This window comes from Schistosoma haematobium, chromosome 2 (assembly GCF_000699445.3).
Source record: "Schistosoma haematobium chromosome 2, whole genome shotgun sequence".
In the NCBI taxonomy this organism is placed as follows: Eukaryota; Metazoa; Platyhelminthes; class Trematoda; order Strigeidida; family Schistosomatidae; genus Schistosoma; species Schistosoma haematobium.
The window spans coordinates 47228689-47300777 of NC_067197.1; the positions used below are offsets into that span (position 1 = coordinate 47228689).

Consider the following 72089-nt stretch of genomic DNA (forward strand, 5'->3'; position numbering starts at 1 on the left):
AGGTAGATATTTTGGAACTTGATATAAAACAGAGAAAGCTTTCTATATTTTGATATGATGCTCACTATCTACCAAGTGAGAAAGAATGGTGCTGTTAATGGATTTGGTAAATCCTTTTCCCAACCAATTTGGTACATGTTCACGAACACTCAAGGATAAAGCCTACTTAGTACGGCCTATGTAACTAGCTCCACAGGAGCAGTTGAATTGGTGTACACACATGGAGGAGCCCATCTTCGGTTACTTATCCTTGATTATTTGTGTGAGTACTGGTTTAGTCTAGAAAATTATGTGTTAATTGGCGGCATGAAACGTCTTTTCGACAGATCTTTTGAGTCGACGTGTTAGAATATCACCCGCTATGTCCCCTTTAAAGTCAAGTCTTAGATATAAGGTCTCTCTACTGACTGTGTCGCAATGTCTTCTTTTTTTATTAGTATTTTGTACGAGGTATTTTTTGACGAAATTATCACGATAGCCATTATTTCGTAACGCGTTCCTTAGTATATCTATTTCGTCATTCACACTGTCTTCAGAACATAATAACTTGATTCTGCGGTTGAGACAATTAACCAAATTTATTTTGTATTAAGTGGTGTGATGCTTTGGAAATGGGTGTACTGACCCGTTCATGTACTCTTTCTACATATATTTCACCTCATGGAACCGTCTATCATTTTAGAAAGTAGGACATCCAGAAAAGCTATACTATTGTTTTTCTCCTCCTCGCTGGTGAATTGAATGGCTGCGTGGACATTATGGAAAGCGTCTAACATCTTCTGTTTGTCTATACTTTCGTCACATATGATTAGTGTGTCATCTTTGTATCGACAATAATAATCAAACTTATTTAGGATGTCTTTAAACGGTCCACTTTCTAGTTTGGTCAGAAAAATATTAGCAAGGATCGGGCCAAGAAGTGATCCCATTGTTACCCCATCAACTTGTCTGAAGAATTGATTGTTGAACTTAAAGTGGATATTCATAGTGCATTTCAACAAAAGTTCTTTCATTTTAATAACTGGGATTGGTATCTCTATTTTCTTTTCTAGCAGTTGTTCACATATGTAATCGATAGTTTCAGTCAGAGGGATGTTAGTGAACAAGGATGTTATGTCCAGTGATAGCATGGTTTTGACATTTATATTCATATTTTTGATTGTATCAACAAATTGAAAGACAATTTTAACACTATGCTTAACAAGTTCTTGTCGCAATGGTACTAATAACTTCACCAACCATTTTGCTGTTAAATTGTACGAAGAATTTGCCATATCCAGTATCGGGCGTAAAGGTACATCAGGTTTGTGAATCTTAGGTAGACCATATAGTCGAGGGTTATGTGTTCCAGAAGGCTTGAGCGTATCATAGGAATGCTCAGAGATGTATTGATGTTGTTTTAGTAATTTTAATGCTGTAGTTAGTTGACATTCGGTCTTTTCATTGAGGTCTTTACATGGCCCAAGCTTTTGGAATTTAGTTTGATCACTCAGCAGGGAATTCATATTATCTATGTAATCTGTCTTGTTCAGAATTACTGTGCCCGATCTTTTATCAGGTTTAGTTATAAGAATGTGTTCATCCAACTTGAGTTTACGGATAGCCTCACGATGTTTATCTGTCAATATACTATTTGTGTAGTGCTTGTTGCTTTTAAATTGGTTACAGCAATCAACTAGCGTAGTTTTGAATCGTTCATGTTCGACCTTTGTCGTGGGTTTTAAGTCTTGTGTGTGGGTAAATAGATTCTCGAACTGAACATCAGTCTTCAAATGATCAACATGTCTACGACTATCACAAAACTTAGGACCTAATGATAATACTTCTAGTTGAGTCCTATCAAGATTAACAGAGGAAGAGTTGAAAACATACCGCTTAAAGTCGTCTGGAAAGTCCGGTTTAAATATCTGTTTGTCTAGCCCTTTGATTAGGTCGACTCTTTTTTTGTTTTCCCTCGTTCTTTGCGCTTCGAGGACATAAGCAATAAATGAATCCTTTAAGTATGGAGGAAGATCTCCAACAGCATATGATCTCTGCGTAATATTCCTTTATAACTCAACAATATACGTTTGAAGAGATTCGATTTGACTAAGTGCATATCTTTTCAGTGACTTAATATTAGGAAGTTAAATGGTTAGATCTTAAATTATAAAGGTGAATGATATGGTTCGAATCCTAAAAGAAATATCAGTTTGGAGATACACCTCACTGATAAGTGTTGAATAATACTAAAATGTCAATGGATGTAGTGTTAGATGTATTTTAATCCCAGTGACAATGAATGTTATTCATAATCTGAATGAGTGATTAGTAGTATGTATTCCATACCAAACGCTCTTTGTTCTCATCCTCATGTCGTTGATTTTCTCAACCTTCTGCCATCAGATATTCTACTACCGCTTAGTGATTCATATTGATTATATCTGTCGATATTGTTAGCACACATCAAACTACAACGACTACCGTCCCATTCGAGATGTGGAATTGGTTGACTGAGATACAAATGAAGACAGTACTTTGTATGATACAATTTATTACGACATTCTACGCAATGATCAACATCACGTTTCATCATATTGAAGACTCTCCAGATGAATAATCATACTAATATCTGATTCCAGTATTTCAGTAATTTAAAACAAGTAGGTGTAAACTCATATCTTCAGGTATATTGTTCAACACAGATCAAGGTACATACTGTTGGCAAATCCTGATTAGAATGAACTGTATATCTTTGTAACCACTCATAGTAATTATCCCAAATGAAGTCAATTTGTAGGTGTATTAATACGGTATCAATACATCTAGATTGAATAAATTCAATTCAATGAGAGTAGGAGAAAACAGCTATTCGGTTTTTGTTAGTCTTCAACAGTTCTTAAGATTTATTAGACCTAAATAGTTGGATTTGTGTATCGATGTAGGTTAGACCATCATTGAAAATCTAGAAGTACTGAATGACCGTTTCTTTCTAGCTTACATCAACTCATCAATCCAACCAATAAAATTACTACAAACTCCATAAACCATCTTCATGTGCCTAATAGTAATTGGCTCCATGAAGATGTCCTAAAGTTCTAGTGAGAAGCCGTGACCAATGAAGTCAGATCCGTTTCGAGTTAAAGACAATTATGTACCTCAGTAAAATGGATGAATAGTTGCGCAACCATTGATGAATCGATGAAAGTTAGACATTAACACCGTTGGATGACGTCCGACTCAATAGTCTATAGATTTAGCGTTCGCGCGCGAGACCGATAGGTCCTGTGTTCGAATCCCGTGAGCTAGATCGTGGATACACACTGCCACTACGGACTCCCATACTAGGCCGATACGGCTCTCCAGCGATTCCATGTGGTCCTTCGTTGGTCTAGCTTACATCGACTCATGAATTCAACTATTGGAATTATTTTACTGTGGATCAAATCTTACCGTGAAGAAATAGCATCGAATTATTCGGATTGTAATCATAGACTAATCAGTATAAATCTTATTAAATTATTCGACATTTACCTTAAATAAGGTTAATTCATCTGAATACAATACGATTCATAATCATGATAGAATAATATGAATATCAGAGTAGGGGTTTGTCGAGATTTTAATCATTTTAATAGTTGAATTCATAAGTCAATATAAACTGGACCACCATTGACAACTTGGAGGCACTGGATGGCCATTTCATCCAATTACAGAACTCTCCGGCAATGCACATCCATGAATTCGCCCACAGAATTCAAACTCAATATCTTCAATTTCACACACGAACGTTTAACCTCTAAACCACTGAGACCACATTCAACTGTGTTGATGTTTAACCGTAATCAATCCATTGCTGAAGAAACTTATACTGGAACAAAACAACCATTCAATTCTTTCAAATTTTCAATGATGATCTAACATCGATCGATTCATGATCTTAATCAAAATTTTAAAAAAATATTTAAGTCAAACTCTAATTGGGTTTGTTTGCTTGTTTGTTGTTATTGTCGTTGGTGTTGTTGCTGCTGCTGATGCTGCTTGGGCGTCATTCAATATTTGGATAGATAATTAAGCTAGGTGTTTTGTTTTTAAACCTCCACTCTGGACACATATATAAAAAGAAATAGGGGAGTAAATGTTACCTATTCACTAGTCATTTACATATATATATATATATCCAACTTCTAAGTAACATACACATATATGACAAATACAATTATTGCGTGATCTAATTTCAAAAACAACAACAATAAAATGAAAAGAGAAAATAAAGAAGAAAGAAAAAGCAAAGAAAGGAAAAAGATAAAAGAAAAAGAAGAAAGAAGAAAGAGAAAAGAAAGCAAACACATGATTTTGACATAAACCACATAGTGATTAATTTCATTTTCTCTTTCGAATTCATTATTACTATTATTCATTGGTTGAGATTAGGCCTACGGCAATTAAGATTTCGTACTCTCCTTTTCTTGAAAATTGTAGGGTGTGAAAAAAATTCATTGATTGTTGATTGATGTACTTGTTTTGCTAGTGTATAGTGAAGTGATAATGAACAAACATTTTGTGTTACCTTTATTAATTTTGTTATTGATCGTTGAACTGTTCATCTTTGTAATCTGATTAGGTGAAATTGAAATTGCATCTTGAGCTGTGATTGGATGTGAGGATTTTCATTTTTTACATTTGAAATTTAATGATAATGAATCAATCTTCTTGTGTCATGTTAGTCTTGAAAAAAATTTAGACATTTTAAGAAGAAAACACCAACTTCAGCGCAATCCTACTGTTAGTGAATGTGTATAGTGAGATAAATTTTTGATTTCCGATTAAGTGATTTAATGTCAACCTTCAATTGAAGTCGTTAGTTATCTTGCCACGAATACTTATATGTATCACATAAAAAGTCAGTTTTGGGAAAAAAGAAAGTGAAAATCGGTTTGAATATTTGATCATAGTGATTACTGAATGAGGTCCATAGTCAAATGTTGAATATCGAAATAATAATGAAATTATCACCAAAGTTTGTGCATAATTTTTTTTTGGAACACATGGTCCGTTCATGGGAAAAACAAATCAACATATTAATAAATTATCCGGATAATTTATGGATTACGGCGAACGAACCGTAAACTATGGGTTAATGAAACGACTTTGACGGAATATTAAAGAAGTAATAATGTTTCCGCAATATGCACTGAATATTTAGTAAATGGTTGTTTTGTAAATGGTCCTCTGAAATAAGAATTAGACAACGTTAGATTTCAATACGGTTAATTTTAAAAGTCCATTGAAACACGGTTTACTGTTTGCAGTTGTACATTCTTTGTAGTTCTGTATTTTAAAATACATTTATTGGTCGTAATAAAAACTAGTGTGTGTTTAATCAGTCAAGTGTGAATATTGTTCACCGCCGTAATATGAAACCTGAACTATATCTAGACATTATGAATGTAACCAATTTTGACAATCATTTGAAATATCAGTTTCATGAAGTGTCAATGAACAAGCCTACGTCGTTTCACTGACTCAATAAAGATCTATCGACATTCAACGTGTAAATATGAATTAGGTCAACTGTATCAATGCACATTTACAATGTCATGATCATTTATTTTCTTTATGATTATTATTGTTCATTATCTATATCTTAATCTGCACATCCATCGGAATGATGGATCGTAATAACCTTGATAACACCCTCCTTATAACATTTGATATGTACACAACAATCTTAATTTCATTATTATTATTATCTGCATTGACAATACTCCATTCTCGTACTATGCATTTAATTGACGTAAATCGTTTTGCATTTTCAATTTCGCTCGTATGCTCTTGCACTTATTATGCAGTAAAGTTTTATCACTGCAAATCATCCCGACCTTTAATGAATGACCTTTTTGTGATTTGTAAATATCTATATCGTAACAGATGTAAACGTTCACCATTGTTCACACACATTACATTGTCAAATTCATAAATGTCATGCCGTCATTTTGGTCTTTATAAAATAATAAAATTATGGACTTATAACTGTATAGTGTGTTTGTACCAGTACAAATGAATACGGTGATATAATCAGTATTTATGAAGGCTTAGTGGACGGTCAGACGTACTTCTTACGTACGCATAATTCTGGTTTCAGGTACTTGTAATATAAAACAGGAATATGAAATTCTTCCATTTTGTATTCATGAAACAGCTAATAGTCTTATTTCTTTTTACACCCACCTTTAATCACATGAATCATTTCAATGATGATGATGGTTTCATTTTGTTTCATAAATAATTGCGTTTACTTCTCTATGAGCTTTAATTACATTAATCATAGTAATGATCTTATTAGATTTATAGCGATTCACATACAATTCAGTTGATTCTCATTTACCTCAGTTAAGCTGTTTTTGTTAACTTATTCTGTAGACAAAGTCATCCATACTAATAACAACTTGTTGTACTTTTATTATTCTTGTCGCATAGTCGGTTCCCTTCATCCTCTTCTTCATATTGGATGAAGAAGAAATGCGATAGACAGTTATCATCGTCCAATTTGTATTCGCAAAGCTCTCCCAAGGATGTTATGTGAGCTTTCATTTGCCCGTTATCACCTATAGTGTACATTATAAATTCGCAAATACCTTGCCAGGAAGGTTCGCCTGTGAGAACACTTTGTACCGCAGATTACACACATCTTCACCATTAAGAAGTTTACCATAAGATTGGTAAGCGAAATTCTTAATGTGGAAGGAAGCCGTACCAGATATGAGCAGTGGCCGCACAGTTTCAAACTCAGCATCCGTTAACCTGCGCATCCATGAATTAGTTCGTTACCTCAGGGAATTGCACTGGTGATTATGATGCACATTCCCACGCACAAAAATTCAGTACCCGTCTATAATCTTACAATACATGAAGACCGGATATTGCGTGTTCATGGAAGCCCTTCGTGAACAAAATTATAATTACATTAACTAAATTACCTCCTACGTCTAACACACTGTGACGAACCGCTAGATCTTATACGCCCATTTCTCCAACACACAAATTTAATATAGGAATTCTCATCTCTCACTACATAATGACTGTAAGTCGATCTTTCGAAAGTTGCGATAGCGGCCTTTAACGCTTCAACTGATGGGAACGCAACCAGAAACAAGGTTGTCAAAAAGACGTCCTCCATTTCCGTGACGTGAAAAACACCAGTGGTTGTACTTTGCACGTTACTCTCCTCCATAATGACGATTCCAATGTACTTCGTCGACAAGTACTGATATTTTATAAGAATTTTCAAGACATACCTAACCAATTAAAACGAATTTTACGACAAGCCATTTCATTGGACGAAACACGGGATGAAAAATATTGTAATTTGGGGGTGGAAAAAATTTTTCAGTGGGGCGTTGGAGGGAAAAAATAATTTCAAAAATTGCCAGGTACATAATTAAAATCAGAAAGTTTTATTGATGCAGTGGACCTTATTTATATTGATACGTTGAATGTCGATAGATATTTGTTGAATCAGTCACACGACGTAGGCTTGTTCATTGGCACTTCATGAAACTAATATTTCAAATGATTGTCAAAATTGGTTACATCCGTAATGTCTAGATATAGTTCAGGTTTCATATTACGGCGGTGAACAATATTCACACTTGACTGATTAAACACACACTAGTTTTTATTGTCATAATTTTAAAAGGCAGAACTGCAAAGAATGTACAGGTGAAAACAATAAACCGTTTCAATGGATTTTCAAATTAGCCGCATTGAAATCTAACGCTTTCTTATTCTTCCTAAGAATGACTATTTAAGAAATGAACCTTCAGCAAAATATTAAGTGCCTATTTAGGAAAAATTATTACTTCATCAAATGATGGACCCATGCATATATATACTCTTGGTCCCACCTTGTATCAGAATGACTGACTGAACTGAACTGATCAATTCATCACTGTAACTGATATTTTGAAATATCGAGAGTTTTCTACTAGTTGATCACGGACTGCTAATTGGTTGAATTCGGTTGTTGAGATCCTTCAATGGAAATATGTTTGTCTGTTTTGAAACTTCTTTATACCAACCTATTACTGTATTAAATCAACAAGTTTTGATTCAAATGATACGTTTAGTATACACTATATAAGTCTTATGATACTAAGATAAGACTATAATTTATGGATGAATCAATCAGATTTAAGGTAACAGGTCATGGATTTTGGCGCGAAATTCATTCATCCATTTGGTTAAATAGAGATTTACCATTATAGCTTATGCTAGTTCGTTATTAACCGAACTCCTCCCTTGAATCTAATTGTTAATCTTTAACCATCAACTGTGAATCATAATCTTTCTTTCTTCACACAGGTTAACAGTATGCCATAAAGCACGTAGTAATGCCTAAAGAGAAATCTGCAATGAAAATCACTTTCATTTAATTAGTATTGACATATAAATGCACAAGAAATTTGATTATAAATACTGAATACCACTACAATCACTACAAAACCCTCCTTCTGATTATATTAGCTAATTAAATAGAGGCTGGTCAAGTATATTGAAGACTCTTTGTGACTTATAGTTATCCTGTATTAGATCATGAATGCTCACTGCTTACAAGTCTCATACTAAGACAAAATCGTAGTCTAATGATTTTTGATTCTTAATGAGCAACTAATTAAAATGAGTCCAGGATTTCAACTGTAATTAATATTGGAGAAGAAGGATGTATTTGTAAAATCCTAATAACTCAGCAGTGCGTCATCATGACCTGAATTCGAACCCAGGAACTCTCATTCTTGCGCACGAATACTTAACCTTCCTTGAAGGACACTGTAAGTGTATATGAAGGTTACAAATGTGAATATCAGCCCACCACCAGATTGTTTCTCTTATCTCCAAGAGAAACAAAATTGGATCAATTATCTTCGTATAACGTGTAGATATTAAATTTCTTATTGATGATGAAAATAAAGAAAAAAAATAAGAAAAAAGTAAAAAAAATCAGTCAAGATGATCAATGGCGTTTTTCTTTTAAAATTTTTCTTTTAATTTTTGAATAGACAGAGAAGTACGAAAAGTGAAGTTCATTTTATAGAGATATCTAATAAAGAGCACCAAGAAGGTACTGTTTGTTTAAATGTTTCTATGGATGAGAGATTTAGTAGTTGGGTAGGTGAATGGTATTGGTTTGAGTCGTGAAGTGATTGATGAACACTGGAATCTAAGTGTATCTAGTTGATGAGTCTTAAATAGGACGAAACCTGTGTCTTGGATTTCATTACTAGTCACTTACTATCTTTGTTCAGAATGCGTGTGAATAATGGTAATATCGAGGCAATCCGTACAGGCTGCACATATGTTAATAAGAGATTGATAAATCGCAGTCCTCAACAACAAAGGAAAGATTGAAGTAAAATAATACCAAGTGAAATTATACTTACTCTCACTGCATAAGCATGTGGCTTTGAGGACTCAGTAGCTAAGTGGATAACACGAACGATACTAGATTCGATTTCCATAATGAACATCAACTCTGAGATGCTGTTACATCAAACTGACGAGTTCCGAATAAGACGAAACGCGGGTCAATCTGTGTTCCACTACCAGCCACTTTCCATCTTTGCTTAATTAAGTAATAAGCTTGGTAAGAAGAATAAATTGTCGTGACTTTGTCTCATTTGAAAAGTGTTAGAGTTGTCGGGGTAAAAATTATGCAAAATAATACGAAGCGAATAATAGAAATGTGACACTTCAACTCATCTAAAGTTCTCTTAGTTAATCAAACGATGTTTGTCTTATCCTAAATCAAATTTATACAGAATAATTGAGCAGTATCCAATGATGTGTTTACCCAATCTTTAGCGTAGAGTAAATACGACTTAAGTTTTGAGCAACTAGATATCGAGAGGACTAAGATGGAATATTATATGGTTGAAGGTGGTCTTTCTTAAATAAACATGAAGTCTTAATATCTAGATAGTTACATAATGGATTATAAAGCTGAATGAATTGGTTCGAATCCTCAAAGTAACATCAATACCCTGAAGATGATAGATATATCTTAATGATGAGTGTCAAATAACATGAAACGGAATTGCGTAGTTATTTACTAACTACCTTCAACTACTTCACATTCATATTTCTTTATTATATTTATGGAATCGGAATAAATGCTCATCACTATGATTGAATGAATCACTATTAGAACATTTATTATTGAGTGTTAAGTTTGTCTTATATTGTTCCTACTCCCTCCCTTTCCATTCTTTTGTATATTGTGTTCTATACTACTTATTTACATTCAGTAAGCACTTGTATGTCCAACAAAGTTCACACTTATGTTGTAATGCAAGTTGTAGTGTAATATTCTCAAATGTTCACATATACTTATAACGTTTATTGTACTTATCATTGTATTTATCATTACCATCACTGTGGCTTAATCACTCTAGTGGTTATCCACATTTTTTTGCATCTGTTTAAACACAACAGTTTCCATATTGTATCGCTCTTGGTTCGGGTTTCCATTGTTCATAAACTGTTATCAAATTTCAACACAGCTATCAACTTTCCTATGTGCTATCGTATGGTGAAATTATTGTTTATGTTACTGTTACAAGAAGCTTTTTATTTTCATACTTGAAAAACGCGTTTGAACTCTTCAGATACCACACAAGTTGAGGTTTGTAATTAAATTTTGTGTATTATTCAATAAAGAATCGCTATTGTAGACAAATCGTTGTTTTGGAAACTGCGATTTTGCGCGTATCTCAATTGGATGACTTGAACGCTTCGATAGATCTAACATTGAGGAAGTTTGATTGGTTCCATTAAAAGTGGAATGATTATGAGTTACATCGTCATACAACCCTGAGAATATTCATACACTTACCTTTCTACTGATAGATATCAATAGGATAGTAATTCAAGTTCACAACATATATGGTTTGTCAGTAGGTAAGTGATTTACGTACATTATGTAATAATTGTGTTTTAATGGTAGTAACAATGAATGACGTTATTAGTCTGAATGAGGGATTAGTAGTATGTATTCCATTCTCGTCCTCTGATTTTCGATTTTCTCAGTTTTCTGTCTCCAAACATTCCACTTTCGATTAGTGATACATACTATTTATAACTGTCGTGATCGAGTAGCACTGATCACACTAAAACTACGAACTTCATACTCGAGATGTGAAATTAGCTGACTCAGATACATATGAAGACAGTATTATTCAGGGTTTTCCAACTCCCTTGAGTAGATCCTTCGTATCTAGCAACCTAGTTAAAACATCGGACATTCGCTATTCATCCTCTCAATTTTGTAAACAACAGTTATGCTACGAGAAAACAGTCAGTAGGATTTCTCTTGCAGTGGCTGTATACTCTCGACCGTACCAGGGAATTTGGGAGCGAAAACAATGCCGTTAGTAGATTTTCGCTTAAACCGTTATTTAGAAAACAGTGAGCTGTTTCGATTCTCTACTGTCTTTCTGAAGTCATTTGATTAATGGATTCTCTTTATTTGTATTTTGTTTACGAAATAGCTTTCTGTATAGATGTTTTTAGACTACTTATTACAATGTTATAAGTTGTTGAAGAATCCTGTTATAGTTTTATTTTTCAAAATATCAATGTAATTTTTAATGGAAACCGAGTTAACAAATCGTTTATTTGTTTATCCAAACATTGTTATGCGCATTCTATATTTGCAGGTGTTTTGCACTATGGAACCTGTTCCTTCAATTAGACAATCCATGTGATGAACGAATGGATCATAAAGCATTAGGATAAACACAAAATGTAATCTCTTCTCAAGCAAACATGGATATTGGCTAGCAGTGAAATCCAAGACATGCGTTTCGTTCTATTTGGGACTCGTCATCTAGATGTACCCACATCGCAGAGTTGATGTTCATTCCGGGACTCCAACCCATCGATGGCATCCCTAAATAAGAATGGAAAGATACAAGTAAAACAACACCAAGTGAATGTAATCTCTTATCGTTTATTTAATCATTTCTACAGATCACAATTGTATCAAATTTGTATGGATACTGAATTATTCAAATGAAGACTTTGAAGTGTAAGGTATATTTTTCTCTTTATCCATCATCAGATAGAACGAGAAAAGTGCAACCTGTTTTATATAAACACGTTTCAAAATGACTTCCATGTAAGATGTTAAAGAGTAGGCAGTTACATCATAACAAATCTACAATTTCAGGGTGAAGTCTGTTATTAGAGCAGTACTAATATCGTAGTAGACCATAATTCTACACTTACACTAGTACTACTACTACTACCACTACTACTACTACTACTACTACTACAGATTCTGAAATGCCTAATAATATATTGCTACGCATTATACTATCTGCATCACATTAGCAACTAGCGGACAATCTGCCACTATCAACACTACCAATACTACATCTGTTATTGATATAGAGAGTAGGTAATAGTAAACAGATTTATTAAGTTATGCCAATACACATACTGCATAATTGGAAAGTGTAAAAAGTACATGATGTAAATAATTTACCTAACTTCCTTCAACTGGTTTTCACAAACACCATCGTCCTTTCATTTCCGTTGTTATTTTAGTTGCTAACCGTTTTATCTTCTCTCCTCATTTCTCTTCCTTCCGCTTTTATCCGTCTGAACCCTACTTTCAATTCTTGAACAATACTATATTCTTCTGTCCATACAAGTAAAACATACACACACACTTTAATCATACGCTATCCTACCTTTATTTTTACTACTTTGTGGTGTTCGTATGAACTAAGGATTCTTTTTGTACTTGATTGCTTGCTTCATTCGCATTTCAAAAGCATTACGTTCGTTCGTGCTTGTCAACTACTCCTTTGTTGAATTGCGTTGTTTCTGAGAATCTTAGTTCATACTATAATTCAAAAATTCCTAATTATCATTTACTTCCACAATTACTAATTCTATTTATATTGCAGGTATTATGACTACTTGAGGTGGTGAAGTGAATAATGTTAGATGAACATTGAAAAACTAAAAGCAGTCAACGACCGTTCCGTCCAAAAATGGGATCCCTCAACAACATTTCACGACTATGCTCTATTGTTTCCGATGAGCAATAGCATCGCACATGACATGGATGAGCTGCACAGGGAATTATCCGTGTGAAACACAGCTTTTAGATTTCGTGTTCACGAAATCAAATACGGTTCGTGTTCAATCCATACTTTCAACATATGACAATGTGATCAACATCATTCTGATGAAATTCCAAAGAACTTGGGAATCATCACTAATATTTCTATCATTACACAACCCTGTCATGCAATGCAAACTTTCATCTATCACTTTGTTTAAAGATATAGAGAAAAGATGTATCAGTTGACAATGACAGAGTACATGGATGCTTTAAGTAGATATCATTGCAAGTAACTGAAATCTGTGTACACATATAGCCTCAATAGATTCTGAGATGAGATCAAAACTGAATAATGTTTTATCTTTAGTGAAAGCGTCATTCATCTTAAACTATCTTGATACCCAGGCGTTTGCGATCGAATACACATAAATGAATCGTGGGTAGGCATCATCTCTCTTTAGTTATGAAAATAAATCGTGAATTTCCATGCCTAATTTGATTGTTTGTGAGTTTGCAAGTTACGTCTGCTTTCGTAAGACATTGTTAGTTAAGGCTTGTTACTGACTTCTCATATCGAGGGAAAGGAGAGGGTGTGAATCTACTGAATTGTAGTTTAATAAGGATTTGAATCATGGTGACTGCCGCTTCTTGTACATAGATTTAGTTCAGTAATATCAGGATACTAATTCCTGGATTTGTCACGTGACTAGATTGAGTTCATTAATACCGGGATATTGATTCATGGTTTTATTACTTGACAATAATATATTCATTCCATGCTACTTGAAATTATGAAGACATGTTGTGGCATCGTCATGTTACTCGAAAATGCAAGGAAAATACCCAGGACATTGAAAACCAGAACATACTCTAAAAATTAGTCACAAACTGCTTATCAAACTGATCAGCAAACACTAGATTAACATAAAATATACTAAATGGATTCATTATAATATCCCTCATGAACAACACCTTCGAAATCACAAAAATGAATTATTTGAGTTCTCCATGAATAAGTGTTAGCGCAGAAATCCAATGAAATCTTTACAATCTATACTGTATAATCTAAAGAAAACAAGAACAACTGAAGGCAATGAGTTGAGAAAAACAATATTAAGGCTGATACAAACGTATGGCATAACAAGATTTAATATCACCACAGATGTTTGAAATTAATAATATGAATAGAAAAACAGTTGGAGCAGTACTATTTTATGTGTGCTACTGATGCTGACAGATATAAGTAGTATGTATCATTCACAAAAATCGAAATAAGTGGTGACACAAGGTTTTGCAGATCAAAGAGAATAGATTGAGAGCTGAGATTGATTGCTTCGGAAATGAATGAACAATGAAATCTGAGACGATTGATGAAGCATTCACTGTATGGTTCTCATATATTCTGTAGATTAGTTTAGACATTATAATTACTTGTTATCCTATTCATTCTATACATATTTATATATCAATATGAACTTAACTTCGAAAACAAACTACTTTCATACTACTCACTTATTGTTTTTCTGTATAAAGTTCAAGAGAACCTGATTTCTAAAGATTGAGAAATTGTCAAGATGTCAATACTTGAACACTTTTTTATATCTAAAATTTATTCATATTCAATCACTAAGCAACAATGTTCTCAAACAAGTATAGATGAACATCGTATTAAATAAAAAAGAAGAAAGGCGGTGAGAATGAGGGTGAGGATGGGAATAGAATAAATATTACTAGCATGTAAACTAAATTTAAAAGAGAGAATAATGAATTGATTTTCGTTAGAAAATAAAGTAAAAATGAAAAAGAATTTCCTTTTTTATGTTGTTGTTGTTGTTGTTATGGCAACAGGATAGATACAGAATAAACTAATGAAATTAGTAGGAATGATAATTACGAAAGACACCGTAGATCTTGGGATCAAACCTTGAACAATAGTGAGGATTTCCACCATATGAAGAAACGGTTAGCATTGGTAGTCAAACAGCAGTCGACTCAGGATCTCAATCAAAGCGTGATAATCTCCACAACCTTATATTGATAAACTTTTATTCATCAAACAAATAGAATATTAAGGTATCATGGAGGGAATACGATCAGCTATTGTTAAACAACTCCATATTATATTGCTACGTTCATCTAACGCTTTCTGGTCTTCAATAGTATCTACCCTGATGTGGAATTAATCATTCATGAATACAATCGGTGAGTTAGTCGAATCTAAAAAAATTCTCTTCAAACAAACTGGAACGTTATTCGTTGATAACTTGTTGATAATTTGTCTCAGTTCAAAAGTGTTATTGTATCCAACCGTCTGATTCAGTGATGCTCAATTATTCCACTCAGTTATTCAAAGAAAAGTAAACAATACTAATACTTCATTATCAATTGTCGATAAACAATTTTCACAGTTCATTTATACTCATATAAGGTGACTAATTGATAACAATATACATGTTCTCTTGTTCGTAATGCAAGACTGGCTTAGCAATTGCCTGTGCTTACTGTCCTATCAGGACGCTTAAACGATGTTCTGAGAAAATATTAAACCAGTCAGTGAGAACAAACAAGATGAATAAGCAAAGATGAAAAGTGTCTAGCAGTAAAATCCCAGACACGTGGTTCATCCTATTAAGGACTCAACGGCTGAATATAACTCGATATTACTTTAATTCACAAGCATTCTAAACAAAGATAGTAGGTGACTAGTAATGAAATGCAGGACACAAGTTTCGTCCTATTTAAAACTCATCAACTAGATTGATCTACATTCCAGTGTTCATCTATCACTTCACGACTCAAACCAATACCATTCACCTACCCAACTACTAAATCTCTTACCCATAGAAACGTTCAAACAAACACTGCCTTCTTGTTTCTCTTTGTTAGATATTTCTTTAAAATGATCTTCACCAGTTTTATTTCTCTGTCTATTCAAAAATTGAAAGAAGGATTTTGAAAGAATAACGCCATTGATCATATTGATTGATTTTTCTAAACTTTTTTATTTTATTTCTTTCTTTTCACAATCAATAAGAAACTCACTATCTGCACGTTATACGAAGATGATTGATCCGATTTTGTTTCTCTTAGAGATAAGAGAAACAATATGGTGGTGGGCTGATGTTCACATTTGTCACCTTCATATATATTTACAGTGATTTTCAAGGAAGGTTAAGTATTCGTGCGCCAGACTGAGAGTTCCTGGGTTCGAATCCAGGTCATGATGACGCATTGCTGAGTTCTTGGGATTTTAAAATACATCCTTCTTCTTCATTGTTAATTACAGTTGACATCCTGGACTCATTTTAATTAGTTGCTCATTAGAAGTCAGAAATCATTAGACCACGGTTTTGTCTTAGTATGAGATTTGTAAGCAGTGTGCATTCATGATCTAATACAAGATAACTACAACGCCAAAAACGCTATTTAGCCAAACGCATGAATGAATTTCCCGCTAAAATCCAGGACCTATTCTCTTATCACTTTGAGATCAGTCAAAATGTCAGAACAGTAGCAGCGTGACAAGAACAAACCGAGTTTGAAATCCGATGTCAGCTATTGTGATTAGTTTTATACCATACTGATATTTGTTAGTCATAATCAAAGTAGAATTTCATTTATCCTCTAAGGTGATTGAAAGGTGAATTATGGAAACCATCTACCATATAACGTTACTGAGTTTTTTTGGAAACATTCTTTTGGAAGGTTGAAGAATAACCGAACGAATTCAAATAATTAATCTAGTGATAAACAACAACGAATCGAAAGTATTGTGTTGGTCGCTAGGTTAAAGCCATATTGTACATTGTAGGTTCCATGCAAGTCAATTTATTCATCCTTGTCGAGTCACGTTTTATCCTGTTCATCATTCGTTTATCAACCTTCATCGTTTTAGTGTGAGCGTTTGTGTTTGCATTTCCTCATTCTAATTCATCACATTTCTGTAACTTATTATTGATCTGACCATAAGTATCAATTAATGCTTGACTAGATTGATTTGGCTCACACGCCACATCCCTTACACATTGTTTCGCTTCGTTCCTCTGATTGTCCATCCACATCAATCAGTGTACGAAATATACGTATTCGAAATCCATTCTCGTATTTACCAACGTGATTTAAATCGATCATTAGTGACATATGTATATCTGTCTTAATAGCTATCAGAAACTAAGAAACTGGAGTGAGATATGGAGTCACCAAAATTCTACTAAACTGTATTCATAACAATTCATTTATCAAACTATAGATAATCTATTACATCTATCAGAAGGGTTTTTGTACATAATATAGTGATCTCAATAGTTGAGATCATGAGTCAATTGAAGCTAGACCACCATGCAAAACCTCGAAGCATTGGACGGCCGTTTCGTCCCATTGTGGGACTCATCAGCAGTGCGCATCGTCATCATCTTCCAAAGCATCATCATCATTATCAATACACCATGCATTCTCTGTCCTAGTTCCCTTCTCTTCGAACATTCTTAGCCTTCTGCCACTAGGTATTTCACTTTCGATTGATGATGCATACTACTTATATCTGTGTATATCAGTAGCACTCCTCATTTAAGTAATTATATGAATAGTGGTACAATTAAACCTGCAAGATTCAGAAAAATGTGAATACTGCAAAAGGAACTGATATATATTATCACTGAGAGGAAGAGGAATTTGGGTATATCTGGAAAGCAATTTGGTTTTGAGTAGTAAATCTGATCTGAATGGAATATTTACCATTAGATTAAAAGGGACAATAAAACAATACAGATAATGAATTTCTTTAAGGAATTTCAAATTACATGATATTACTACTTATTTCTTCGAAAGATTATTAGGCAATTGGTGATAGGGAATATTCTATTATAATTGAGACAATAATTTATGGATGACCTTTGAATGACCCCAAAATGAACTTATAGCATGTCCACCTAATTAGTAAAGCTAAATGAGGATAATAAAGCTGTGTAAAGAAACAAAGATTGTGATTCACAATTGTTTGTTAAAGATTAAGATTTGGACCTAAGGGGGCGCATGAATTACGAACAGACATAAGCTATAATGGTAAAACTCTTTTTAACCGAAATGGATTATTGAATTTCGCGCCAAAATCCAAGACCTGTTATCTTAAATCTGATCGATTCATCCGTAAACGATAGTCTTATCTTAGTATCATAATAAACTTACAAAGTATTCACCAAAGGTATAATTTTATTCAAAACTTGTTGATTTAATACAGTAATAGGTTGGTATAAAGAAGTTTCAAAACAGACAAACATATTTCCATTGAAGGATCTCAACAACTAAAGTGAACCAATTACCAGTGCGTGGGAAACTAGTAGAAAACTCTCGATTTTTCAAAATATCAGTTACGGTGATGAATTGATCAGTTCAATCAGTCAGTCAGTCTGATACAAGGTGGGACCAAGTATATTTATAGACCACTAAGCTGGTCGACATTTAGCGGTGCTGATGGCGAACATTGACTAACCTACTAATCGATGTTATGCTTTTCATTTCATTCCATATATATATAAATATATATTACTTCGTTGTTTAATAATTCAATGATTATACGTTCCAGATAGAGATCTTCTGTGTTGAAGCATGTGAATGATAGAAACTTTTATATTTTCTATGAAAATATATGCCGTCATTGTTAACAAAGTATGTAGTCAACATTGAAACACGTTTGAAATATGTTTGTTATGTATTTGTGTGAGTGTGTGTTTTTGTTGTTCGTTGTACAAGTATATTTATTATCAACTAAGAGTTACGTAATCGTTATGGGATAATGATAATGCTTGTAGCTATAAGAGAATACAATTGATTCTTATATACCATAGTAACAATCAGGATATTGTATGAATAAAAAAAAGTTAAATGAATTTGATGATAATAGTGAGTTCAAATATTAGTTAACAGGACAATGTTATGTATTCACCACAAACTTACATACCTACATACATACACACACACACATACATACTTACATGCTTAGATACATGTTTAAAGGAACCTATCCATTTAACTGTTGTTTCCAGGTATGTTGTAAATGTTATTTCTTAGTACATCAACTTCTTATTGGTTAAAATGTTGATTTTTATATTTTAATTTTTAGTTTCTAATTGGATAATAATAAATAAATATGGCCATAGAAACGGCGTTTTATATAAACAGAGGAAAGTATATACTCGAAACGCCTAAACTGTAGACCACTAAGCCTGCATCCAACGGTGTTCAGCAGTATCATCCAGAGCACATGATTCACGATCTTTGCAAATTGTATGTAAATGATAGCAAAGATCATACCAGTTGAATTGATTAACCTGTGTCCTTGATTTCAATACTACTCATTTACTATCTTTGCTCAGAATGTATGTGAATCAAGATAATATCCAGGCAGTCCGTATGGCATGCACATATTTAATTAAGAGAATAATCAATTGCGGTCCTTAACAACAATGGGAAGATTGAAGTTAAATAATACCAAGCAAATTTAAACTTACCCCTATTGCACAAGCAAGTGCCTATCAGAACTCAGCAGCTAAATGAATAACGCAATGTCGTTTGAAGCAATCGAAACTAGGTTCGAGTCCCATAGTGATCATCAATTCTAACTCGCAAATAGAACGAAACGCACGTCTTGGATTCAGCTGCTAGCCACTATCCATTTCTGCTTCATAAGAGATAACAATTCATGTTTTTACTAATACTATGTGATCCATTCGTTCATTACACGGATTGTCTGATTGAAGGAACCTGTTCTGTAGTGTCATACTCCTGCAAATAATGAGTGCACATAACAATGTTTGCGTACACAAATAAAGGATTTGTCAATTCAGTTTCCATTAAAAATCACTTTGGTGTTTTGGAAAATAAAACTACAACGGGATTTTTTAACTACTTATAATATTAAAATAAGTAGTCTAAATACATCTATATACAATAGTAAGCTATTTCGTAAAGAAAATACAAATAAAGAAAATCATTTAATGACATGACTTCAGAAAGACAGTAGAGAATCGAAACAGCTCATTGTTATCTTAATAACGGTTTGAACAAAAATCTTCGAACGGTATTTGTTTTTGCTCCTAAATTCCCTGATACGGTCGAGAGTGAGAAGAATCCGCTCTCCCACTCGAAGAACTATCAAATCACCACGTGCATTCAACCACTGACAGTGAAGTCTTACTCGTTGCCTTCTCACGGTATTAGTGTTGTTTATGAAATTGTGAAGAGGAAAAGGAAACTAGTGGATGGGAAACGTTAGCTCCTGCTCTACAAATGCTCTAACATGGCCATGCGTATACAGCCACTGCCAGAGAAATCCTATTGACTATTTTCTCGTAGCATTACTGTTGTTTACAAAATTGAGAGGATGAAAATCGAGTGTCCGGTCTTTTGACAAGGTTGCTAGATAGGAGGGAGTTGTAAAACCCTAATTCCAAACCAATGATGGACATGCGTTTTGGTATCCTGAAGGAACAAATAACGTATGAACCAATTGTTGATCACTACATCTCGTCACCCTACTCCACTGCCTCATGGATTAGTCCTTTAAGTCTTGGGCTCTGGGTTGTAACACACTAAGAAAATCACCTACTTCAGTCTCCGTACCCGGGTACTACCCCAGCTCACACACAAGTCGATCAGCTTATGTGGTACATAAGTTGAGCTATTTACTCACTCACTCGCACACTCAAGTAATCACTCACTCACACAATTACTTGCACACTCAATTACTCACACATTCACTCACTTCACTCAATCACTTCAATGTGTGATATTCTATGTATTCGTTACATAATAAGATCATTTTATTAAATAACAATCAACGAATATCGTTACACGTGACGTGTATTAATTCATCAAATTCTCCTATTCAATATTCAATTTCAATATTACTTATCGTCTCATTGTTAAGTAACTAAACCATGTATATTCATGTTCCTCTAATTATAAGCATTATTTTGACCTATAGATTATTATCATTATTATACGATTAACCATTCTTGAGTTATGCTCTGTCGATTATGAATTACTATGTCCCACATTTTATACCCAATGTTGGTTAGATCTTGTAAAAATGTATTTTTTCTATAATGTGGTTTGATGTGGTTTGTTCAGTTTGTTCATAAACCGCGAAGTAGGTTACAGTCCCAAAGTGGACATCAACTCTGAGATGTGAGCGTATCCAGCTGACTGATCCCAAATAGGACAAAACGCATGTCCTAGATTCTACTGCTTGACGCTATGCATCTTTGCTTATAAAGTTTGTGACCTAAGGCAATATCGGAGCAGTCCGCACAAGATGAACAATTACAGTTCTATATACCATCGAGAAGAGATCTTGAATAGGCACTAATGAGGGATGCGATACTAGAACGAATCAACCGTTTGGTGCTTTTAGGTTTTCAATGGTGGTCTAGCTTACACTGACTCATGAATTCAACTGTTGAAATTAATGAAATTTCCACAAGCCTCTTCTCTGATATTCATATTATTCTGCTGTGATTATGAATCTTACTTCATTCAGATTAACTAGTTTTGTTTAAATTAAATGTTGAACAATCTAACAATATCCATAGACCTCTAACTTCATGCTATTTCTCCACGGCCTGTAAAAAATTTATACATTGAACGATGATTTGGTCTCGGTATAGGACTCTTTAGCAATGCGAATCCACGATCTCACTCGTTAGATTCAATCCAACAACCTATAGGTTTCATGCGCGAGTGCTTAACATCTAGACTACTGAATCGGCTGGCATACAACTCTATTGATGTTTAATCTGTCATTCGTTTTGTGTTATTCTTATAATCTGAATCAGATTACTCCAGTGTCACAAATATCTTTGTGATGTTCGATTTTATGACGCAATAATTGGAATGAGTTTGAAACAATGTTGAAAACGAAAAATCCATGAAGCGAATTTGCATTTCTACATTAAATTTGTGATTCGTTTTATTTAAACAGTTAATGAATCATGTTGCGGTGTGTGCTACGTATTTCGACAGATATATGTAGTATGTTTAATCAATCGAAAGTAACAATGTCTTGCTGTTTGTACTGATCCATAAGCCAACTAATGTAAGACCACCTTGAAATTCGTGAAAGCAGTTGACGGCCGTTTCATCCAAATATCAGACTTTTAAGTATCATGAATCAACGATCCCGTATGCGAAATTGTTTGAAATTATGAAGATTTATGAAGAATGCGATGATAGTGTGTGAATGTGTTTCATTAAAATCGTTAATAATAAATAATTTGATCAAATTATTATTAAACCAATACTTGCGCCTGTTACTCCTCGTGGAGGAGCATAGGCTGCACATCATCATTCTCCATCCAACCCAGTCCTGGCTGAACATTTCCAGGTCTTTCCAGTTATCGTTCATCCGTTTCATATCGGCTTTTGTTTCCATACGTAGCATGTTCTTTGACCTTTCTTTTTTCGCTTCCCTTCAGAATTCCACGTTAGCATTTGTCTCATGATGCCTTTCGATGCTTTCTGTAATGTGTGTTGTATCCAATTCCATCGTCTTTTCCTTATTTTATACTTCAGAAGGAAGTTGATTTGTTCTGTTTCACAGTAGGCTGTTGCCGATAGTATCCGGACAATAGATGTTCAGTATCTTGTAAAGATAACTAATTATAAATACTTGTACCTTCTTGATGTTGGTTGAAGGAGTTCGCCACGTTTCAGCTCTGTACAGTAGAATTGTATAATGCTTGACAGTTGGTTTGAGTTCCATATGCTCTTCACTTGTAGGAATGCAGTCCTTTCATTGTCAATCCTTGCCTTTACGTCTGCATCCGACACTCCTTGTTCATCAATGATACTTCCTAGGTGCGTGAAGGACTACAAAACTTTCAGAGTTTCGCCACTAAGTGTGATTTGGTTTGTGTTCTCGGTGTTGTATTTGAAGATCTTGATTTTTCCTTTGTGTAAGTTGAAGCCCACTGATGCAGATCAAATTTTCCTAAATTTTATCTACTTTTTCAGTATGATACACATAATGCCTATATTCAGCATTCCTTTCAAATTTTTTATCATTGAGTAATATGCGATTTCTATCTTATTTAATTGATCTCTCATTTTTCTGGTAGAAAATGTGACCTATTATTATTATTATTATTATTATCGCTTGGACAAATAAAGAAAGCGAATGTTTACATTATTATTAGTTGTATTGCTATGTGAAGCTGAACGACATATGTGAGACTGGAGGTTCGCTATTGATATTACGGATGGTTCAGCATTACTTTGATAAGTATAGCTGACTGTTCATACGCAAAATCGATTTGTTGGTTAACCGATTTCATTATTAATGGTGGTTGCTTTTCAGAGTTCTCAAGGGCCAGTGTCATTAGGACACTGGTAAGAGTTTCACTGTTGTGTAAGTCTCATCCCATCCAATTTTCGTTAATGTGTATCTGCTACTTGAACTCTATTTACTCTTTCCACAATTTCTTTCATTTAAAACATTTAAAACGATTAAACTCTGAACTCCTAAGACGAGTTTAGGCATAGCAAACAATAATGTTTTTAGATTTACGTTTGAATGAAACGCAGCCTATGGTTTTTTAGTGAAACGTTTTTAGTGATTGTTGTACAATTACATTATATTCACCATTATTTGAGCGATTCCTGACATTTTTGGACCTCAGTAGAATATCAGTGATAATATCCGATATTTCGAAAATAAAACAGAGCGATGAAACATTTCGATGCTATCCGTTAAATAACTTTATTTTTTATTGTTCCACATGTAGGCTATCCATTATAACACACCATTTTAATGTAAATTGCATATTACCAATAAAAGTTGTAGGTGACTCGCATTGCAATTTCAATCATTGAGAAAGTGAGTCAATTGAAGCTGGAACATCATGGAAAACCTGGAACAACTAAACGAACGTTTCGTCCTATTTGGTACCCCTCAGTTGTTCTCATCCACGAGGTCAACCATTGAAATTAACAAAATATACGCAAAAGCCCTTCTTATATGAATCAACATATGTTCATCGGTGACGGGCTTCAAGTGGAATTTTTTGTAGATCTGGACAGCAGCAGTGACCCGTGCAGTTCAACGCTTCTGTTGTGAGATAGTAACTCACTGAAGGTAATGGTGGTCATACCACTCAATCTCGTGGATTGGTTAGAGTTAGACATTGACAGCCTTTGTTGAAGTTTTGTTTTCTGAGCTGGATGGTTTGGTTCTGGAACTTTCATCGTTCTTCTGAACGACAACATCAGCACAAACTTCCGATACACAGAACGTGATTTGTTGTTTAAAATAATAATGCTGACGATGAAGATTGATCACAATCTGACATCCGATAACCGTGAGGAGTATCAACCAGTCAAATGTACATGTAAATGAGAGTTCAACAGATAGACGAACTCGAGAATTCTGTAAGATTACAATCACTAAGACTATATGAAATAAGATGGTAAACATTATTTGTGATTATTGATGGCTGGTGTCAAATATTCTCTGAGAGGATGATAAACTATTTTTTATCAACTCATTATCTCAGTAGAAACTAATCTGTAATTGCAAAATGTGAATCTTATTCATTTTTCTGCTGTGTGTTTATCGATGATTGTCAGTCATATGAATGCATCATTAGAAAGCGACATTTCTTTCTATACTCAAAGTAAATATCACGCTAATTACACAATAGAAAACATCAGATAACCTAATTATTCAGATGAAATATGATGATAAACAACAAAAATTTTCATCATTGACATTTCTACAAACAACAAATGAGGTCAACAGACTTATGTCGGCATATTACGCGTTCACATAATGTACATTAATATTTACACTAGTGTTAAATTTTGAAAAATATTTCTTTTACAGAAACGCTAAGTAGATTAGAAGAACTGAAATATATTTGCTAATTTTGAGCAATATTCAAACACATAATCGTGAGTGAATCGCCAAAGTACAGTCCTCAATGTGAACGGTTTCACGAGTGCGAGAGTAGCACGTGTTGTGTTCACGTCAAACAAATACTGCTCATCGAGGATCATATGTTACTGATGAACAGTCATGTCATTTTGAGACCCAATCAAATGCTTTTTTTGTTGTCAATCACACTATGGTTTTGAGTAATTTATGGATGTAAAAGATAGGTGTCTACTTGACCATAATGGAGAAGACAGAATTCAAACAAGTGAAACAACGAACAATTAGTGATATTCATTACGGAACAGAAACCTTGCATCAATATCTCTCTGATTATCTTTAATTAGCCATATCATTTGTATTGGGTTTGGAGAAATTTTTCAGGAATCATTATCGGGATATATCAAGCTCATCTTCATTAGTGCTGTTAGTGCCCGTTGTTGTAGCAAAGTAGCAGTATGACGTATGATGGGGAATGAATGTGCAACACATTCCTATTCTGCTCAACGTTGGTGGTGAGATATACGGGACGTAGTTTTTGGACGAATTTCATTTCAATGTTTTTGAATATAGGAACACTACTGAGAATAAAAGCAGATTAATGTAGGCCACATTAGATATAGTAATTTCTGTGACTCGTTTTCACAGTAGAGACCTAATATGCAACGCAAGAGTCATTGAGACGCATCAATCGTCCACACTGAAATAACATGAGACTATGTTTAGTTTTCAAACTATAGACAAAAAGTATTTCATCATTATTCGTGAACTGTGATTTTAATGAGATGTTCAGGTACGATATTTTAAATTTCAGTCTACTGAGACAAATCTCTTTTTTCCGTTAAAGCCATTTGACTTAATTAAATAAATCTGTCTTCCAATTTCATTTGCGCGCCATTTAAAAAAGGACAGTGGTATTTTTCCTCGCTGAATAAATTTGTTTGTTTTGATCGTTTATTACGTATCAAGACTACTGTTTTCACTTTAATTGAATTTATTTCGGTTGAAGTATTCGACTAACGTATCGTTTTTACTGTTTTGTCGTTGGTACTCTTGAGTACCTCTTTTTCAACTGCATCTGTTAGTACTTTTGGTCCTGGCAATCTACAGCTCTTCACTTTTGGTCCTTGATAATTTTTTTTGTTTCTGAGCGTCATCACAGTTTAAAAAAGAACCCCTCCTAAATGACCGGACAGTGTAAAAAAAGCAGTTGCCAACGTCCGGGTTGTCGTTATCCTGTTGAAAGCGGCATGCAGTGCGACGAGTGCAAAGGCTGGTACCACGAAGTTTGCACGAACTTAACGCCTGCTGCTTTCAAACGGTTAAGTAAGAAGGGTTGTGTATGACTTTGTCAACAGTGCTGCTCGGATGCAAACAGCTTGTTAAATGAGGCCATTTCACTAGTTGATGCTGCAAAAAAGTGTTTTAGCAAGCATAGTCGGAACGCGTCAAACAGCACTCGATCTGTCGACACGCAAATCAACGTGAAGGAAACCAAGGTTAGTCCGATGATAGATGAGTGACGCCCGTCAAAGAAGGAAAAGTAGTCTCCAAAGGGGCCTGCCTTTAACAAAAGCTCAAGAAAAGTAGGGTTTTCTGTTCCCCGTCTCCCAGATGGCATCCAACAGGAAACAACTAGAAGCCGCAATCGCAAGGCTCGATCGGTTTCAAGCGGTTAACATAATCCGACGTCTCAGGTCGTCGATAACCCCCCAAAACCCAACACTAGGTTTGACGCAACTGATATTGCTTCTACCAGCACCGTTGACAAATGGGTACAGGTTGTAAGGAAGAAAAGTAGGGATACAAAAGGGAACCCTGCCCCCGTAAAAGTAGTTGAAAAATCAAAAGCTGATCATGGCGACAGATCATCTATTTTTCATAGAATCAAGGAGAGCGAGAGCTCTGTAAATATCGGCGAAATTTGATCACTTTGTGAGTGAGCATATGCTGTGTTACACCTATCGTTCAAATTCTAAGTATCGTTAGTCTTTCAATTGTTGAGGATACATTCATACTCTCGAATGTATTGAGCTTAAAAAACAAATCTTCTTGTTGCAAGAAAACAATGGATAAAAGCTTTAGCCAATGGAAAATTAGTGAATGTTATCTACATAGACTTCAGCAAATTGTTTAACAAGATGACAACAAACGGACTGCAATTGAAGCTAGAAAATCATGGCATGGCTTGACCTCCTGTATTATGGCTTAAAATGTTTTTCGTAGGTTGTAAACTGGAAGTTGAAGTAAATTGGATCTGCTCCATCTGCAGACCACTACTTATTGGAGTACTCCAAGGTTCTATACTAGATCCCTTTTTTTATGCTCCATGTAAATTATCTCTCAAGTATAGTTTATTCCTCAATATTATTATACGCTTATGATGTGAAAATCTGGCAAGAAATAATGAGAGATCCAGGTGCATGCGACTAACTTTTCTGAAGAATGACTGATACCCACCGACGCGGCAAATTGTGTCATAATACACTTTGAAGATGCAAAGTTGAATAGCCACTGCATAGGGGAAGTGCCTGTAAGTGCCTGCAATTCCTTGTTTGAAAAATGACTTGTATATCCTCGAAAACGTACTGGGTGCGATTGCAGAACTCTGATGTTCACAACAAAAATAGGGGATTGAAAAACAAAACCTTTTTACTCCATCTTATCGTAGACAAAGAAGTAACCTGATTTTGATGCACATAATATAAAGTAATGATTTTTGACCAAAAATAATTTATCATTTGCTTTACACTAGATTCCCAAAGCGAAACAGGTGGTCTCCTTAGAATTCCACATCAGGACACTTCGAACGAAATGTGCAATCCACAAGGTGGGTGATGCAGTTCCATGGTTGCCTCTGAGTAATAACTAGTTCACGTGTTATTTATTCACTCAGGATTCCAAATTTCATCTGCACCATTGGTTTGAAATTATGGTTTTTCAACACCCTCAGAAAGGATCGTCCATATCTACTAACCCGAGTTAAACGCCGGCCATTCTCAATTTGTCCTCGTCCCTCTGCGAGAAGTCAGTGAGTACGGCTTGCCTGACAGTGGTTGTACGCACGTGATGGCCTATGATTTCGAATTCCAAGTTTGTTTTTGCTCATTCAGTTCTTTCTATCTTAAATTGCAGCTATTTGAGAATTCCTAGTCAGTTCTAAGATTCGCATACTTTTAATTATCATAACAACTACTTATGGAATGTTGTCATTCGGAGACGCATATTGCAAATGCAAAGTTCAGATGCATAGGAAATCATACTATCTATTTCTATTTATCACAAATCCTCAATTCTTAGCTACGTACATGTGTATATAAGGTTTTGGTTTGGAAAACAACTGTATTACAAATAACGTCGTGTGAACAATCTAAGTTTCAAGCAAGCAGTTAATTGTTGATAAATTTCACTCCTTTTCACCGGATTTGTAATAACATACTGACTAACGCAAGTTCCCTCTCATGGAGGAGAATACGTCGCGCAACATCATTCAACACCGGGCACTGCGCTGGACCTCTATTTTGAGTTGTTTTCAGTAGCTAATCATCCTAATGATGTTTGCTTTCTATTCACGATGCAGTGTGTTATTTGACCATTATCCTTCCCGCTTTCCTTAAATACTCCTAGTTAAAAGTTGCTTTGTGGTGCTGTTTAATGATTTCGGCAATATATGTTTTATTCATCTTCGGCGACTTTTCTCAATTTTCTCTTCCGGAAGTTGTTTTGTTCTCTCCTACAGTAGGCTATTGCTAATAGTTACAGGTACTAATGCGTGTTTGATCATGGTTATGGCAGTTCTCCTAGTTTTATCTTCATGCAGTGCAACTGTCTTGACGTTCGTATTAAGGCTCGTGACATTATTATTGGTTGACAGTTCGTTTGAGTTTTGTTTGTTCAAATCTTTCAATTGATTCCAAGTTGTCTCTTTTATTCCATATTTTCTCTCAGATGTAAAGCTATTCATTAACCTGTGAAACAACAGAAGTAAGCGAATGTGCGAGCGTAAGCAGTTGTTTATCTGTTTCAATAGGACTCAATTTTTATTTCAATACGACTCAGCTATCTGAGCATAGAGGATGAGTGTTGCTTAGCGAAATCAATATGATTAACACGTTTTCTCCGTTACATGTCCTTTCGTTTGGTTTCCACCAGTTAATTTCTCCGGTTGCCTGTCTGGATCAATGAGTGTGTGAAACATACACGTTCAAGATACATTATCGTATTTGTCTCATTTTATTCTGTTATTGTCGAAAAACAATTGAGTGGATAAAAATACACGTGCATCTTTAACATGTACATTTCGACGCCGATCAGCATAGAATCTTACTGGAGTCAGATATAGGGCCACTAATACAAATATGACTGTGCATGCTAATTAGTGATCAGTTAGCGTTCAAACGCAAATCGCAATTTCATACCTTGATTGTGTTCGCGTTTTTCAGCATGTCATGTTCTATGAGACCCTCATCAACAGGATCACACTCTGCATACAGCTGAAAAGAATTGTACCACCCAATAGAGATTTTTGTTGCACATAATTTACTTTGAAACGCTTAACCGTTTTTGTAAATTAAGCGTTGTATCATCCGTCCGTCTTTTGTATTCAAAGTAAGTTTATCTTTCAGCTGTGATGTTAGTTCTCTCCTGTGTTAAGATAGCACACTAATGATCAATATTGTGAATGATATAATTTTTCGGGGTGAGATACTTACTAACCAATTTCATTTGGTGAAAAAGTGCTCGTTCGCTCATCCTTTTTTTATACATGACTGTTCAAGGAGTCGGCTGAAATCTGCTGTCTGAGCTCTTTACTTCAACTCATTACTGTTTCAAAGTAGTAGTCAAGAAGATAAGGTGAAAGACGTGAAAATTGTTCTCACTCAACTGAACGTGATTGCTTTATATATGAAACTTTGTTTATCTCTAACGATAAGGGCTGTGTGAAGTAATAAAATTCATTTATTTATTCATTTATTCACTGATAAGAGCCGGCTTACATCAAGTAATAAAACATCAAAAACGCAAATGACTACTTGTCACAATATCACAAACAAGATTATTACTATTCTGTTTGGCAGAGTTTAACTAAACCCATTTTTCTCTCATGTACAATAAGTACTTATTCCCTTGACGAAGATGCAAGGGAATATGAGTTATAGCGTTAGTGAAGTTGAATGAAAATCTGGGCAAAAATGTAACACTTGTAATGACTAAATAATAGCCACATTAGCATGAACGTCAAGGAGATGAATAAGTGGAAACGATTGAATAGATTATGGTAAAGTTGTTGATTACCAGTAACTGTTAGAGATTCTGAAAGCTGTGTAGACAGTACGAGATTTATATCAGTTTTCTCATCCTCAATATACAAGTCGAAAAACTGTAGTTTTATGACTTATCTACTTCAGACTGTGTTTCGGCACCTTTTATAAGTTATTCCAAGTATTTCTGTACTTCATTGTGATTTTCAATAATATAGAAGCATTTGACCAACTATAGAAATGTCACTTTGAAGGAGTCCTCTTTCGTAATGTTTTTCTTTTTTCCTTATTCCTATTTGACTATTATTGATGATTTAAATTAATGTTAAGTATTTTACAATTGACTAATCACTGTGTGGTCACCAATGTCTTGTGTGTCAAGTCCTCATTAGCGTATATCGCGTGCTATCGACCATGATGCACCAGTCTAGGTGACTCAACACTGCGTGCACTATTGTGAGATTAGATGGTGATTGGAGGTTGTCGACGAGAAATGCTGGACCCGGGTTTCGTGCTGTAGCAAACCTGAAGGAAGTCATCGACCTTATGATTTGTAGATCAGTTGATGAAATAGATCTTTTGAAGTGACCACTCACATATATGACTTTTGGAACCGATTTTATTTAACTTGGTATAACTATGCACGTGATTATCTACTTTGAGATGTTTCAACAGTCATTATTCATAATTTAGCGGACATCTATATTGCTTGGTGCTCTATCACGTTGGTTGAGTGAACGAAAGTTGATTTTCCACTTTGGAGTCACTATTAACATTCAAAACACAGTTGGCACGATAACGAAAATCGGATACAAGTGAGTTACAATATTGAAGGAAATTTGGCGGAGTGTAAAGTTGTTAGCGAATAAGAAAATTGTTAGTTTATAAGTTGAGCTGGTAACTGTATAACGAATTGACAATCATGACGTTCAACAAAATGTACAAAACTTTCGAAATGAAGTACACAAAATGAACCCCAAACTCGATTTACAACTTATTTTATACCAATGCGATGGCGTCAGGCAGCAGTAATTATCTAGTCTAACGATATTATTTGCTGAACACAAAACAAATCGATTTCAACACATAAATATCGGTACAAAGAGGTACCGAGTATATATGCACCACATTAATCACTCGATCTGTGTGAGGGTTAAGGTATTTTCGGGTTGCCGTAAACGAAATAGGTGGGTGAGCGTTCGACCTAAAGGTGCAATCCACAAAGCGGTTGAGCAACAAGGGAGATGCAGTTTCATGGTAGCCGCTGACTGATAACTGATTCACATCTCATTTATTCATTCAGAATACTAGAGCCTATGTACACCATTGATTAGTACTTAGCGTTTTCCAACTCCTTTATGTGACTACTCCATGTCCAACAACATAGTTTATTCGCCAGCCATTCGCATATTGTCCTCGCATCGTCACAAGAGGTCAGTGAGTAAGACGTCCTTGACAGGGAATGTACGCACGTGGCCATGTGAAAGCATTTGGAGAGAGAGGGCTGACTCTCCTCACTCTCGGCCGTATCATGGCATTTAGGGGCTCCTGATGTGAGAAACCTGTAACAAGTTCGAAATCTATTTAAACCTAAAATTACATCGGATGATTCAATATCAAATGTTGTATATCAAATATTATTTCATGGAAAAATCAGTGTTGGAAGAGCTATGCTTCGAATTGCAGACATCAATTATATGATTATACACATTGGCATATTATTCAGATACACTTCCAGAAATCAGATGACTGTGTAACACAGAGTCTACATGCAAAACGTAGCTGAACACATGAACGTGAAATCTAAGGAGAAGTACAATCCATTAGAGAAATTTGAACTCCTATTTACACTGTGATGGTTAAAACACGCAACTGTCAACTCAGTTTCGGTATGATTTTTGAATCTGAAAACGACAACTCCATTTTAGCTCCTTTTGAGGAATAAGCTTTGATTGAAACTAATGGCCGTATATTGTTTCTGTGAACAATAAAAATTTGGAACGAATTACCATAGTTTGTCACTCAGCATTTGCTGAACAATGAATAATAAAGTAACGAAGGATGAAAGAGATTAATTATGTTTTGATGATGTGTGTTCCGACAGGTCAATTTGCAATAATGACCGTCGCATATTCCAAATGATATTTTTCAGTAGTCCGACGTGATATTGACGAAAATTCCAAAACGTGCACATTGATGATTAATAAACACAACACCACCAGTTCAAGAACAAGATGTTGTCAAACTCTCGAAAAACAAGTCAGATTTTAATGAAGACAAAAACGCAAATATTAAAAACCGTGTCCGGTATTTTATTAACAAGTGTACATCGGTTATTACGTAGGCAAGGACAAAATACACATAGTTCCGTGAAGAAATTTACCGAACCATTGAAATGAATAATTAAGTCCAGAGTTTTCAAATAGAATACGAAATAAAAAAGCACTTGGTCAGAATATTCGAGGATCATTCATTATATCTTCGTCTTTTATGCAGCCATCTCCAAATAACGCAACCGATGCATGCAACAAAGAAGAAGACGACTGAAGGAATAACAATATACAGGTACCAAAGTGATTTGTTCTGTTTACTTTCTTCAGTTATTTCAAAAGTCGTATTCCCGAATGTTGTTTCTTTGTGATTCATGGGTGTCGATGTACTCACATCGTTTACATCCGGGATCTTTTGAATAAACAAAACAGTAGCATTCATCACAAAAGATGAAATACCTTTTGATTAATTCATTACGCATTACTGTCAATAAAAGTGACAAAATAAAATTCAACAAACAGTAACAAAATGTGCATTTGTACAATCATTCAGAACATTTACCACCGATCTGACAATCAGTTAAGCAAGCACATACCTTGAAATGGCAATCATTCACGTTAAAGAAATGATTATCCTGATGATTACTGTCAATGCACGTGTTCCATTTCTCACACCAAATACATGTTATATTCGGTGTTGTTGCTTGTTGGCATGCTTCACTTGAATTGTGTATTGGACAAATTGCTGTAAAAGTAATTAGGTGATACAATAATTCGAATGTTTAAGTAAAAGAGAATTACAATACATGCAACTATCACTCAATTGCATGATAGTGATTTCTGTGTTATGTGACTACTTCATTCACTGGAGAATTGTTATCACAATGCAGTATACATTCAATTTCAATAATGTTTCACAACGGCGTGTTTGCATTGAATGAAACAAAATTGAATGTCAAGTATGGACGACTGGCAAACTTGACAGATTTCAATCACTGTTTATATTCAGAAATTTACACAAAATGCTCTTACTGGGTTCAGCGAAGCCTACTGCATATTATGTTTCGACAACGCAGAGTTACTTTTCATGAAAGCAGTGCTGGAAAGTAAGCTGTTCTTAGACTACAAATTCAGCTCAATTCAGTCGAATATTAAATGAAGAAAAACATTGTGTTTCCAATCATCATTGCCGTTTTATCCTGAAAAGATTTTAGTTGTTCTACTATGAGAAAACATAACAAATTTTGTGACTGCATTCTGGTCTGTGTGCTGTCGATTAATGCAACAGACTAGTTGAATAAGTCATTAGTTCTGAGATAAATAAATACATAAATAATTCTGAGACTGTTTATGATGAAATGTGTTTTGATGGCGTCAAATTTCTTCATCTTCATCTTGTCGGATATGTATGACAAAGCAGAGATTTCGGAAAGTAGACAATCGTTTTGAGGTTAATCGCAATTACATGAAGCGTTCTTGTGATTTCAATGCCCCAGAAATATTTGATGTCACATGTACCAAATAGGAAAAACAGAAGCTCCCTGGTCGATCCAAAATCAACTCACTGTCACTTAATCTTTTTCCAGATCACGATCATCTCATACATCGTTTTGTGAGTTTGTCCACAAGACTTTAATAATCGTTCAAAATGGGTACCTTATCATTCCTAATATTTAAAAGTGAATCGACGCGTAGCTACTAGTGATAAGTGAAAAGTATTTTTGGTCGGATGCCTGGATGTCATTTGGTAGATGACTGCAGTTTCAAATGAAATTTTCAGCGTGTGGAAATAAGAAGGATGGATTCAAGTGTGAAAATAGTAAATGATGATAAATAAGGTTTAACATACTGCCGATGACTTCATACTCCACTAACGTGCCATTTTTGACCCATTCTGCAGGAAAAGCTATCTCATGTTTCGTCTTATCTTGTGTGACTAAATGAAGAGAAAAAACGTAACATTTAGATTTCCTTTATGAGCAACAACAGAAAAATTTAAGTTCAACCCTTTAAACAATTTTTCACATTTCAGCTTACAAATAAACAACATGGGAGCATCAAGTGAAAAAAAAATGATGACTACCGTTCCTTCTTATTTAAAAAGTCTCAGCTGGATATTCTTCCATCTCGGCGTTGATGTTTACTCGAGAACAAGAGCTGAGGACCTTTCAATTCAAACGCCATACGGAAATTCGATCAACTATTCAGTCCGAATACCTACTGGCTTGTACGAAGCATGGAAACGTATTTCATTCCTGCTATGTTAACCCAATCCTACCTTCGATATTTATGACAGCAATCGATTCCACTGCTAACCACCATCCATATTTGCTTACATGGCTTGTGACCGAAAGCAACATCAAAGCAATCATCACAGAAAGCGCGTGAATCAATAAGAGACAAGCGGGAGAATTCGAACGAGCAATATAGAAATTACATCATCTACCTACTCAGTAATTCACTTCAACCGATCAACATATATCACTTGATCAAATATTTGTTGCATTTTCCCACATGTGATCATGAAACACTGTATTCCACTCATTCACTCAGATTGAAACTTAGCTTTATCTTTCAAGAACACATAGGATTGACCATTGTGTGAAGAAAATATTAGCTTCAGATGCCTCTTATTCATCACTTTCATATATGAAACACACTTTGTTATGGATTGAGTGGTGATATGAATGAGAAAGGCAAGTGTGACGGTTGTACTGTAAGTAATCGCGCAAAAAAGAAGTCGATATTTTATCTGCTTAATTTCGTCGCTCATATATCCCTGACTTGTTCAGTTGATCGCTTTCCACAAGTCTAAAACCTTTCTAATTAACCATCCAAACTTTTGCGATAAGAAACATTCATACACCTTAGTTATTTTACTCCTGATTGCTGGTTATATGAGCATAAGCAAACAGATCATTGATTGTATACGTCACATTACATTTAACTGTCAAGATCATTCTTTGAAAAGTTTCTTACCTGTTTCACATTGAAAGATTCCTTGCATTCCTAACATCTTATTTTCTGAAATTTGCAAAATATTCTGAAAGAAACACGGAACGAGGATTTGTCAGCACACAACCTCTTATATCAAAACAAATTGATCATTGAAGAAATGGGTTTCGAAAAGCCGGCTATTGGAAGATGAAGTACAGTCTGACAGAATACGACACATTACATACACTATTCTGACAAACACTGGTTGGCACTATTTGGCAAGAACACATCGTTGTTACAACTGATATCATCTCACTTATATTTATTCACGTTTATAAAACGTGCTAGTGTGATTTTTGTCATTACATAGTCAAATTGTTTGTTGGCACATCACAAAATGTTGGTCTTCTTATATCGTGTTCAGCGTAGCTTAATACATTCGACAGTATTCAGAAACATAAAATAGTAGAATGATCTTAAGTACTTGAAACAAAACTATATGTTCATTCAATTTTGTAACTTACGTTCTCATAATAGATAGATATCTTCCCATTTGCATATATCACATTGGTTACAATGGGTGTAATCTCTACAATTAAAAAACTAACGATCCTTAGAATTCGAAAAGTAGGTGTGAAACCTTTGAAAAACATTTTAAGCCATAATACAGGAGGTCAAGCCATGCCATGATTTTCTAGCTTCAATTGCAGTCCGTTTGTTGTCATCTTGTTAAACAATTTGCTGAAGTCTATGTAGATAACATTCACTAATTTTCCATTGGCTAAAGCTTTTATCCATTGTTTTCTTGCAACAAGAAGATTTGTTTTTTAAGCTCAATACATTCGAGAGTATGAATGTATCCTCAACAATTGAAAGACTAACGATACTTAGAATTTGAACGATAGGTGTAACACAGCATATGCTCACTCACAAAGTGATCAAATTTCGCCGATATTTACTGAGTCGTGTCAAATGCTTTCTTCAGTCGGATTCGCATTCAAAACATTTAAGTCGACTTCATAAGAATGAAACGAGCATACATCCTTCCAAACTAGTGTGAAATGCCTAGTCTCTGAAGCTGTAATACCATTGTATTACTACCTATTCATTGAAGGTCTAATATTGCATAGATATTCGCACGTACGCAATAGCTGCTATAATTTTCCTTGAAACAATCGACTCTAAGTACGTATGACATAAGTTGTGGAGGGTTTTCGCACAAATGCAACTTGAGAATCTCATTGATAACCTAACATATGGATATTTAAATCGATCAAGTTACTGTGACCGCAGTGTTTGTTTGTTGTAGATGAGAGACGAATGGATTTAAATGTGTAATCTCAACGATTTCTCAATTTGGAAGGATATATAGATATATAGGAATGACTGTGCGATGGATGGAAGTGTAGATGAATATGATGTGCACAGGAATGGCTTTGTGACAAACATATAACAGGTTTTCAAACAGGCAATAAAGATCAATTTTTTAAAACGTCATATCTAATTTATCTCAGTTCATTTCAACTAAGCTTCAATTCCCAATCATTGTGATCAAACGGTGAATGGATTTCATATTTTGTTCAACCCTCATTTTCCAGAAAAGTAACAAATATTTACGTGTCCAATTTCTGAGAGCTGAATCGCACAAACAGTGAGTGACCACAGGGAGTGAAGAAGTAAGTGTGAGGAATTCACATGCAATGAATTACGTTTACCATTATCTTTTCCTTCAAGAAACCATTTGACAGCGAATAATCCCTCTGAATTATTGAAAATAAAAATAGATAATGAAATTTGTGTAGAATGAAAATCCATCTGTTTTAATAAATGTACGTTTTAACATGGACTACCTATGCATACAAGTTATCAATTTCATTCCTGCATTTATTTGAAATGGTGTGATGAAATGCTCGATCATTGCTTATGAGGAAGCTTCAAGGATTATTGTCAGTTCGACGATATGATGAACGTTTCAATCCAACTAAGTGAGAAAAATGTTACACTTCCGTAAATTTCTCTCAAACGTTTTCGACTGAATTACTGTCTTTTGATATTTATTGGACGTCAGAATTTGTCAATCATCAATTCGTATAGCTGACCGAGATATACGGATTTAAACTTGATGTTCTAGGTGTTCTTGTTTGAGTAAAGAATCTTGCACATTCGTTCATTAGTTCGCTGTTTCAGAAAGTGTTTGGATTCGAAAATCGTATGAATATGAATATGATTATAGAGATACAGTTGAATATACGATGGTCGACAGACAGCGACTCATAGACATTAAACATTTCGGAATCAAGTAAGTGCTAGAAAAGTATTTTAGGGCATCAAATAATATTTGATAGATTGTCGACTTTAATAGTACATACTGATTTAACTCAGAACATCGCTTATTACTGCACATTTGTTTACTTTGATTCACTTACATTACTGAGGAATGTCGGGTCGGTGAGATTCCATATATGCAAAATGAATATGAGAACAGTAAACAAAACAAACTACAACCGAATATTATGAAAAACTCACCCTCATTCAAAAGACGAGGTGACAAAAAATTTGGTACAGCGTTCGAGATTTCTCCAATTCTTTCGTTGTTTTTATATATTTCTAAATCACCTTTATTTTTGTTAATGAAAACATGCAGTTTGATTGATAATTTCACGTTGAATGGATAAATGATTTCGAGATAAACTGAATAATTAAAAGAATTGCATGGACAAACAAATTCGCTGAAAACACTGAATCAACTTTGATTCATGGGATTTAGATGGTGGAGAAGATTTGTAGCCCATTTGGATGATTGTAATAGAGTTTTGTTCTCTGAGCCAGATGGTTTGGTTGTGGAGCTTTCATCGTTCTTCTGAACGGCATTTCTAACTGAATTTTTGCTGATAATGTCGTTCGGAAATCCACCAAAATTCATGGGATTAGTTTGTGATCAAGAAAACTCAATAACAATTTTAGTTCAAAGAAAAATATAGACTTACCAATTAAGAAAATAAAAAATGTACTGACTTGGCTTTCGTAATACTTCAACGGGGATTCTCGTACAACTGTCTAACAGGTGAAAACACAGGAATAGCGCCTCCACTACAAAATGTGATCAACTCACTTTATCCACGTCAAATTTCTTGAAACTGCCATTCACAACTGGATGAGGTTGATTGAGACTAATTGTTTGTGAGTAATGATAATGATGAGACTGTATATGACTATTAGAATCTGGCTGATTACTTACATATTGATATGATTCATTCTTAAAAATCACTTGTTTAAAGTTCTTCCAATCCGGATGTTTACAAATTTCTTGGCAGTTATAGAACTCGGAAAACAAGTTCAAGATCATAGAAATTCGTATGAACAGATCATATTGGGAATTGAATCTAAAATGGTTCGGGTGAATAAAATAACGTGATCTCATGGAATCAAATTTCAATGTGTACGATACACTCATTTACCTTGCGTGTTCAGCTAGCACTCACCTCATCATGTCGTTTAAAGCACTTAATGAAATTTCACTAGAAATTGTCTGGTATGTATAGATTTTTTGGGTGTTTGGTTGTTTTATTCTGATTTGATGATTCAAAGTGACCATTATGAAGGTCAAATTTCTTGGTAATAATATGTTCGTTATTGACCAATCATGGTAGTGGAATAACTGATCGTTATTCAATATTCTTCTATCTACTGAGAACCTGAGCTATAGTTTATTTATCGTTGTTTGATATTCCTGACCCCTGTTGATCAAACTGCCTTTGAATGTAATTGAAAATGCTTCATAATACACGGTTGGTTAACTTGCTACTGAAAAATACGAACAAACAGTTTGTTGCCCGTAAATATCTCTTTATAAACTGTCAGTAGTGTATTGTTTCTATTTGATTGATTCAAATCTAAATGACACAAACTGTTTGGATGGGAATTCAGCATTTACACATTTACACTTCAATTTCATATCAATAAAAATTATATTAAACGATTTCATCATAGTTCAATGAGAAAATATAACTTCTAAACGAAGTCCTATTCATTCTATCTGACCAACATAATAATGACGATTAAAGATAGTTATGTTAGATCATTGTGATAGAATGCAAGAACTTTCTGTATTGACAGGTAAATAACTGGGTACATACAGAGAGCTATAAGAAATTAACAGACCTCTGTGGATGTACATTAGATCACATCAAACTGTTGACAACATTACTTTGCTCAATTTCTGTTGAAATCTAAAAAGAAGCAGGGTAGTAGTAGTCTGTGATAAAATAGAGCGGTTTACAAAAGTACCTAATACATTCAAACATATTGAAATGGAGTTCATTGGAAATGAAGTGGATTGGGCTAACATGGACATTGCACAGTTAAATTCTCTGAGTATGCAGAGTAATTTAATCCGTTCACTCCTCTGAAGAGCCAGGTGAATATGCGTTGAAGACACAACTGATAATGAACTGAATCTAACCTAATAATTATTCCTGAAGACTTTCTCTAAACCTATATTAATTGACACAGCTAATTAATGATAATCAGAGAGATATATTTATGCGTGATTTTAATTCCATATTGAATATCACTGACTGTTTGTTGTTTCACTTGTTTGTATTTCGTCTTCTCCACTTTCCTTAGGTGGACACTCATCTTTCAAGTCCCTAATATACTCGAGGCCATTATGTGATTAACAACACAAAAGTGTATTTGAGCGAATGCAGAAGATAAAATTATCCATCAGGAACATACTATCGTCGATGAACTGGATTTGTTTGACGTGAACACAACACGTGCTATTTTTGTACTCGTGAAACCGTTTACACTGTGTGCTGTACCTTGTCAATTCAGTCACGATTATGTGTTTGAATATTCCACATAATCAGCCCATCTACTTTAGTTCTTCCAATCTACTTTACGTTTTTGTATAGAAAATATTCTTCTAAAGTCAACACTACTGAAAATAATAGAGTACATTAACTGAATGCGTGATATGCCAATATCTGTCTGTTGACCGCATTTCTTGTTTGTAGAAATGTCAATGATCAAAGATTCTGTTGTTTTTCACCATATTTTATCTTAATCATCACGTTATCTGATGTTTTCTATTTACTTTGAGTATAGAAAGGAATGTCGCTTTCTAATGATGCATTCATATGACTGACAAACACACAGCAGAAAAATGAATGAAATTCTCTATCATTTTTGAGTAAATTTGGCATCAGCTGCGAATATACGCTGTGTACATTTACCATCTAATTCTAAATTAGTGATCATTACCTTACTGAATTCTCGAGATTTCACTTTCGTAGTTTGTATATCGGTGGAACTCATAATTATAATAATCTAGAAGCGTTTAGACTCGACTGGTTGATACTTCTCATTTTCATTGAATGTGAAACTATGAACAATAAGCATTTTCTTGAAAAACTCCACATGACATTCTGTGTTTCGTTTTATTTCAATTACCCTGGCGGAGAAATTAATTGCAACACGATATTTTGGATAGACGCACTCGACTGTTTACCATATGGGTGTTTGTGTTGAATGTTGATTGAAGTTGGATACGTTCGTTGGGTGAGGGCAATCAGATTTGACACGAGATCGAATACATTTTGAAATATCATCTCGTGTTGAAATTCGTGTTAGTTTTGCCATAAAAAGCAGATGAAGTTGTCCGTGAATGAACACTCTGAGATGAATTCGTAAATAGCCTGACAGCCACGTTGGTCTGAACAACCTCATATGCATGTTTTGAATTGATGTTATTTAGGAGGTTTTTTGATTTAGTTAGACGATGTTCGGTGTTTATAGTCTGTTTTAAAACGTACAAGTTTAGTTAACCTCACGAATTACATATAACAGCTTAACATCCTAATAAACTAAGACGCCAACAGAAATGGTAATCAAATCAAAGACAAGCACATTTTAAATGCTGATCACATCTGTAAACTACTGGCATGAATTATGTAATCATTTCCTTCAGGATGTATATACATTAAATACAAAATGAATTCTGAAACTCAGGGGATATAATTTACTCTGATTACTTGATCACAAGCAACTCTCAATGTTTATTTAACGAGATATATATGAAAATGATGCTCTGCTGTCACACAAGGTTACACAGAGATATCCGACTTATCACTAATGCTTGGTCATAAATTGAAAACGTTTATGACGAAGCATGAGATACAGTGGACATCAAGGATACAGCTGGACGATCTAGACTTCGCCGATGATCTGACTTAAACCTACTTTTCAATCGCACACGCAACAACAAATGCAGGAGAGGAATATCAGATTAACATAGCCTCAACGGCAGTAAGTCTCAATATACACAACTGGAAATGTCAGATTCTCCGATACAACCCAGAATGCACCAATGCAACCACAATTGATGGAGATTCGGAAAAAGTAAAAAGCTTCACATAGCTGGACAGTTTCATTGATGAACATGGTGGATCTGATTCAAATGCGAACGCAATTCTACTGTATGGGGGGAAACCAGGAAAATTACGAAAGTCATCATCCAGAAGATACAAGTGTTTAATAACAGATATCTACGAAAATACTTCGAACCCGTTGGCCAGATATTATCAGCAACAGCCTAATAAGGGAGAGAACAAAACAGATTCCAGTTGACGAATGAATGAAATAAAAGAAGCGTTGGAAGTGGATAGAACACACACAGAGGAAAACACGCACCTGTGTCACAAGTCAAGCTCTCACGTGGAATCCTGAAGGTCGAAGGAGGAGAGGTAGACCAAATAACACATTAGGCCGAGAAATGGAGACAGACATGAGAAGAATGAACATCAATCGGATAGAACTAGAAGGGAAGGCCCAGATTAGAATAAATGGGTTGGAGAATGTTGTTTGGCGGCCAATGCTCCATTAGGAGTAACAGGCATAAGTAAGTTTTCCGTCGTTAAGAATCAATCAATTTGGTCAATTTACAAAAAGATGCAGATCAATAAGTTGCTTGTGGATAAATGTAGTGACTAATATTGACGATTAGTTCAATACAGAGCAATGACGAATATCATACCTATCTGGTCATTTATACATATCTTCATATCTCATAGATCGAACTGTAATATGATCCACATTCAAACATTTGTACTATGTTCTGATGTTGGATGGTTGGAGTCAGTTAAAAGTAATACTTGGACATAGGTGTAGAGCTAGTTTGCGTACATCATCAAGTCAGACAATCTCGCTTTTTGATTTTAACACAATCGTTGATTTGTGCAGTCTTCTGAGTTCTTAACACCACTCTCCTCCTTTACCCGGGCTTGTAAGCGGCAGTAACCCTGGAAGAGATACAGGCGGAGTTCAGTTCAGGACTTATGAAATTATAATTCTTCCTCCTAAAGTTTTTTTTCAGATAGTTAAATGACAATGTTGTTCAGAACGATCATGAGGTCTTCACTTATAAATCTTTTAATTCATATATACTAAATACACATTGAAATAGTCAAGCGAATTACAATTCTTCTCCTTAGTAGTTTAGTTCATGAGTTAATTGAAGCAAGACCATCATGATTGAGCTGCAAGCACTGGACGGGTGTTTCATCCTAGTACGTGACTACCCAACAGTGCACATCCATGATCCCAAAACGAGATTGGAATCCAGGACACTTTGTCTCACGAGCAAACGCTTAGCCTCTAGAGCAATGAGTCAGTCGATATGCAACGGTGTTCATGTTTAAGTGCAAACAATCCACGATAATGCCCCACTGTCCACCACGTACAGAAAATTATTATCACACAATTTTATAAATAGGTCAGTGACAAAAGTTATTAAAGCTTTATACTCGTAGTCGGAGACGCATTCATTGAAATGTACAATTGTATAATTTAAGAAACTATTGTGGTGTGTGCCGATTATATTAACATTAGTGGCATATGATGTTAGTCGTGAACAGAAGCTCTGGCAGCTGAGAGACAAGAGGATCGAACAGTAAAGAATGGAAACAGGATGCAATTTGTATGAAAATGCAAGAACAACGAAGTCTAAGTCATTTTGAGACAATTGGTGGACGTTTTGCAAATTACGTATCTCCTTTATGACTGTTAGATTTTATTGACAAGTCCTGTAATTTTGTGTCAATTATATTCGATTGTTCCCACTGGTGTTCGTGTGCACTACTTTTGGTGTCACTGCCAGCCAGGAGGAGAATAATGCTGTTCTGCGGACGCCGTTGCGGGCTCTGAGCTGGGTTGATAGTTGGGGCAGTCTGACTCAGAGAGGTAGCGTCGAGCGGAGTGTTCCGGACGGGCGGCGTTGTCTGTGGCGGGTGCCACCGATTCGTGCCATGTGCAACAAGTTTAAGACATTAAATACGTGTTTCTAATATAAAGACTATGCAAGCGCTGACTGGGAAAACTTTCCATTTCTAATAAAGCACCCTGACTTAAGTAGCTTCTTTACAAGTGATAACCTCCTAGAAACGTTAGAAATATTCAATACCACCGATTGATATTTACCACTTGACCAAACATTCTGTGCATTTTCTTACATGCAAACTTAAAACACTGTATCCCACTTTATCGCGCTTCTCAGTGATCATCTTGAAACTCTGCTCCATCTTTCAACAACACAAAATCATCTCAATGAGGCGTGACGATTCAGCATTGTATAAGGGAAAGAACAGATCAATGTACAACTCTTTCAATTCTGATGGATACGAAACACACATCGCTTTGCAAGGAATGTGATATTAGTGATGACTGCAAGTGTGAGTCTCGTAGTGAAAGTTAGTGAGAAAAAAATGGTTGGATACATAATCTGACTAAATTCGACATTCATATATTCCGGTCTAGATCAGCCGATCGGTAACCATAAGTGTGAGACGTCTCCAATTGGCCATCTACACCTTTGCGTTAGAAAACATCCATGCACATTAGATATTTTACTCGAGATAGCAGACTTTATGAACCTCAGCAAACAGATGATTGATTGTGCACATCACCATGCATCAAAATGTCAACAACATTTCTTCTAAAGCTTCTTACTTGTTTCACATTGAAAATCTCTTCTGATTCCAAATCCCAGCTCATTCACGTTAATTTCTGTAGTAATCTGAAAATACGAGTTTGTAGTCCGTGTGCAGATGTGTCAACACACAACCTCGTATGTCAAAACAAATTATTCATTGAAGAAATGTGTCTCCATTCGGGCTATTTTATTCAAAGACAACTAATCACACTTACATTAAGAAAACTGATATTCTCAGTTTCGTTTGAAGTATGTTCCATCTGGTCTACATAGACATCCTGGAGCACTTCAGTTCTCAACTTCAGCCAAGTTTGATGATTTATCTATATGTCATGAAATATGGTGACACACAGTGAGATGAATATCCATGTCACTTGTAAAAGAATGTGCTTGTGAACAACTGCAAGAAAGTTGCGCTAAGAATATTTAACAGTGAACATTCCGAAAAGCCGATCATCGGAGGATGAAATCAGGTTTGACAACCAACAACTCTTTCCATACAATAAACTAGCATATACTGGTTCTTACATCATTGATTCTTTTGATAACACCTCACTTCTAATTGTTCATTGTTTTATCACATGCTAGAATGAATTGTGCCATTAAAAGGGATTAAATAAATGGTCAAATAATCTGTTGGACACATTACAAAATGTTAATCTCTTTCTATCGTGTTCGGTATAGCCTAATACATTCGCCAGTATTCACAAACATAAAATAGTTGAATGGTCACGATTGCTTGAAACAAAATTATTCGAGAGATAAATAATTAAAAAGTTATTGTTAGATGTAATACTGTAAGTGTATACTCACAAAGTGATCACATTTCAATGAATATTTACTGTAATGTCTCAAGTGCTTCCTACAGTTGAATCCGTAATAAATAAATCGATGTAAATATCATGCAAATGAGACGAGCGTACATCCTTCAAAAGGAATGTCAAATGCCTTGTTCCTAAATCTGTATTACTAGTGTATTATTATTGAAAAAAAATAAATCGTCAGGTTTATCGTTAATGTTTGATAGTCGGAGAGATATCCGCACGTACACAATATTGTCTCTAATTCTCCTTGGAACAATCGACTGTAAGTAGGGCGACATAAGTTGATGAGTGTTTATCTACAAATAGAACACGAAAATTTATTTTGCTACATAACATACGGATATTTTAGTCGATCAACTAACTCTGACCACAGTGCTTATTTGTCGTAGATGAGAAATCAATAGCTTGAGATATGTAATGTTAACGGTTTCTTGATTTGAAAGCGCTAGTTATAGGAATGACTGTGCGATGAATGGAAGTGTAGATAAATGTGTTCTGTACAAATATGACTTTGTGACGAACATACAACACAGTTCATCTATTTTGCAACACTGACTTTTCTTCAAGCTCCATTGAAGCGTGAATACGAAAATGAACCTCTGCATTCATTCTTCCATGAGTGAAATGGAATTGTGACTTGATTTATCAATTGTGATCTATTTATTGCTCGTCGTTTATAGTCTTTTCCAGTTCATTTCAACTAACCTTAAAGCTCTGACTGGTGCAACCGAACGGCGAGTGGATTTCACAAATGGTTATACCTTCATTTTACAGATATGTAAAAAGCATTTCACTTTCAGTTTCTAAAAAGAATTGAATTGCACAAACTGTGAGTAATCACAATGAGTGAGAATGTAGGTGTTTAGACTTTCAATGTGTTGACTTGCGTGTATCATCTACATTTCGAGTGAGAGACCATCTGACAGAGATTAATTCTTCTGAAATAATGAAAGTATAATAGATAATGCGATATCTGCATGATGTACGTTTCAACACGAACTGCCATTGCGTACAAGTTATCATGTTTATCCTCAGATTTACATGTGATGATGTGGTCAAATGCTCATCTTTTATGACAAAGTTTCAAAGAATATTGACACTACAGGATTATTTCTTTGTTTATATATGGATAAGCAAGGTAATAAAAAATACTGTATGACAAATAAACAATCAATCTCTTTCAAGGATAACGACGACAGTTCTGTATGTTGATTGTTGGAAATAATTATACTGAGTTACGTCCAATTGCCGGCTGATCTTGACTCCTTTTTTTAAATATTGAGGATGAAGAATTTTTCAAACTAGTCTACAGTTGGTTTAACTTGTAGCCTATTAGTGTATACGGCGTTATAATACCGCCAATTAGGCCATATATATTTATAAAGAAAGCAAGAGAGTATGTAACTAGCAGGAGAATTCAGTACCTGAGTTTCGTCCTAATTTGAACTTGTCAGTCGAATGTACCTACATCTAGATATTGATATTTCCATTGAAACTTGAACTGAGTTTATTTCACTGAAAACACCTTACATATTATGCATCAAGTTGGTGACTCCTTTTAATTTTTGCTGAATTCAAGTTGTATGATGTTTGTTATCATTTACTGACATTTTCCAAAGACCATGAGTCATTTATTTTGAATGTCAGTGCTAATCACCGTTGGATGCCGGCTCAGACTGACTGACCGAACTGATCAATTCATCACCGTAACTGATATTTTCAAAAATCGAGAGTTTTCTACTAGCTGACCACGGACTGGGAATCGGTTGACTTTAGTTGTTGAGATCCTTCAATGAAAATATGTTCGTCTTTCTTGAAATTGCTTTACATCAACCTAATACTGCAATAAATCAACAAATTCTGAATAAAATGATTCATTAGTTAGACTATCATTTATGAACGAGCTAATCAGGTATAAGATAACAGGTCACGGATTTCGGAGCGAATTTCATTCATCCATTTGACTGAATAGCGTTTTACCACTACAGCTTATGTCAGTTCGTAATTAACCCAACCCCTTCCTGTATCTGATTCTTGAACTTTAACCATTAACTGTGAATCATAATCTTTTTTTCTTCACACAGGTTTTTATTCTTCAGTTAACTTTGGAAATTAGGTCCACATTCTCAAGGTCGTTTCAGGGTCACTCAAAGGTCATCCATAATTTATAGTCTCAATTATAATAGAATATTGCCTATTGCCTACTAATCTATCGACGAAATAAGTAGTATTGTCATGCCATTTGAAATTTCTTAAAGAAATTTGTTATTGGTGCCGTTTTATTGTCCCTTTTATTCTAATGGTAAATATTCCATTCAGAATAGGTTTGCTACTCAAAACAAGTGTTTTCTAGATATATCTGAATTCCACTTCCTCTCAGTGATAATATATATCAATTCTTTTTGAAGTATTCTCGTTTTCCTGAATCTTAGAGATTTAGTTGTACCACTAATCATATAACTACTTAAATGAGGAGTGCTACTGATTTTGACAGATATAAGTAGTATGTATCATCAATCGAAAGCGAAAAGGCTAAGAATGTTCGAAGAGAAGAGTACTAGGACAGAGAATGCATGGTGTAATGATAATGATGATGATGCGCACTGCTGATGAGTCCCACAATGGGACGAAACGGCCGTCCAATACTTCGAGATTTTGCATGGTGGTCTAGCTTCAATTGACTCATGATCTCAACTATTGCCATTACTATATTGTGTACAAAATCCATTTTGATAGATGTAATAGATTATCTATAGTTTGATAAATGAATTGTTATGTATACAGTTTAGTAGGATTTTGTTGACTCCACATCTGACTCCAGTTCTTATTGCTCTAGAGATATATATATGTCACTAATCCTCGTATACAATGATCGATTTAAATCATGTTGATGAACAACTGCATTCAAGATTGGTCAAATACGAGAAGGAATTTCGAATACGTATATTTTGTACACGGATTGATATGCATAGACAATCAGAGGAACGAAGCGAAACAATGTGTAAGGGATGTGGCGTGTGAGCCAAATCAATCTAGTCAAGCATTAATTGATACTTATGGTCAGATCAATAATAAGTTACAGAAATGTGATGAATTAGAATGAGGAAATGCAAACACAAACGCTCACACTAAAACGATGAAGGTTGATAAACGAATGATGAACAGGATAAAACGTGACTCGACAAGGATGAATAAATTGACTTGCATGGAACCTACAATGTACAATATGGCTTTAACCTAGCGACCAACACAATACTTTCGATTCGTTGTTGTTTATCACTAGATTAATTATTTGAATTCGTTCGGTTATTCTTCAACCTTCCAAAAGAATGTTTCCAAAAAAACTCAGTAACGTTATATGGTAGATGGTTTCCATAATTCACCTTTCAATCACCTTAGAGGATAAATGAAATTCTACTTTGATTATGACTAACAAATATCAGTATGGTATAAAACTAATCACAATAGCTGACATCGGATTTTAAACTCGGTTTATTCGTGTCACACTGCTACTATTCTGACATTTTGACTGATCTCAAAGTGATGAGAGAATAGGTCCTGGATTTTAGCGCGAAATTCATTCATCCGTTTGGCTAAATAGCGTTTTTGGGGTTGTAGCTTTTATAGGTTCGTGAGGAGAACCCCATCAATCTAGTTCCAATCCTTAATCATCAACTGTTGATCATAATCTCTGTTCTTAACACTGGTTTATAACCCTCATTCAGTCCTAATTATTAGGTTAACACACTGAAGGTGACTTGATCGTCACTCAAAGGTGGTCTACAAATTATAGTCTCATCATGTCGTATTCACTACCATTAGTAGTCATTCTTTCAATCATGTTACATTCTAAAGTATAGTTCTCGATGTACATTACTGATGTCATTACTGAATGAATGTTTCTTATTCCACTGATTGGCAGTATGCCATAAAGAACATAGTTATGCCTAAGCAGAAATCTCCAATGAGAATCACTTTCATTTAAGTAGTATTGACATATAAATGCACAAGAAATTTGATTATAAATACGGAATACCACTACAATCTTCACAAAACCCTCCTTCTCATTATATTAGCTAATTAAACTAGAGCCTGGACAAGCATATTGAAGACTCTTTGTGACATATAGTAATCCTGTATTAGATCATGAATGCTCACTGCTTACAAGTCTCATACTAAGACAAAATCGTAGTCTAATGATTTTTGATTTTTAATGAACAACTATTTAAAATGAGTTCAGGATGTCAAATGTAGTTAATGTTAAACAAGAATTGATTTGTAAAATCCCAATATCCCAGCAGTGTGTCATGTTCATCTCACACGCGAGAATTCGAACTCAGGAACTCCATTTCTCGCACACGAACGCCTAATCTATAGACCGTTTAACCGATCAGCACTCAGTGGTGTGTATGTCCAACTTCAAGTAATCCACGAAATTATTACACCATTCAGTGATTTCAGGTTTACCATAATCGACTAGCCTTGTTTAACCTATGAATTCAACTATTGAATTACTCAAATTTTCACAAATCCCTCCTCTTTCTGAATAGTTTCTTAATGCGGATATATATGTTTTTCTAATGAAATAAATGCAGTTTTGTTAATTCAAGTGAATCAACTTGAAAGTATATTTTGAATACAGCAATATTTCACTTCAATACTAGAACTGATCATCACGGTAGTTCTCTATCACTTTCACTAATCTCGTACCCAACACTCCTCAATTACCGAGGCTTAGGACAATCAGTAATTGTAGAAGAGCTACATGTGGAGTTCGATGTTATAATGCATAGATTAAAAATAAAATTAGATCTTCTTATGTTTCGTCACTCATGATAATCTACTTCTTCAGAGAATGTGTATTAAAGAAAAGAAGGAAAAGAAGTGAGAGAGAGAAGGGAAAAAATACACCGAATTCTTTGAAGATCATTGTGAATTTATATGAAAGTTAAAAATATCAGAATCACCCGGATTAATTATCTTCGTATAACGTGCAGATAGTAATTTTCTTATTGATTGTGAAAATAAAGAAAATAAATAAGAAAAAAGTAGAAAAAAATCAATCAATATGATCAATGACTTTTTTCTTTTAAAATTCTTCTTTTAATTTTTGAATAGACAGAGAAATGAAAGAAAGTGAAGGTCACTTTTAAGAAACATCTAATAAAGAGAAAGAAGAATGTATTGTTGGTTTGAATGTTTCAATGGATGAGAGATTTAGTAGTTGGGTAGGTGAATGGTATTGGTTTGAGTTGTGAATTGATAGATGAATACTGGAATATAGATCTATCTAGTTGATGAGTTTTAAATAGGACGAAATCTGTATCTTGGATTTCATTACTAGTCACTTACTATCTTTGTTTAGAATGCTTATGTACTAAGGTAATATCGAGACAATCCGTATAGGATGCACATATGTTAATAAGGGATTGATAAATTGCGATCCTTAACAACAATGGAAAGATTGATGTAAAATAATACCAAGTGAATTTAAACTTATCCCCATTGCACAAGCATGAAGACTCAGTAGCTAAATGGATAACGCGAACAATAGTACGTTCGAGTCCCATAGTGAACGTCAATTCTGAGATTCTCTTACGTCTAACTGACGAGTTCCGAATAGGAGGAAACACGCATCAAACTGTGTTCCACTACCAGCCACTATCCATCTTTGCTTAAATAAGTATTTAACTTGTTGTGAAGGATAGATTGTAGTGACTTTGTCTCATTTGAGAAGCGTTGGAAGTTATCGGTTGAATAGAAAGTAAAATAATACAAAGACAATAATAGAAATGTAACACTTCAACTCATCTAACGTTCTCTTAGTTAATCAAACGATGTTTGTCTTTTCTTAATTCGTATTTATACAGAATAATTGAGCAGTATCCAATGATGTGTTTACTCAATCTTTAGCGTAGAGTAAATGCGACTAAACTTTTGAGCAACAAGATATCAAGAGGATTACAATGATATATTATGTGGTTGGAAGTAGTCTTTCTTAAGTCTGCATGACATGTGAATATCTAGGTGGTTACATCATGGACTATAAAGCTGGATGCTTATACTTTCCCACCAATCCATTTTGATAGCCTTATTTCTACCCAGTTATCTTTCCGAGTTATATCGTCGTTATGTTTTCTGTTATACCCGTCAATTGTTGTTTTTAAAACTGATAACCATATGATTGTTTGACAATTACCTAGTTGGTTGATAATCTGGAACTTTATCGATGTTGTTCGTGATTGAGAATTGATTCATCTGAAATTATTGTAATTTATTTGAGCCACAGTTGTGATCTGTTCCAAATCGAAAACTCTGTCCATAGTTGTCACCATCAGTTGTTTATATTCACAGCTAAACAATGTTTGTGTAATTGTATTTCAAGAAAGTGTCCACTTTGACCATTGTGGTACTTCTAAAGGTTTATATAAATTGTTTTGTATTTATTCGCTGTTGTGTCTTTCAGTTTGCCGCATGTGCCTAATTTTCTCCAAAAGACAACCCATTCAATTCCATGTAGTTTATCTACTCGAATTATATATTCTCTTTAACTTTTTCCACTTTTTGTAAAAGGAAATGTGGAATACCCGATGCTGAGAATTCAATGTTTGAACAAACACATAGCAATGAATAAAGCTGATATTCATCATGACAATTACAAATCATTGTCTTTATCTTTCAATGCAGTTTGATGATGGCAGGAGAGACGAATGTCAACTCCTAAATGTTAAACATTATCATTCGCGGATTCATGATTGTCGACTGAATGCCATGCACTTTTAACAAAAGGTCTTTGAAACAACTAATTGATCACATGTAGTGTACCTCAGTGTATTTTATCAATTCAGAAAGAGACTATTCTTTGTCAAATGATTTCTTCCTTCTCCAGTAAATCTTTAACGGAGACTGATGAATCGTTTTGGGTAATGTTAATTGTATTATCAACTGCTAAATTCTACCAAAGTCAACTACATAATATGGATTTTGACTGTACTTTACCGTAATGTTTTCGCAAAATACGTGAATTGACCAGGTGGACAAGTTGGATAAGATTAAATAATTGCTTTCTAAGTTTATACGTATTACTCACTCACTGGCTCATATGCAACTGTTACCCCTCGTTGTAGCATAGGTCGCTCACATAGATCCCTCATCAAACTCTGACCTAGACAAACTATTCTAGTTGTTTCCAGTTGCTATTCATCCCTTTAATGTATGCTTCCAATTCACTACACAGTTTGTTCTTTTGAATTCCACTTTTCTGTGGCCCTTCAGCATTACATGTCAGCGCTTGCTTTAAGATGCAGATTGAGGATTTTTGCGATATATGTCTGATTCTCAGACGGAAGCTGATTTGTTCTCTCTCACAGTACGCTGTTGGTAATGATAACCTTTCAACGGATATTGAGAATCTTGTGAAAGCAATAACTTAAAATAGTTGAACATATTCATTATGAATGTAATAGTGGATTAAGTTGATAAAATTAAACGTGAACAAGTTTTAATTCAAGTGAGCTATTAAATGTGGCATGTTAATTGCTCATCACATGTCATACTGAGATTTTGCTACAAGAAGTGTACACATGAAATTGACGTTACAAATTTTAGAGACAGTTACGCTCGTAATGAGTGCTTACGAAACGAATTCGGATTTTATCACGTTAACTTGTATTCAACTCATCATTGATATTCCAAACAATTTAATTTGAACAATGACGACTAGAGAAAGTTCTGTTAGATCATTATGATAAAATGCAAGAAGGTTCTGTGATGACATGAAGATAACCGGGAACAAACAGAAAGTAATAAAAATTTGGCAGAATTCTGTAATCGTACATTAGAACACATCGAACTATTGACAACATTAATTTGCTCAATTTCTGTTGAAATCTAAACAGAAGTAGAGCAGTAGTAGTAGTAGTCTGTGATAAAATAGATAGGCTTACAAAATTGTCAAATGCAATCAAGCTTATTGAAGTGGACCTCGTTTGAAATGAAATGGAGTAAGCTAACAAGGACATTGCAGGTTCAATCGCTTTTAGTATTCAGAGTAACTTATTATGTTCACTTCCCTGAAGAGAAAGATCAATATGCACAAAATACACAAATGATGATGAGCTTGATATAACCCGATAATTATTCCTGGAGAATTTCTGCAAACCTATGTCAATTGACATGTCTAATTATTGGTAATCAGAGAGATATTGATGTATGATTTCAGTTCCATAGTGAATATCACTAATTGTTCGTTGTTTCACTTGTTTGAATTCCGTCCTCTCCATTTCGGTCAAGTGAACACCCATCTTTTACATCCATAAATTACTCAAGACCATAGTGTGATTGACAACAAAAAGTGTATTTAATCGGAGGCTCAAGATGACATAACTGTTCATCAGTAACATATGATCGTCGATGAACAGTATTTGTTTGATGTGAACACAACACGTGCTACTCTCGCACTCGTGAAACCGTTCACATTGAGGACTGTACTTTGGCGATTCAATGTCGATTATGTATTTGAATATAACTCAAAATCAGCAAATATATTTCAGCTCTTCTAATCTACTCAGCGTTTCTGTAAAAGAAATATTTTTCCAAATTCAACACTAGTGTAAATAATAATGTACATTATGTGAACGCGTGATATGCCGACATAAGTCTGTTGACCTCATTTGTTGTTTGTAGAAATGTCAATGATGAAAACTTTTGTTGTTTATCTCCATATTTCATCTGAATAATTAGGTTATCTGATGTTTTCTATTGTGTAATTAGCGTGATATTTACTTTGAGTATAAAAAAGGAATGTCGCTTTCTAATGATGCATTCATATGACTGACAATCAACGATAAACACACAGCAGAAAAATGAATAAGATTCTCAATTTGCAATTACAGATTAGTTTCTACTGAGATAATGAGTTGATAAAAAATAGTCTATCATCCTCTCAGAGAATATTTGGCACCAGCCATCAATAATCACAAAAAATGTTTACCATCTTATTTCATATAGTCTTAGTGATTGTGATCTCAAAGAATTCTCAAGATTGTGTATCTGTGGAACTGTCATCACTTATCTAGATACATTAACATGCGACTGGTTGATACTTCCCACGGTTATCGGATGTCAGATTGTGATCAATCTTCATCGTCAGCATTGTTGTTTTAAACAACAAATCACGTTTTGTGTATCATTATCTCACCGACAAGCTTCCATAAACACAATTCAAGTCTCACCCAGGATATATCAGTCTCATGTGAGAGCGCTTAACCACTAGACCTGTGAGCCAACCAACATCCAACAAGGTCAATGTCTAACTGCAAACAATCCACGAGATTGAGTGCTATGTCCATCATTTTCTTCAGTGAGTGACTATCTCACAACAGAAGCGTTGAACTGCACGGGTCACTGCTTCTCACTAGATCTCCATGAAATACCACTAGAAGCCAGTCACCAGTGAGCATATATTGATTCATATAAGAAGGGATTTGGTGGATATTTTAGTAATTTTAGTGGTTGGATCTGTGGATGAACCGTTCGTTTAGTTGTTCCATGTTTTCCATGACGGTCTAGCTTCAATTGACTCACTATCGCGATAATTGAAATTGCAATGCAAGTCATCTACAACTATTATTGATAATATACAATTTTCATTAAAATGGGGTGTGATAATGTATGGCCTACATGTAGAACAATAAACCAAAGTAACTTAACGGATAGTATCAAAACAAATTTACCGCTCTTTCTTATTTTCGAAATGTCGGATATTATTATTGATTGCCTATGTTAGTTTCTTATGAACGATAAATCGCCTTCCTTGTTGTGAATGGCATATTGCCTAGAAATAATGACGGAGACATTAAGAAAGGGAATGCAAATGTCCTCATGTGAGTGGCATTCTCCTGTGCGAATCCACCACACTACTCTCTACTCCTTAGTATTTTCAAGTGTTTTCAAATGTTTACAAGACATAATTGTCTGCTATGCCTACACTCGTCTTAGAATTTCAGGGTTTTATCCTTTGAAATGGTTTAAGTAAAAGAAATTGTGGAAAGACTAAGTAGAGTTCAAATAGCAGATGAACATGTATCAAAATTGGATGAGATGAGACTTACACGATAGTCAAACTCTTACCAATGTCACAATTGATTGATCACTGGGTGGTGATCAATGTCATGCGTGTCTAGTCCTTATTAGTGCAGATCGAATGCTATCGATCATGTAGCAATGTGGTCACCAGTCTAGGTGACTCGACACTGCGGGCACTATATATTGAGATTGAGATGGTGGTTGGAGGTAGTCAACAGGAAACCCTGGACTCGGATTTCGTGCTACTTGGCACTCGTCACCAAGGTTTACCTGTAATGTTGAGGGAACTGGTGCTCTCTGGCGGATTCGATCTCGTGTCACCCATCTTCACAGACACAGACGTTACCACTGAGCTATCCGAGCCGCGGTCAACCTCCTGTAGGACTGAGATGTAATCACGATTGATCGATCATTGAGTGGTGATCAATGTCATGTGTGTCAAGACCTTCTTAGTGCAGATCGAATCCTGTCCGAATGACAATGGTCTTTGAGAACGCTTAAAAGCAATCACCAGTAATTATGAAATCGGTTAACAAACAGATCGATTTTGCGTATGAGCAGTCAGCAAAACTTATCGAAGTATTGCTGAACCATCCACAATATCAATAGCGAACCTCCAGTCTCATATATGGCGTTCAGCTACACATAGCAATATAACTTATACTAATGTATACATTCGCTTTCTTTATTTGTTTAAGCGATAATAATTGAGCTAGTCAACTAGTCAAATGTAAACGGTATAGAAACTAGCTTAAATCCATTCTACTAGCAAACTGAGAGCTCATTTGAACAAGATACGAATCACATATTACATAGTGATAAAAAATTCGAGCTAGAAAGGATCCCCCAGAGCAGGGTAGGATGGAGAATGATGATGTGCAGCCTATTCTCCTACACGAGGAGTAACAGACGCAAGTAAGTAAATAAGTAATTTGATCTTATCATTTATTAATAACAAATATAATGCAACAAATTCACATACTATCATCGAATTCTTCAATAATCTTCCCGATTCCAAACAATCCTGCGTGCGGAATCGTAGCTTCATGATACTTACGAGTCTTATACTGTGATGAAAGGGCCGTCAACTGCTTCCACAAATTTAAAGGTGGTCTGACATTAGTTGGGTTATGAATCTAACTACTAAATCAGTACAATCAGCAAGACATTGTTACTTTCGATTGATGAAACATACTACTTATATCTGGGAACATCAGTAGCACACACCGCAACATGATTCAATAAGTGTTTAAATAAAACGAATCACAAATTTAGTGTAAAAATGCAAATTTCCTTTGTGAATTTTTCCTTTTCAACATTGTTTCAGACAAATGCCGATCCTTGTGACACAAAATAAACTCGAATCAAACATCACAATTATATCTTTGTAACAATAAAGTAATCTGATTCAGTTTATAAGAATAACACAAAATGAATAACAGATTACACGGTAATACAGTTGTATGACAGCCGGTTCATTAGTTTAGAGGTAGAGCACTCACACATGAAAACTATAGATTTTTTATTTGATACTCATGAGTGAGATCGTGGATTCGCATTTCTCAAGAGTCGTATACTGAGACGAAATGACCATCCAGTGAATCCCAATATTCTATAGGTCGTGAAGAACTAGCATCAAGTTACTGATCTATGGATAGTGTTAGATTATTTAACATTTACTTTAAACAAGTAATTCATGTGAATGAAATAAGATTCATAATCATAGAAGAAGAATAAGAATAAAGGCTTGTGGAGATTGTATTAATTTCAATAGTTCATTTCATGAGTCAATGTCAGCTAGACCACCATTGAAAACCTAGAAGCACTAAACGGTTGATTCGTTCTAGTATCGGATTCCTCACTAGTGCATATTCAAGATCTCTTCTCGATGTTATATAGAATTATAATTGTTTATCTTGTGCGGACTGCTCCGATATTGCCATGGGTCACATGCTTTATAAACAAAGATGGGTAGTGTCAAGCAGTGGAAACCACGACAAGCGTTTTGTCCTATTCGAGACCAGTCAGCTGGATATACCTACATCTAAGGGTTGATGTCCACTATAGTACTCTAACATACTATCCCGTTTATAAACAAACTAAACACACCACATCAAACCACATGATAGAAAAACAACGTTTTTGCAAGATCTAACCAACATTGGCTATGGAATGTGGGACATACTAATTCATAATCAACAGGGCATAACTCAAGAATGGTTAATCGTATCATAATAATAATCTGTAGGTCAAAGCAAAGCTTACAATTAGAGGAACATGAATATACATGGTTTAGCTACTCAACAATGATACGATAAGTAATATTGAAATTGATTATTGAATAAGAGAACTTAATGAATTATTACACGTCTTGTATTGTGATATTCGTTGATTGTTATTTAATAAAATGATCTTATTAGGTAACGAATAAATAGAATATCACACATTGAAGTGATTGAGTGAAGTGAGTGAATGAGTGAGTAATTGAGTGTGCATGTAATTGCATGAGTGAGTACTTGAGTGTGCGAGTGAGTAAATAACTCAAAATATGTAACACATAGACTGATCTAATTGTGTGTGAGCTGGAATAGTACTCGGGTACACAGAATGAAGTGATTGGTTTTCTTAGTGTGTTGTACTCAGAGCCTATGACTATAGGATTAATCCATGAGGCCGTAGAGTAAGGTGATGAGATGCAGTTCTATGGTGGCAGGTGATCAGCAATCGGTTCATACGTTATTTGTTCCTTCAGGATACTGGAGCCCATATGCATCATTGGTTTGGAATGACGGTTATCCAACTCCGCTGAGTGTATCTTCCAAATCCAGCAAACTCGTTGAAGTACTGGACATTCGTTTTTCATCTTCCTAATATTGTAAACAACAGTAATGCTACGAGAAAACAGTCAGTAGGATTTCTCTGGCAGTGGCTGTATGCGCATGGTTATGTGAGAGGATTTGTAGAGCGAGAGATAACGATTCCCATCCTCGAGTTCCCTTTTCGTCTTCACAATTTCGTAAATAACAGTAATGCTACGAGAAGGTAATGAGTAAGACTTCATTGTCAGTGGTTGTATGCACATGGTCATGTGAGAGTATTTCGAGTGGGAGAGCGGACTCTCCCTACTCTCGACAGTACAAGGGCATTCGGGAGCAAATACAAATACCGTTCGTAGATTTTCGCTTCAAACTTTATTAAGGAAACAGTGGGCTGTTTCGATTCTCTACTGTCTTTCTGAAGTCATTTCATTAATGGATTTTGTTTGTTTTTATTTTGTTTACGAAATAGCTTACTATTCTATATAGATGTTTTTAGACTACTTATTAAAATGGTATAAGTATTTGAATAGTCCTGTTGTAGTTTCACTTTTCAAAACATAAATATAATTTTTAATGGAAACTGAGTAAACAAATCCTTTATTTGTTTACCCAAACGTTGTTATGCGCAATCTATATTTCCAGGCGTTCTACACTATAGAACAGTTTTTTTCAATCAGACAATCCATGTAATGAATGAATGGACCATAAATTATCAGGATAAACAGAAAATGTTAGCTCTTATGAAGCAAAGATGGATAGTGGCTAGTAATGGAATACAGTTTGATGCATATTTTGTCGTATTTGTGACTCGTCAGTTAGATGTTACAGTATCTCAGAGTTCATGTTCACTATGGGATTCGAACCTAGTATGTTCGCGTTATCCACTTAGCTACTGAGTGCTGAAAGCCACATGCTTGTGCAATGGTAGTAAGTTTCAATTCACTTGGTATTATTTTACTTCAATCTTCACATTGTTGTTAAAGACTGCAACTTATCGATCTCTTATTACCATACGTGCATCCTATACGGATTGCCTCAATATTACCTTAGTACATAAGCATTCTAAGAACAGATAGTAAGTGACTAGTAATGAAATCCAGGACACAGATTAATCAGTTCAACCGGTATGATATTTATTATCATTTACTGATATTTTCCAACGACCATGACTCATGTGTTCCGAATGCCACTGATAATTACCGTTGGATGCTGGCTCAGTATTCTAAAGGTTCATCGTTTGCACATGAGACAGATAGGTCCTGAGTTCAAATCTCGTGAGGTGGTGTAGTGTATGCGCGCTGCTGAGGAGTCCCATGATAGGATGGAGCGGCAGCCCAGTGCCGCCAGGTGGTCTTACTTCCAATGACTCCACAAAAATTCTCTCCGATCATAGTTTATTTATTTTTGAAATCTTTTGACAAAACCGAAATATTAAAGCAATCGACACAAGACAATAAACCATAACGATTTAAATTATCATTATATGCTTATTATTGCATTACTATCAATATCATGAACGAATGTGGAATTATTAATCTTGTTCGTGCTGTCATTAAATTATGACATGCCTTGGTACGGTTTTGTAACAAACGAGGTCGGGCGCATCTCCCTCAAACCGCTTAAACCACTCTAGGCTTCACGACCAAAAAAGAATTCCACTCGACGTACCTCGTCTACTCAGTCACTATTCTGTTCGTCTGGTCATTCTACTAATACATATTTAACGATAACTCAATGCATTTGACATAAAGCAAACGACAACGTTCACTGATTTCACATTTTATGATTATTATCAATTGAAGTACAGCTACGAATATCACCCGTCAATGCAGTTATCATTTCATCACTTGACTATTATTATCCTACGAACGGGAACTCAACGAATTTAAATCCGAATTCACTCATCGCTAGTCGATGCTATTTATTCTACTGCGGCTCATCAGAACATATATTTAACGTATTTCACTATCCTGTCGACATCACAGACCAATTTCTGTCGTATTCTGCTCTACTTATCTTCATGATTTGTTTCGCTGTCATACCCACAAGCAATTTATTATTATTTTCACGATATTTTGAATCAATCATACAAACGTGTTATTTTATTGTTCAGACGGTCATAGCATTATTCGATGTTAATTTTTTGTACGCTCATTAATTTGCTCATATTCGCAGGTTAACGTTTCCATTTTTGTCCACGTCTTTGCGACATTCATGCATTCTTTTCATATAATACACTAACCCCTCATGTGAGACTGTACTTTATCGAGTGTTGTATAATTTTTTTCGTTTCTTGCTGTTAACGTTAACTACGCATTACTTCAGTGTTATTTTCGAAAACAGACATTCTTTAAATGTGCTATTTTCTACAAGGGGGCTATGTAGTGTCAGTCACTATGTTAAGCCATTTACCTTATTCTAGCTTTCGGACATCCCATTCTATTCATTCCATTTGAGCCATACTTTGACATTGTTATTTATTCGCTTATCAATCTAGACTGTCTTTATATGAGCGTATATGTGTGTGCTCTTCTTATCCCATTAATCACATATCTGTAGTTTATTTTGTCCGACTATAAATATTGAGTCTCGTTTCATCAAAATGGGAGTTGGCTTCCCAGCCATCTTCCCTGCGTGTCACTTTGCTTTGCTTTGTTTCTTTCGCTTCATACATAAAATATATGTATTCACAAGTCAATTCTCGTTATCTGACTTATTTAATTCCGTTATTGACTAACGGGATCTAAGTCGACGACTATAAACTAGAGTAGGCGATAACTATCATTCGTACGATCTTGGAGTCAGATCCACGGGCCACTAAAATGGTGAGCCCTTCCGCCAACATCGTTCGATCTAGACGACGACAAAACTACGGGCCTCCACTAAAATCTACAAACCTGTTGTTCAATTGGTAATCATACGATCACTTATGGCTAATCTTGAGAAGAATTTACAAAGTAGTGTCGAGATGTATTCATCAATTTCAGGCGTCAAAGAATAACAACTCATGATATCGCTTTCATTTAATAGACAAGCAAATGTTGAGATAGTGATTGGCATCATAATGAATGAGCAATTTAGTTTGAGACAAACGGTGAATATTTTGCATTTATATGTAGACATGATGAAAAACTAACTCTATTCGTTCCGTAAATAACTTAAAAAGATTGTCCAGGATAGAGTTGAATGAAGAATACTCTATCATGAGTGGTAACTGTGAGAAAGAACACACCAACTTCCATCTGAAGAAGAAATTAGGAAAAGATGTTGGAAGTGGATAAAACATACATTGAAGATATCTCCAAACTCCATCACGAAGCAAACCCTTAATATGGAATCTTGAAGGAAAACGGAAAACAGGAAAGCCAAAGAACACATTGCGTCAGGAAATGTAAACAGATATGAGAAGGATGAATAGCAACTGGAATGAATTGGAAAGGATTATCCAGGACAGATTTGGATAGAGATTGCTAATGAACAGTCCATGCTTCTCCACAAGGAGTAACAGGTGTACACAAGCTTCTTTCAAGTATATATTTCTCTCTGTTTATATAAAACGCCATATCTATGACCATATTTATTTTTTATTATTATCCAATAAAATTAGAAACTAAAAACCAAAATATAAAAACCAATATTTTAACCAATCAGAAGTTGATAAATTGAGAAATAACATTTAAAACATACCTGGAAACAACAGTTAAATGGATATATTCCTTTAAACGTGTATCTATGTATATATGCATGTGTGTGCATCTCTGTAGGTTATAGTCATTCGAGTGTGAGACCACCATCACTGGATTAACTACTTCTATGAATTCGGTGTTCATCTTGATATACGAATGATGTTTGACAACTTGGAACGGTGCATATATGTACTCTTGATCCTACGTTATATCAGACTGACTGACTGACTGACCGAACTGATCAATTCATCACCGTAACTGATATTTTCAAAAATCGAGAGTTTTCTACTAGCTGACCACGGACTGGGAATTGGTTGACTTTAGTTGTTGAGATCCTTCAATGAAAATATGTTCGTCTTTCTTGAAATTGCTTTACATCAACCTAATACTGCAATAAATCAACAAATTCTGAATAAAATGATTCATTAGTTAGACTATCATTTATGAACGAGCCAATCACGTACAAGATAACAGGTCTTGGATTTTGGAGCGAATTTCATTCATCCATTTGACTGAATAGCGTTTTACCACTACAGCTTATGTCAGTTTGTAATTAACCCAACCCCTTCCTGAATCTGATTCTTGAACTTTAACCATTAACTGTGAATCATAATCTTTTTTCTTCATACAGGTTTTTATTCATCAGTTAACTTTGGAAATTAGGTCCACATTCTCAAGGTCGTTTCAGGGTTACTCAAAGTTCATCCATAATTTGTAGTCTCAATTATAATAGAATATTGCCTATTGCCTACTAATCTATCGACGAAATAAGTAGTATTGTCATGTAATTTGAAATTTCTTAAAGGAATTCATTATTTGTACCTTTTTATTATCCCTTTTAATCTGATGGTAAATATTCTATTCGGATTAGGTTTGCTACTCAAAACAAAAGTGTTTTGTAGATATATCCGAATTCCTCCTCCTCTCAGTGATAACATATATCAGTTCCTTTTGAATTATTCCCATTTTTGTGAATCTTACAGATTTAGTTGTAAAACTATTCATTAAATTACTTAAGGAATGTGTGCTACTGACGTTGACAGATATACGTAGTAAGTATCATCAATCGAATGTGAAATGCCTAGTGGCAGAAGGCTAAGAATGTTCGAAGAGAAGAGATGTAGGTCAGAGAATGCATGGTGTAATGATAATGATGATGTTGCACATGATGTTGCACGGCCGTCCAATACTTCGAGGTTTTGCATGGAGTTATAGCTCCAGTCGACTCATGATCTCAACTATTGAGATCACTGTATTATGTACAAAATCCATTTTGATAGACGTAATAGATTATCTATAGTTTGATAAATGAATTGTTATGAATAGAGTTTAGTAGGATTTTGTTGACTCCACATCTGACTCCAGTTCTTCTTGCTCTAGAGATATATATGTGTCACTAATCCCCGTATACAATCATCGATTTAAATCACGTTGATGAACAACTGCATTCAAGATTGGTCAAATACGAGAATGAATTTCGAATACGTATATTTTGTACACGGATTGATATGCATAGACAATCAGAGGAACGAAGCGAAACAATGTTTAAGGGATATGGCTTGTGAGCCAAATCAATCTAATCAAGCAATAATTGATATTTATAGTAATGTGATGAATTGAGATAAGAAGATGTGAACACACACGCTCATATGAAAACGGTGGAGGTTGATAAACAAACGATGTACAGGATCAAAACGTGACTCCAATAGGATGAATAAATTGCCTTGCATGGAACCTATAATAAACTATATGGGTTTAAGCTAACAACCAACACTATACTTTCAAATTGTTGTTGTTTATCACTAGATTACTGATTTGAATTCGTTCGTTTATTCTTCAAACTTCCAAAAGAATGTTTCCAAAAATATAAAACTCAGTAATTTTAAATGGTAGATGATTACCATAATTAACGTTTCAATCACCTCACGGGATCAACCAAATTCTACTTTGATTATGACTAACAAATATCAGTATGGTATAAAACTAATCACAATAGCTGACGTTGGATTTTAAACTCGGTTTATTCGTGTCACAGTTCTACATTTGTGACCTTTTGACTGATGTCAAAGTGACGAGAGAACAAGTCGTGGATTTCAGCGCGAAATTCATTCATCCATTTGGCTAAATAAAGTTTTTGGCTTTGTAGCTCATATCGGTACGTGATGAGAACCCCCTCAATCTAGTTCCAATCCTTAATCATCAAGTGTTGATCATAATCTTTGTTATTCACACTGGTGTATAACCCTCATTTAGTCCTAATTATTAGGTGAACACTCTGAAGGTGACTTGAACGTCACTCAAAGGTGGTCTATAAATTATAGTCTCATCGTGTCGTATTCACTACCAGTAGTAGTCATTCTTTCAATCATGTTACATACTAAAGTATAGTTCTCGTTGTACATGAGATTGTAAGCTCCAGTCATTACTGAATGTATGTTTCTTATTCAACTGATTAACAGTATGCCAAAAAGAACATAGTTATGCCCAAGCAGAAATCTGCAATGAAAATCACATTCATTTAAGTAGTATTGACATATAAGTGGACAAGAAATTTGATTATAAATACTGAATACCACTACAATCTTTACAAAACCCTCCTTCTGACTATATTAACCGACTAATCTAGAGCCTGGACAAGTATATTGAAGACTCTTTGTGACACATAGTTATCCTGTATTAGATCATGAATACTCACTGCTTACAAGTCTCATACTAAGACAAAATCGTAGTCTAATGAATTTTGATTCTTAACGAGCAACTATTTAAAATGAGTTCAGGATATCAACTGTAATTAATATCAGTATGGGGGGTTGTGGAGATTGTTAAGTTTTTGGTTGAGATCATGAATTAATTGATGTTAGACCACCGTTTGAAACCTGGAAGCACTGGATGGCCGTTTCGTCCTAGTATGGGACTCCTCAGCAGTGCGCATCCACGATCCCGCTCGCGGGACTCAAACCCAGGGCCTTCGGTCTCGCTCGCGAACGCTTAATCAACTGGATACTATCATTGGATGCCGGCTCAGTGGAAAATGGAAAACTACACCGAATCCTTTGAAGATCAATCTAAATTTATATGAAGGTTACAAATGTGAACATCAACCCACCACATTGTTTCTCTTATCTCTAAAAGAAACAAAATTGGATCAATTATCTTCGTATAACGTGCAGATATTGATTTTCTTATTGATTGTGAAAATAAAGAAAAAAATGAAGAAAAAACAGAAAAAAATAAATCAATGTGATCGATGACGTTTTTCTTCTAAACTTCTTTTAGTTTTTGAATAGACAGAGAAGTACGAAAAGTGAAGTTCATTTTAAAGAAATATCATATAAAGAGAAAGAAGAAGGTAGTGTTTGTTTGAATGTTTCCATAGATTAATATTTAGTAGTTGGGTAGGTGTATGGTATTGGTTTGAGTCGTGAAGTGGTAGATGAACACTGGAATGTAGATCTATCTAGTTGATGAGTTTTAAATAGGACGAAACTAGAGTCCTGGATTCCATTACTAGTCACGATGATTGTCTTTTCTTAATTCCTATTTATACAGAATTATTGAGCAGTATCCAATGCTGTGTTAACCCAGTCTTTAGCGTTGACCGTATACGACTATCATTTAAGCAACTAGATATTAAGAGGACTAAGATGGAATATTATATGGTTGGAGGTAGTCTTTCTTAAGTCTACATGAAGACTTAATAGCTAGATAGTTACGAAATAGATTATAAAACTGGATGACTTGGTTCGAAACCTCAAAGGAACATCGTTACCCTGAAGATGATAGATATATCTTGGTGATGAGTGTCAAATAACATGAAACGTAATTGCGTAGTTATCTACTACCTTCAACTACTTCACATTCATATTTCTTTATTATATTTATGGAATCGGAATAAATGCTCATCACTATGATTGAATGAATCACTATTGGAACATTTATTATTGAGTGTTAAGTTTGTCATACATTGTTCCTACTCACTCCCTTTCCACTCCTTTGTATATTGTGTTCTATACTACTTATTTACATTCAGTAAGCACTTGTATGTCCAACAAAGTTCACACTTATGTTGTAATGCAAGTTGTAGTGTAATATTCTGAAATGTTCACACATAATTATAACGTTTATTGTACTAATCGTTGTATTTATCATTATCATTACTGTACCTTGATCACTGTATAGGTTATCCACAGTTTTGCACATTTGTTTAATAGCAAGAGTTTTCATAATATTTTGCCCTTGACTCGGGTTTCGGTTGTTCATAAACTAATATTTAATTTAGACACAGCTATCAGCTGTCCTTTGTAATATCTTATGTTGTAATTATTCTTCATGTTACTGTTACAGGAAGCCTTTTCATTTTCATACTTGAAGGACGCGTTTAAACGCCCCAGACAGCTCACAAGTTGAGGTTTGTAACTAAATTTTGTATTTTATTCAATGAAGAACCTCTATTGTTGACAAATCGTTGTTTCGGAAACTTCGGTTTTGCGCGTATCTCAATTGGGTGACTAGAACGCTTCGAAAGACCTAACGTTGATAAAGTTTGATTCGTTCCATTGAAACTGGAATGATTATGAGTTACATCGTGATACAACCCTGGAAATCATCATACACCTATATTTCTAATCATAGATACCAATAGGATAGTAATTAAAGTTCACAATATATGGTTTGTCAGTAGGTAATTGATTATGTAATAATTGTGTTTTAATGGTAGTAACAATGAAAGAGGTTAATAGTCTGAATGAGGGATTAGTAGTATGTGTTTCATTCTCGTCCTCTTATTTTCGATTTTCCCAATTTGCTGTCTCCAAACATTCCACTTTCGATTAGTGATACATACTACTTATGTCAATTTTGTAAACAACAGTAATGCTACGAGAAAACAGTCAGTAGGATTTCTCTGGCAGTGGCTGTATGCGCATGGTTATGTGAGAGGATTTGTAGAGCGAGAGATAACGATTCCCATCCTCGAGTTCCCTTTTCGTCTTCACAATTTCGTAAATAACAGTAATGCTACGAGAAGGTAATGAGTAAGACGTCATTGTCAGTGGTTGTATGCACATGGTCATGTGAGAGTATTCCGAGTGGGAGAGCAGACTCTACCCACTCTCGACATTACAAGGGCATTCGGGAGCAAATACAAATACCGTTCGTAGATTTTCGCTTCAAACTTTATTAAGGAAACAGTGGGCTGTTTCGATTCTCTACTGTCTTTCTGAAGTCATTTCATTAATGGATTTTGTTTGTTTTTATTTTGTTTACGAAATAGCTTACTATTCTATATAGATGTTTTTAGTTTACTTATTACAATGTTCTAAGTAGTTGAAGAATCCTGTTGTAGTTTTATTATTATTATTATTATTATTATTATAAGTAGTAAGGCCGAAATAGACACGACTCATATACGACGAGAAAGGTTTCTGTACGTAAAGAGCACAGTGAAGATGAAACACTTCGAAAGTAGTTGAATGTCATGCCCGTCTATATCTAATTTAAGTGTGTCCTTCATCATTAATTTTAATGTGTTACGATACGACGTGTTTGTATAGATAATAATGTGACTTCCACGTAAGATGTTAAAGAGTAGGCAGTTACATCATAACAAATGTACAATTTCAGGGTGAAGTCTATTATTAGAGCACTACTACTAGTATCATAGTAGACCATAATTCTACACTCACACTATTACAGATTCTGAAATGCCTAATAATATATTACTACGCATTATACTATCTGCATCACATTAACAACTACCGGATAATCTATCACTATCAACACTACGAATACTACATCTGTTATTAATATACAGAGTAGGTAATAGTAAACAGATTTATCAAGTTATGCCAATACACATACTGCATAACTGAAAAGTGTAAAAAGTACATGATGTAAACAATTTGCCTAACTTTGTTTAACTGTTTTTACACAAACACCATCGTCCTTTCATTTCCGTTCTTATTTTAGTTGGTAACCGTCTTATCTTCTCTCAACTTTTCTCTTCCTTCCGGTATTATCCGTCTGAATTCTACTTTCAATTCTTGATCACTACTATATTCTTCTGTCCATACAAGTAAAACACACACACACTTTAATCATACGCTATCCTACCTTTATTGTTACTAATTTGTGGTGCTGGTATGAACTAAGGATTTTTTTGTACTTGATTGCTTGCTTGATTCGAATTCCGAAGACACTACATTCGTTCGTGCTTGTCTAGTACTTCTGTGTTGAATTACGTTGTTTCTGAGAATCTTAGTTCATACTACAATTCAAAGATTCCTAATCATCAATTACTTCCACCATTAATTATTCTATTTATATTGCAGGTACTATGACTACTTGAGGTGGTGAATCGAATAATGTGAGATGAACATTGAAAACCTGGAAACAGTAAATATGGGATTTCTCAACGTTATTTTGCGACCGTGCTCTATTGTTCCCTATGAGCAATAGCACCACACATTACATGGATGAGCTGCACAGGGAATTATGTGTATGAAACACAGTTTCTGAATTTCGTGGTCACGAAATCAACTAAGATTTGTGTTCAATCGATACTTTCAACATATGACAGAGGGATCAATATTATTCTGATGAAATTCCAAAGAATGCACAAATGATCATTAATATTTCTATCATTACTCAACCCTGTGATGTAATGTGACTTTTCATCTATCACACTGTTCAAATGTATAGAGAAAAGATGTATCAGTTTACGATGATAAAGTGTATGGATGTTTCGAGGAGATATCATTGCAAATAACTGACATCTATGTACACATATAGAGTAGATAGATTCTTAGATGAGATGTAAACTGAATATTGTTTTATCAATAGTGAAGGCGTAACTCAACCTAAAACATCTCGATATCCACTCTTTTGGATTTGAATACACATAAATAAATAGCGGTTAGGCATCGTCTCTCTTTATTTACGATAATAAATCGTGGATTCCTTTGCCCAATTTGATTGTTTGTGATAATCGAATGCAAAGCGTTAACAGAACAGAAGCTCTTTTTTTCGAATGTCTATCGACTATAACTCTATTGTATACTTATTAAGTGTCAAGATTATATAGATACATATAAAAAATGACTTCATTCAACACGATCTTTCGAATAACCCATTCAATTTTGTTATCCGATTCACCATTCCGTAATCGCCTTTCAGCCTATTATTTACGGCCTACTCGTATCATAACCGCTTTCCAACTTACATATAAATGACTAGATTGAGTTCATTAATATCGGGATACTGATTCATGGTTTTGTTACTTGACAATAATATATTCGTTCCATGCTACTTGAAGATATGAAGGCATGTTGTGGCATCGTCATGTTAGGCGAAAATGCGAGGAAAATACCCAAGACATTGAAAACCATGACATCATATTGAAATGTATTCAAATGCTTGGATTTACATGATTCAATACTCATCTTTGAATGCAATAAATAAACTACTCACAACTTGTAAGTAGTAAAACGTTGACAATTAAGATCAATAATAAGACTGAGTAGAAGATTCTTGTCATCGACGAATTTTTTTACACTGGGTGATATTAGTTTTCTATAGATGGTGGACGGTGGCGCAATTTCATAGATTGAAGTTAGTTACACAATAACACCGTTGCATTCTAACCAGCTCAGTTATTCATAAGTTAAGTGTTCGCACACGAAATCGAAGATCCTGCTTTCTAATCCCACGTGCAGGATCATCGATGCGCATTATTGATGAATCTCAGATTTTCAATGATGGTCTAACTATAAAGATCTCTGAAGAAATATTGCTTGTTGTGTATAGTTTTGAAATGCTTTAAAGCTAATAGACAATATATTGATACGTCTAACAAACTGATTTTACTACCTCTTCATATTCTACGGAATTCCTCTACTCTGATAATATTATGGTGTGTGTTACTGATATCGATAGATATAAGTTGTATGTATCATCAGTCGAAAGAGGAATATCTGAACGTAGAAAGTTAGAACACATTCAAAGAGAAAGGTACGAGAATAGAAAGTGATCAGTATGGAAACGAAGGAACAGTGAAGTATGAGACAATTGATTGACACTTTGCAAATGAAATATTCACTGTATGGTTCTCAGATTTCATCAAGACATTTTGTAATTCGGGGTCAATAAAGTTTGCTTGACCGTTTGTGTTCTTGTCCATTACACAGTTAGTGTCGTCCATGTTGCTCACTGAATTCCAACATAGATATCCCTACATTCTGACATTAGCTTATCTCTCGTTTATATATTACTACCACTGAATTAACTACTTCTATGAATCCGGTGTTCATCTTGCTGTGCTAACGAGATATGGCAACTTTGAACCATGCATGTATGTGTCTGGTGCTACATTGTAGCTAACTGAGTGAATGATTGACTGACTGAACTACTAACTGACATTACCTCTTTAGATATCATTATCTTCACATAAACTGATCCATATATTAGATTGAATATAAATTTATTGAAACATAATACTAACATGTGATGAAACAACAGTTAACTGTTTTGCTGGTTTCTGATTCATCTCTTGGTTTGTCATGGAAACTATCTTCATCTTTTTTATTGTACCAGTTAGTCAATGAGTTCATCAAAACAATATTAAACCTGATAGAAATGTACATCATAACAAGATTTAATATCACCACAGAAGTTTGAAATTAATAATATGAATAGAAAAATGTTGGAACAATACTATGTTATATGTACTACTAATGTTGACAGATATAAGTAGTATGTGTCATCGAATATAACAATATCTGACGATAGAAAGTTAAGAAGGCCGAAGCAAACAGAACAACAACAAAGTGTGATTGGTGTAGGAACGAAAGAACAATGAATTTGGAGACAATTGATTGGTATTTTGTAAACGAAGCATTATATTTTAATGTATAGTTCTCAGGTATTACCAAAAAGAGATTCCGTAATTCTGTATTGAAATACATTCGATTGTCCCCTCTCGTGTGCTCTCATTGACTACAGTAATAGTAGTAGTAGTAGTAGTAGTCGCAGTATCAGTAGTAGTCGCAGTATCATTAGTAGTCGCAGTATCATTAGTAGTCGTAGTCGTAGTAGTAAATGTCGTCGTCATAGTAGTAGTAGTAATCGTATTCCTCGTTGTCTTCGTATTAGTAATATTCATAGTAGTGGTATTGACTTACTAATGTTCAAAGTATTTCAAGATAACTTTATATGTGATAAACTTCTCATCATCAAATATATAGGTATCTACGTAAAACTGAACATTGTTGAAAAATTTCTCCACAAGGGAATTAACCTTATGAAGAAAATGCTTATTGACGAAAGAAATGAATCAAACAAAAACAAACTGAAGGTGGAGAGTGGTGGTGGAGTAGGTGGTGATGGTTGTGGAATAGGTGTCGGTGATGATGAGGATGATGATAGTTAAAACAAAACGAAAGAGAAAGAAAGAAAACAGAGGAGAATAAACATGAATAAGCACATATATTTATGGTAAGAGTAAGCTCTGTGGGGAATTTATTCAACAAAAACAACAAAAACAAAAATAATCAATAATGCCATTAGAGATATTTTCTTCATTTTCTTTAATTTTTGAGTTTTTTTTGGGGGGGGGAATGAAGTTTATTTAATGAATATAAATTATGCAACGTTTGATTTTTCCGGTAATAAAAAACAGAAAGAAAAACAAAATCATGTTAGAAATGTCTTCATAACAAATTAAAAGAAGGATTGAAGTTAGATATTAACATGGTTAGATAATGGCCAGTTAGAGGGTCTAGTGATTAAGTGTTCACGTACGAGATCGAAAGTTATGGGTTCGAACTTCATCGGGCGGAATAGTGAATGCCCAAGATTAAAGAATTCCCTTACTAGGACGAGATCGTTGGCCATTGTGATAAGTCTTGCAAATCCAACACCATATTCGTCTCCCAAGCTATTCTGTAACTGCCAAAGCTAGAATTATACAGGGACCTGAACAACAAGAGAGAACACGCAAAGTATGCGAGAAGTACCTTACTCCAAAGTTTCATTTTAATACAGAATATATAGGGTTTTTATAGTATTTTAAATGTCCTTCAGTTCCTCGAAGATTCTGGAATGCTACTCAACATAGTAGCAGTATAGCAGTCAGTCACTCAGAGCCTCTACATGTGACGTTTCACTTCCTTGATATTTCGAGCTAAAC

The 72089-nt window shown here is 34.7% G+C and overlaps 1 protein-coding gene across 3 annotated transcripts; it reads right to left on the reverse strand.

Moving 5' to 3' along the window:
* Positions 1-32387: 32387 nt before the first annotated feature.
* MS3_00007124 (uncharacterized protein) lies at positions 32388-38989 on the reverse strand. 3 transcript variants are annotated; one of them, XM_051215377.1, is made up of 9 exons: positions 38741-38989; positions 38225-38704; positions 38029-38193; positions 37218-37262; positions 36027-36091; positions 35545-35608; positions 34415-34501; positions 33162-33310; positions 32388-32977 (listed from the first exon to the last, which is right to left on the reverse strand). In XM_051215377.1, the coding sequence occupies exons 2-9, from the start codon at positions 38292-38294 to the stop codon at positions 32762-32764; spliced, it is 861 nt and encodes a 286-aa protein (XP_051068600.1). In that variant the 5' UTR covers positions 38295-38704; positions 38741-38989; the 3' UTR covers positions 32388-32761. The 3 variants fall into 3 exon arrangements, with proteins under 3 accessions (XP_051068600.1, XP_051068601.1, XP_051068599.1); XM_051215378.1 differs by lacking the exon at positions 37218-37262; XM_051215376.1 differs by having other exon boundaries at positions 36027-37262.
* Between the last annotated feature and the right edge of the window lie 33100 nt (positions 38990-72089).

Coding starts and splice junctions, on each gene's coding strand:
- MS3_00007124 (XM_051215377.1), bottom strand. CDS start 38,294: ATGGGCTACAAATCTTCTCCACCATCTAAATCCCATGAATCAAAGTTG. Junction 37,263..38,028: donor ACCTCGTCTTTTGAATGAGG/GTGAGTTTTTCA, acceptor TCAATAATTCAG/AGGGATTATTCGCTGTCAAA. Junction 36,092..37,217: donor TCTTGAAGGAAAAGATAATG/GTAAACGTAATT, acceptor TTTTAATTGTAG/AGATTACACCCATTGTAACC.